This window comes from Cervus canadensis, chromosome 10 (genome assembly GCF_019320065.1).
Source record: "Cervus canadensis isolate Bull #8, Minnesota chromosome 10, ASM1932006v1, whole genome shotgun sequence".
NCBI classification, from domain to species: Eukaryota; Metazoa; Chordata; class Mammalia; order Artiodactyla; family Cervidae; genus Cervus; species Cervus canadensis.
In genome coordinates, this window is record NC_057395.1 from 29,045,941 (window position 1) to 29,118,029 (window position 72,089).

A 72,089-nucleotide genomic window follows, 5' to 3' on the forward strand; every position below is an offset into this window, starting at 1 on the left:
AGGGAGGGATATTTAAGCTGAGAGGCTCCATTCTCCAGGTAGCACACCGATACCTGCATTTGCAAGAGGCTGGGGAGTGTGAGTGCAGTGGAGACCTGGGCATCTCCATGTATGGAGAATGGAGGCTTCACACCTCGAATCCTCCTTCCCTCCATTTGCTCCTTTTGAACAAACTGAGATCAGAAATTCAACCCAGCTAAACTCTGTCCATTTTGCCTAACCATGTTGCACACACATGACTTCCTCCCTTGAAAATTAACTTTGAAGACTTAAGGCACCAAAACCCATTTTCCATGTAACCTGGGATCCCCATGCCCTCCTCCCTCCACCCCCAACAAGGGGGATTGTTTGAAGCAATACTTTGCCTTCAAGAAAGAGTGACGGTTGTTCAGTGTATTTCTATCAAGTCCATAGTACGCCTTTGCGCACAGAAACACACACACACACACACATGGGCTAAGCTAGTCCTGAATACTGTCTCTCAACTGTTTGATTCAATGATGGTTATTAAGCAGTAAACCCACACCAACTGCGCAGTCATTGTGCTTCTAAAAAACGTAAATGTCACTTTTTTGGTCTTTAAAAATTATTAAGCAGCGAGAAAGCTGGCAATTTCCAGTGTTTGCTTGGATGGTAAGATGCAGGAGAATTAGCATTACTCTTGAGAGCTGCCATTGGTTAGCTGGAGGGAAAAAGGATATCAATTATACATAATCTAAGAAGCCTCTGCATAATAATCAGGCCCAGTAGGGGCTTTGGGGCAGCTTCGTTATTCTCTTGTAAACACAAGAGCCCAGATAGACATGTCAGTCAGGAGTAGGGGAGCAATTCTTCCTTTTTAACACCTTCACTATCTATTGCTTCGATATGCAAACAAGGCTGTTTAGCTGGGGGTAGAGCCGTGCTAATGAGCTCCTTGCACTAACCCTGAAGTAAAAAGGTTCTGTTTCACAGCTGCTCCTAGACAGCTCCTCTGGGCATGCTCAGGTATTGGAAAATAATGCCTTTCAAACACAGAAATGCCAATCAGGATTTCGTGCATACTTTCCTTTTTTTTTTTTTTCTATGTGCTAATGCAATTACCTCATAACTTGTGAACTTCCAGTGCGTTTGTCTGGTCTTTTCTCTCTAAATGATATCTTTGGAATGTGGCTGGGGAGAGAAAATGCTTGAAAAATGCAGTCACTGTAAAAATAAGCCCTCCTTTTTTCATTCCTGGAGGATGCTACCTGGAAGCTAATCTCACACAGCTGCCTGAAAAGTGGACTGTTCTTTCATCTCCTTAAAATATATATATTATTCCTCTTGGTCTTGAGGTCACTTGGGTGACCTGCATGGACAATGCCAGTCAGGAGAGACTTCTCAAGCCGGAGGGTTTGTGCCCCGGCCTCTGTGGTTTGGGAGCCATCGTGGTTCCCGGGGCTCACTGCAATGAGGAGACTCCATAATTGGCTGAGCAAAGACGCACAGGGCCGAGGAGAGGGGGCAGGGAGGGAGAGGGCTTCACACATCAGTTGACAGTTTCAAATCAAGATACAATACATGATGGTTTTTCAATATCCAATTATTCTCATGAATAAAGAAATCTTTTGCACAGAAATATGCCCCCAATCCCCACTGGATTAATTTACCATCTACAGAAACCACTCAGCTTTGCTGGCTAAATAGCAGAGTATGTGATTTCTCACATAATTATAGGATATCCTCCTTCTCACCATTAATTCAATCTCAGGGCCAGGCCTTCTAGGTGCCTGACACAGCAGACAGGGCCTGTCCATCGCACCAGATAAATGGATGTGAAGTACAAGCACTGATATCTGCAACTCTTAACCAGTGTTTTAACTCTTTGCCCATCAAAAGAGATGGTGTATTTCCCATCCTTAGTTGGCCAATCAGTGGGCAGGTTCCTAACCACTGACTGTCTCCATTTATGACAATACTGCCAGGTATTACACAGGCAGCAAGAAAGCCTTTCTTCTGGAATATTTTGACATTTAAATTATTTATTACGTGAGCTTTATGGCATATCACAACCTATTTGAGACAGGTAGACTGAACTCCTTTCTGCCATAAGGAGGCTCATTAAATGGCCATCATAACTGGTCAAACTTAATTGCTTTACAACGGGTGGTGCTCTGTCATGATTCAGATTCCTAGCCAGGCAGCTGACCCCAATTCTCAGGGTGATTTGATTCACCCCTAACTTGGAAAATGAGAGTAGGTTAAGAGTTTGCTTGTGCATTTTAGCATCTGGTTAATGATGTGCAAGATTGTGAGTTACTATAGGAAACAAATCACTGGCAATTGCATGTGAAAACAGTTCATAAAAACTTACAGTCAATTGCTCACTTTTGTTCATTTCTTCAAATCACCATATAGCTGTTCAAATTATTTTTGAGGGCAACATGTTTATAAAACTGAGTTGTATCATTTACAAACTAATTGTGTTTATGATTAGAACAGGAGGTGAAGAACAGATTATATTCAAATTTGAATGCCAAGTCCTTTGGCTATGATTGCTTGTACATATGAATAGTATTTTAAGACAAGCCCATTTGTTTTGAATAAAATAATGAAGATATTCAGCCAGAATGAATTTAGATTTCTAAATTTTATGCTATATTTGGTATAGTGCTTAGGTTTGCCTTCTGCTTTCTGATGAGAAGTAGCACAGCATACGGATAAGAGTGCAGACTTTTGAGATGGCGTCTTGGAATTCTGACTCTGTGACTTACTGGCTGTGGAGTCAGCTTCTCTGGATGTCGATTTCCTCCTTTATAAAATTCATGTAAAAATAGTACCAACCTCCATAGTGGGCTTCCCTGGTGGCTCAGAGGTTAAAGCATCTGCTTGCAATGCGGGAGACCTGGGTTCAATCCCTGGGCTGGAAGAGCCCCTAGAGAAGGAAATGGCAATCCACTCCAGTATTCTTGCTTGGAGAATCCCAAGGACGGAGGAGCCTGGTGGGCTACAGTCCACGGGGTCACAAAGAGTCGGACACAACTGAGTGACTTGACTTAACTTGATTTCTCTTCATCTCCATAGTATCCAAAACTCTTAGAACTCAGTACACACTAGCTGTTGCTATTGTTTTTGTGCATTGCTTTGGTGCTTTTCCTCAAAGCTTTATGGTAGAGACATCTAGATATGACATCTTCACTTCTGGCTCTCAATGGGCAGTAGTCCATCTGGACTTACAATTTGCTGAACAAAAGCCAAGTCAGCAGTCTGTCCTTCTGACAGTAAAGCATCCAATCTCATCACCTTTAATATTGATATTTAGAAAGGTAAGTTGTATTAAAGTCTGTACCACCATGAGGCACCCACTGAAGGATCCATCCATTGTTATATGTTGAGCTTTTTATGTTGAGCTGAAGAACCCCAAACCGTTCCTGCCCAGTTCATATTTATATCATTCACATTCCTCTGACAGGGCTGGATACTCTCCACGATTCACTACTGATATTATTAAACAAAGAAGAGTGATGCTGTTTCCATGGCTTAATTTCTGTTGTTGTATAAAGTGAATTCTCTTTTAATTGTATGGTCTGATTGGAAGATACTCCTAGCAGAATGGTAATTATAACAACATGAATATACACTCAAATCTGCTCTGCAGGAAACAAGAGTTTTTGGGGATTGTGCAATGCTATCCTTTGTGTGTGTGTGCTATATGCTTCATAAGAATAAGAAGAACAGTCAAATCTTGAGACACTGGTATAAGTCGTTGTTAAAACATTGTTGTCATTTTTCTTTAAGCCACCCTTTGCTCTATAATTGGAGGGCTTGTCATACCTGGATTGAGTTTGGGAAATCCAACAGGCTTCTCCATAAAGGGGAATCTCTGAAAGCCTTATAATTAACTGGAGGATCAAGTAAAGGTGTGCTGAGATGAACATACTTTATTCCAAATATCAAAGTGAAGGAGGGAGGAAAAAAGAGACACACTGGTGTTTTGCATTTTGATGAGTTCAGGGACCTCCCCTTTAATTGGAAGATGGCTAGAGCAGGAGGGTTGAAGAATGGAGAATGTAGCTAACTGTTTTTGAAAGACATTCTTAGAAAATAAGACAGTTATGTTTAAAAAAAAACTTACAGATTTTTTTTTTCCTAGCATCTAGAAGTGAATCATATATGACATTCCACAGGTTGATTCCTTTGATATTTTTTTTCCCCCCATCAGATCTGGCCACAAGTCTGGCAGGCGAGGGACAGAGGTTATTTTTAGGGTGACTGCAATCCGGGCTTGCTTTGTGAATGTTCTACCTGTGCAAAGACTCAGACAGGTCCCAGCAGGCTGGAGACTCTCCATCACTGTCTTGAAATTCTTAGCAAGATTTTGAACAAGGGGCTTCATGTTCATTTTGCACTGGACTCCACAAAATATGTGGCCAGACTGAGATTTCAATCAGTATGCAGGAGGCAGTCAGAGCAGTGGACCCGGGGCAGCGCCGTGGCGCCCCCAGTGTGTACATGGTGCGCAGAAGGCTCAGATGTCAGCACGCCCACTGAGGAAGGCACAGCCACTGAGGCATCCTGGGGCGAATGGAGGCTAGGGCTAGAACGAAGAAGCTCAAAGTGTGCGTGAGACTCTGAGATTGGAGCCTGGGACAATGGACTCCACTCATGGCAGCCAGAATGTCATTCTGACAGGGGCAGATGGCATAGGGCCACATAACTCAATGGTTACAGATCAGAGACCAGACCAGAGGGCAACGGGCAAAGGGCACCCAAGATCCGATGGGCATCCATGGATTCCACACCATCTTCTCCCTCATGATCTCAAGGACCATGTAAGGCAAGAGCAGGACCTTTAAAGTGACCTTGGCAAAGAGATTAGCTACTACAGGGAATTCTTTGCATTTTGAGTGAATATGAGTTTGTCAGATTGTCCAAAAAGATCTTCCTGCCCTCTATCCATGCCCTCCTTCAAAAAAGAGGCTTAAGAGGAAGATTAAATCTGTTATAGAAAATGAAGAAAAAAGGAAGAAAGGTAGGGAGGGAAGGAGAGAAGGAGGAAGGAAGGGGAAAGAAAGAAAGAAACTACATTGTGTATGTATACTTTGTGGGAGAATGTGCAATTGTGAGGTATTTGTTTTAGCTAGTGATATTATGCATTAAATAGATAACTAATGAAAGCCTACTGTATAGCACAGGGAACTCTACCCAATGCTTTGTGATGACCTAAATGGGGAGGAAATTTTAAAAAAGAGAGTATATGTATAGTGGATTCATTTTGCTGTACAGAAGAAGCTAACACAACTTTGTACAGCAACTGTTTGTTGTTGATTAATCACTCAGTCGTGTCCGACTCTTTGCGACCCCATGGACTATAACTTGCCAGGCTCCTCTGTTCATAAGATTTCTCAGGCAAAAATACTGGAGTGGGTTGCCATTTCCTTCTCCAGAGGATCTTCCCAACCCAGGGATTGAACCCGTGTCTCCTGCATTGCAGGCAGATTCTTTTTACCACAGAGCCACCAGGAAAAAAGACTGCCCTGATACCTACTCTGTGTCAAGAAATCTGTTTATAATGTATCACATTACCCCACCTCATCTTTCCTCTGTTCTCCTTCCTTCCTCCTCCCACATTCCCAGTTGTGGGAATTACTCTGGATGCAAGTGGGAAATGCATAATATTCCTTGGCTCCTTGTTTTTAAAGGAACATCATTTCCAGTGTATTTGTCTGGACTCTGGCATGTGGGGGAAGGGAAAGATTTGCATATGGGAGGTTTTGGTTTCCTCCAATTCTACCCTGAGTTACCTTGCAGTGTTTCCCCCTGCGCACCTGGGGCTATATCTGTACCATATTACACAGGACCACTGTGCTGCACGTTAGAATCACCTGGGGAGCTCTTAAAAGTACGGATGTCCAGGACTGGCTCCATTTCAATTAAATCAGAACCTGGGGTGGGAGTGAGGGGCCGGCACAAGCATCAGGAGTTTTTTTTTTTTTTAAACTTCCCAAGGGATTCCAACATGCAGTCAAAGACTGAGAACCAGAATTCAAGGGCCAGTTTTTCAAACTTGCTTGATGATAAGAATTGCCCAGGTCTTATTTAACTACATACATTTCCTGGTCTCTTCCGTAAGAATTTAGATTCAGTGAGTCTAGCTTTGGGTCTAAGACTGTATATTTTGAACAAACAGACCAAAGGAACTCGAGGAAGAGATTGTCTAATGTGGATGAGAACACTTTCAGGGAGTTAGTGAAAGCTTCTGGAGTGTTTGGTTTGTTTGTTTTTAAGGGAAACTAAATAATTAAGGAAGTGAGGAAAGAGAGTTATAATAAGTGCAATAGTAAGTTACATGTTTGGATTCCCTTTTTACATGAGAAGAGAAATAAAAGTGAAGGATCGTAGTCCCCTGATAATTTCTTAAGGAGGCAGACAGTGTTTTACTAAGATGGCCCTCAAAAACTGGACCACATGGGCTTCTATGTTTATCTGAGGATATAAGGAAAAAGGAGGCAGTTATCTTCGTGAAGGATATAATGATGGAGTCGGGAGCTTGAGGAGCATAGGGCAGTTTGAAGGAGCTTCTTTTTTTTTTTTAATTTTTTTATTAGTTGGAGGCTAATTACTTCACAATTGAAGGAGCTTCTAAGGAGATGGGGAAAGGTTCTTGAAAGGGACGTGGAATAGGGTTGCTCAGCATGTGAGATAAGTGTTAAGGTGGCCTCAGTTTCTAGTAGCCCCTATAGCAATGGCTTTGTGGTTTTCTCCAGGAATCCTTAGCCAGTAAGAGTGGAGGAAGCAGAAGGTAGATTAATCAGTGGATGGAATTTATCAGGAAGGTAATGTAGAACATGGAGGCAGAAGAGCAGAATATGCAGGAAAGAAGACAGTTACATGCAGGATAGTGGTTGCTTTAGTGTCGACCCAATAATGCCACCCAAAGAGCAACCATGGTCATCAGATACACGCAATGGTAAGCTTTCATTGCTCACATGTCTGCTGGTCTTACCTGGACTCCTTCACATGTCTGGGGTTTGCTGGCTGCCAGCTAAGCCTGGATGTCTACAGCTGGAAAGACATCAAAGTATAAGGGCAAACAGAGTTACATGGCAGAGTGTGGACATAGGGCGGGTGAAGAATGGAGTCATCTTTGTAACTGACCACAGAACTGTCAATGGGCTATTCGCATTCTTCGAAATCATAAGGGAATAAATATTTTGTGTATATAGGACAAAATATATGGAAACATTCAGATTTTTTTTCTTTAAAATGCCTGATATTACTGTAACTGTAACTAATCAAAACTCATTTAATCACTATAAATGACTCTTAGGAACTAGACCAAGAAATACTGATTTTTCATTGTTCCTCTTTTGTGGCCCATGTCTGATATTTCACTGTTCTCGATCAGAATTCATTAAACATTTTCAACATATAAAAATGTGAAGGTTAAAATTAAATTCTGCCTCTATAAAATTATTCCTGGTATTCCATTTCCTTTAGGACATTCATTTTTTAAAAATGTGTTAAGACATGCAAAAGAACTTTGTACTTGGTCTTCCCTGTGAAAGTGCCTGGAGTGAACTTTCTCTCAACTTAAGCTAAATTGTTAATTAGTTCAAGGTACACTAGAGATGTGAGCTTGAAATATTCTGTTAGGAAATGTTTTTTAAAATATTAGTCATCAGTCTTGCTTAGATTTACTGGGGGAGAGGGGAAGGTTAGAGTCATTTTAACATATCCTGAAGACCACAACTGAGGCATTTGGTTTCTTAACAAAAAACACAGATACCATTTTATTAGAGAGTCTAAAAGGTGCTGTCTTAAGACACATTCTTTTTCACTGTCAGAAGCAAATTTCATTTCTGTGTGACCCCCACTTACAGGGACCCTGCATGCAATATGCTCTCCGAACATCATACCCCTTTTCTGTGATAGAAATAGCTTGTGGTTTGTTTATTTAATTACTCATTTATTTATTTTTGTCTGTGCTGGGTAGGAGCTACGCGGGTTTTTCTCTAGTTCCCTCAAGTGGGGGCTATTCTCTAGTTGTGGCAATGGGCTCAGTTGCTGGGCGGCATGTGGGATCTTCCCAGATCAGAGATAGAACCCGTGTCCTCTACATTGGCAAGTGATTTGATGGGTTCTACTCCACTTCCTTCCAGTGCTCCAGGTGGGTGGGGCTGACTGCCGGGGCTCCGCCCTCTGTCTGCATCTGGGCAAGTGCTAAGCGGTGCTCCAGTGATTGCCTGAGTGAGGGGATGCTTTTCTGGGACAGGAGTGGTAACTGTCTGCCTGGAGAGACGGGGAGTGTTACAGGGTGTACAGGCTGTCCCTAAATATTTCTCTGGTCAGACTCCCACAAAGATCTCTCTAACGTTAAGCTCTGGGACCCGTTTGAGAGGAGATATGCTGCTCACATATTCCTGCAAGAAACTTCTCAGGTTCCAGGTGCCCAGCTTATTTTTCTTCCCTCCTGCTCCTTGTGTTTTGCCCAAAGGAAACTGGAAGCCCCACGCTGTCTTGCTCCCTGCTCTTATCTCTGAGAGTAGATCTCTGCACACAGGTATCTGGGGCCTGAGAAGAAGTTTCACATTCCTTGCAGGAATTTGTGAGCAGCATGTCTCCTCCCAAATGGGTCCCAGAGCTTAATGTTAGAGAGATCTTTGTGGGGGTCTGACCAGAGAAATATTTAGGGACAACCTTGGAACATATCCCCACTTTCAGTTAGAGAGCCTGTTATAGAGCCACAGTGTATATTTACATCTCTGTTTCTGTAAGGGATGCAGTCCTGTTAGGAGACCTGACCTCCAGGATGCCCTGCCTACAGCCTCTCCCAATCCCCCCTTAGGGCTCAGGCTGAGGTCTGTTGCCCCAGCCTTAGGGTCTTTCATGTAATCAGCACAGCCTACATCAGAGATAAAACCCTCAGCAGCGGGACTTTTACCAGGCTTATTTTGACCCTTCTTTTGAAAAAGAGAAGAAAAAATCCTTTTCCCCATGTATCTTATCAAACTATATATATATATATGTATATTTAGTTGACATATTTAAAGGAAAAAAAGAGAATTTTCTTCCTGTAGCCTTGTAGCTTGTCAACAGGGCCTTCTTAATATCCCTGCTTCTAAAGACTTGGGGAAACACACACCTACTCCGACAGCTTTTCCAGTTCTCAGATATCTCTTGCTAATCTGCCTCTAGCAGTGCCCTAAGTCTCATGCAGCCTTGAGTGAACATGACCCCCAGCCTCGGGAGAGGCTCCAGCTAGATCTGCATGCACATAACTGTCAGGATCCTGCCTCCTTTTAAGCCTTAAATCAGCCATTGACAGATTGACAACATCAAGTCATGTGCAACTCTCCCAGGTATTCGAGCCTGGAAATAAATAGAAATAAACACAAGATAGTAGCTTTTGCTGAAGCTGAAGCGCCAATACTTTGGGCACCTGATGCAAAGAACTGACTCATTGGAAAAGACCCTGATGCTGGGAAAGATTGAAGGCGGGAGGAGAAGGGGACAACAGAGGATGAGATGGTTGGATGGCATCACCGATTCAATGGACATGAGTTTGAGCAAGCTCTAGGAGCTGATGATGGACAGGGAAGCCTGGCGTGCTGCAGTCCATGGGGTCGCAAAGAGTCAGATACAACTGAGCAACTGAACTGAACTGAGTAGCTTTTGAGGCTGGTGCACTGTCTCTGGGCTAAACTGGAGTCCACTGGGATACGTGTTTTCCCAGGGACTTCATCAATAATTTGGAGAAGAAAAGCCAATATGCTCAGATCTGCATGTTTTATTTTCTCATATTTAAATATAAGAGCATCTGGACAGGCGAGTCTGTTAAGGAGACATCCTGTAGGCTGGAAGTGAGCCAAGAAGATTGGCTGTAGGGCAGTTATTCCAGTCCCTGCCTTCAAGAAACTTCTAATTTAGGGATAAGAAGCAATGCACATGTTAAAAAAAAACAAAAACAAAAACTGTACCAAGACAATTAGGAGCTGATGAGTTGTCCAGGCAGTGCATGGTTTTAGGGTAGCACACGGACCCTGCAGTTCAGAGACTCCTTTTCTCTGCTTGTGATCACCGACAGTCTGTGGCCCGGAGCTTCTGTGAAAGTGGTCATCATAAGGATCAGATTCTTGTTTGTAGCAAAGCTGTGAAATTCTGCACTAGCAAAGTATTTCAAAGTCACACATGAAATCTCTTGAGGTACCATGTGAAAAGGACCCACATTTGCTAAAGCTACTTGGAGTGAAATGCAATGTCTGGCAAAAGATCCCCTCTGGGCGAAGTATGGGAAGTGTTCCTGTCCCCCGCTTCTCTTTTATTCTCCTTCCCTTTTGATCTCACCTCTCCCTCATTTCCCCTGACCCTTTTGCTCATTTCAGTAGATTTCCCAGTCTAATTGGGATCCTCTCTAACAGAGGGTCAGTGAAAGCTGGAAAAGAAAGGAGGGGCAGTCTGAATGAAGATGGGACCCTATGACCAAGGCAAACTGCCATGAGTAAAATTTTCTATCTAATAGATATACTGCCCTATTTCCAATTTACTGCAATTAGAACTCAACTACATCATGTAAGTGGGTTCAGCTAAGTAAGAGGAACTCTTGGGATATAGTTTTGAGTGTTCATGTTATAATTGCTAAATCAGAAAATCAGTCAATTCACACTGGGTCTGTAGTGCATTAATATCTAATGGTGAAATTTCACTATGGTGGGAATTCTACTCAGTTCTTCCAAGAAGAAAAGGCCTTTCCATTAATCTTCAGTATTAACCCTGGACGAATGAAAAGCACAGGGTCACAAGGAGTCTGATTCCTCCTGTTCTTCAAATGCTTTATTAAGATAATTGAGTGATGCTTCTGCATCAGAGGAAGGGGCTGAAAGGGTCTGTAGCAGTGATGTGTGGATTTGACCCCTGGACAGGGAGCTGAGATCTCACAGGCCTTGAGGCCAGAAAACATAATGTAAAATGGAAGCAATATGGTAACAAATTCAATAAGACTTTAAAAAATAGTCCATATCAAAAAAAATCTAAAAAATAAATTAAAATGTGACTTTCTATTGGTGCATGTTGCAGATAAACTCACTTCTCCTCTTTGTTGGCGATACTGTTGCTGAAATGACTGGATCTCTGCATGCAAAAAGATGAATCTAGACACTATATCCTTAAGAAAAAATGAACTCAAAGTAGATCATAGATCTACATGTAAATCAAACCTGTAAAACTCTGAGAAGAAAATGTAGGAGAAAATCCAGGTGACCTCAGCACAGCCATGACTTTTAAAATATACCACCAGAGGCACAATCCATGAAAGAAATATTTGATAAGGTAATCTTCATCTAAACACTTCTGATCTATGAAAGACACTGTCAAGAGAATAAGAAGGTAAGCTACAGACTGGGAAAAAATATTTGTAAAAGACGTATCTGATAAAGGACTTACCCAGAAATGTATAAAAACTCTTAAAATTGAACAACAAAAAACAACATCTTAATCATTAAAAAATGGGCACAAGACTTGAATAGGGCCCCCCTGCAGTGGAAGTACAGAGTCCTAACTATTGGACCGCCAGGGAATTCCCCCAAATTCTCTTGTTTTAGCCGCCAAATTTGTGGTTATTTGTTGCTCCAGTCTTCAAGGTAGAATGAAATGAACTGAACACAGGTTGACTTTTGGACATTCTTCTTTATGGTCTAACCTCACACAGGTAACCTAACCTTTGAATCTCAGTCTCTTTATTTGTACAAATACAGATAACCCCATCTATACTACAGGGTGGGTGTGCAGATTAAATCTGGCAGCACAAGTAAATTGCCATGGAGAATTCACTTTCATCCTCTTCTCACTCTCCTACTCTAGTCTACACAGAGCAAGATGATTGCTCCCCTTCCCTTAGAAGTAAGAGAGAGGATGCCAGAGGAGCCTCTTCTCTCCACCCACTCACCCGTGCCCCTCAGCCACTGGTCTTTGGTCAGCACGTGACATTCATTGGATCACTCTTCCCCATGGGCTCAATCCCTACATTGAAGGGGAGAGCAGGCTGGTCTCAGAGTTTGAGATCTTTGTCCTGTCTCTGCAGACTTGACCGAGTAGGCTGATTCCAAAGCAAAGATTCAAGGAGCTCCTTATCCTAAGCTGTGTTTTCCAAATGACGTTTATCCACCATTCCTGCAGCTGGGGTTGTGGATTCTTATAGAACTGATAATAACCGGGATTTATTTTTGTTTGTGTCTGTGTTCCTCAGATCCCCACCAGGAGGAAACATGAGTTGCACTGTGAACCTCAGATGCCAACAAAGTACCCAAAGATGCTGGTTCTTTCATACTGCATCCTGGCTTGTTCCCCAGAGGAATGAATAGATTTTTTTTTTAAAGGTGTGCTCATAAATGTATAGAAGCCAATGAGAACACCTGTTCATTTAACCTAAAAACGTCAAAAGGGAGTCTCACTCATCCTGCAAACTTGAAATTACCAATTTATCTTATTTTTCAGTGGCCTGGCTTCTCCACCGTGCATGTCACAGTGAGACCCCAGATAATGACTAATGGCCTCAGCAGGTGAAAAAATGCCTTTATTCATGAACAGAGATTCATTACACCCGCTCCTGCCTACGCTGAAAATTTTGCTGGCTTCAAGTAAAAGATTCTGTGCTGATAAACCCCACTGGTAAGAGAAAAAGTTTGTGTTCTCGTGATGTGCTGGAATTTCACAACACGTACATTCCACAGCAGGACTCGGGCTCTAAAAAGAAAAAAAAAAATATGGACCCATAGTGGTCGTGTAGATAGATTTTGTAAAATGAGTCTGGCTTTTTTTTTTTTTTTTAACCTCCTGTTTCAAGCTGGTCCTTATCCCTGCAGTGTGCTTCATGTTTTACACCCCAGACCCATTGGGTAGCTTTTTTGCCATTAGTGCTCCAAACAGTATGCACCCTACTGAGGAGCACAGGTCAGCACAGCGCTCTCATATGCACAGGGGCACTGTGGATTCAGTCTCATCATAGATGCATGGGGTCATCTCTGGGAGGTTCATTCACCCATTGATTTCACAGAGCTCATCTGGGTTGCTACACTTGCTCAGACATGGCACTCAAGCCCTTGTTCTTGTCTAAGATCTGGGCTTCTGCCTTGCAAACTTCCTTTTAACCTAGGGCAGAAACCAGACTCCTGTTTTATTCTCTTAGTCTGACTCAGTACCTTAGCTTCCTCCGGGATTGGTTCTTTCTCGGCTCTCTTAGTCCTCTCAGGATGAGCCTATGTTTGCACATCCAATTTCTGCCCTACCGTGGCTTCTCTCCCACCTACCATCCACAGACTGCCTGTACCACTGGACTCCTTGATACCCTAACTTTCTTTATGGGGTGATAGAGGTGTAATAGGACCCCAAGACAGGAGGAGGTTTTCTGAGATCTAGGCTGATTTTGTTCTTCTGTTGCTTCCTGTTAGCAGTCCCTGAAGCAAAACTTATCTCCTCAGAAGCTTGGACATCACTGGATATCTGAGCATGGCACTCAAGGACCTTCGTGATTTGATGCTTTGAGGCTCTGCTCCCAGGCTCATCTCCCACTGCTCCAATTCTTCTTCCTACAACATGAAGCTCAGCCCTGCTGACTGCTTGTCATTTCTTGAGCACTTCATGCTCTTTTACATCTCCTTTCAAGGGGCAGCTGATGATCTTGTTTGTGAATCCTTCTCCAACCCACCACCAATTTGGTTGGAGGTCTACAGATGTTCTGCAGAAATTCCACCACTGGGGATCCTCTGGTCTTGAGTCCTGCTACTCCCATTACCATCTGTTTGGATCTTGATCAAGCACCAGAAGTTAAGATCATCTTTCCCACCTCCCTTCCCAATTGTAGTAGTAGCTGTATTGACTGCAGATGTAGTGCTTAATTAATTATCTATTATTTTATTGCTTTATGGTGATACATTTGAACACTTTCTGGTAGCATGGGCTATGGGCTATGCCAAGACATAGTGTAGCACAGGGCAGAGGCCTTGGTAAACACATGATGAAATGGTTTAGTGCAAAGAAGGGAGGGATGCATTGCTGGGTTCAGGAGCCTCCTTGACTTGGTGTCTGATACCTTGATACCAGGACCAAGGAGTTCACAAATTAGATGACATCATACAGACGGTTCTTATTGTTAGTCTGTCTGTATCACTTAGGACTTAATCTAATATGTCAACAGGGACAATTTGCCATACAAATAAATAATGTACTCAAAAGCTGAACTCAATGGGTACATTTATCTATAGGTGCACTGGACCTTTCCATGACATATGTAGTTGTTAAGAAATTATGGCAGGAAATTCCCTAGCAGTCTAGTGGTCAGGACTTGGCTCTTCCATTTCAGGGGGCATGGGTTTGATCCCTGATCCAGGAAGTAAGATCCTATATGCATGGCCAAAAGAAAAAGAAGTCATGGCAATCTAAAAGTAGTAAATTCTGCATTTAGCAGGCCACTGTTTGCCTTAGAGCCTGAATCCAAGCCCTACTCACTAGGGTCACTTCACTCTACCTCCTTTTCCAGGAGAATAGGCTACTCAAATTCCACCAGACATGGTTATACCCAAGGAGGCAAACCACATACCTCACCCAGGGGTCCAGAACACACAACAAACAATGGGAGAGGGGAGGTGTGCGCACCCAGGTGGGCTGTTTCTCCACCATCATTTCTACTAGTAGAACAACTGATTTGGTAGACGGGCTCTGTCTTCATTAGGGACTCATCAGATGACTTTGTTAGCTGACATTTACTCTAGTTAACAGCTTCCTTGCTCCTTTGTAAAGCTGTCTTTTTTGATTTGCTAATAATTCCCAATGAAGAGCACTAGGTAACAAGGTTGTGGGTAGAGAATAGCACATCTAAATACAGAAAAGACCCAATGATGCACTGGTTGGTGACCCTGTTCAGTGGTTGGGTATTATGGGTGAGTCTAACGGGATGCTTTAGAGTGCTTCTCGGCCTGGGCACTCATGGCGCTGACGCTTTTACTGGACTTCTTTTCTCTTCTCTCCTTCTTCCCTCCCTCCCTATTTTCTCTCGCTCCGCCCCTTCCTGCTTTTATTTGGAACTCCCCCCCCCCCCCATGGAGGAGGGGGAGGAAAGGATAGATCAGGTCAATAGTTGGTGGGGATTTTAGGAAAAGAGTGATTATTCTCAACTCATCTAACCAGGTAGGCTTCTTGCACGGATATGGGGTTTTCAAGGCTTGTGAATTAGAAAGCAGGCTGACTTGGCAAATGACAGGGAAAATGAGAAGAAAACACTAAGTGGGACAGAGGCATTGGGGTTGGGAGTCAAACATGAGGCGGTGACTCCAATGGGTCTGTCCTTGTGGGTGAAGTCACCCACCAGCAGAGGCACCTGGACTCAGTTCAAACCACCACAGCGGGGACATAAGCTGTAGCTGGGGGCTTCCCTGGGGGCTCAGTGGTAAAGAATCAACTTGCAATGCAGGAGATGCAGATTCAATTCCCAGGTCAGGAAGATTCCCTGGAGAAGGAAATGGCAACCATCTTGCCTGGAGAATCCCATGGACAGAGTAGCCTGGTGGTTATAATCCATGGGGTCGCAAAGAATCTGACATGACTCAGGGACTAAACAATAATAGCAACATGCAGTTTGACAACTGTGCTTGTGAAGATTATCTTGGGTTGTTCAGTAGGGCTAATGTCTAAGAGGTAAATCCTCAGAAGTCCTGGGGTCAGTTGTATCAGTCAAGTTCAGGAAGCCTATGATCTTTTTAAAGACTGATTAAGTAAGTCAGACACAGAAAGACAAATACCATATGACATGGCTTACGTGTGGAGTCTAAAAAAACCGTACAAATGAACTTATCTACAAAACCTAAATAGACTCACAGGTGTGGAAAACAAACTTATGGAGACCAGGGGATAAATGGGGAGATTGGGATTGACAAATACACACTATTATAAAATAAGTAGCTAATGAGAACCTACTGTTGAGCCCAGGGAACACTACTCAATACTCCATAAGGGCCTACATGGGGAAAGGGTCTAAAAAAAAGAGCAGATAAATATTTATGGTTCACTTTGTTGTATACCTGAAACTAATACAACATTGTAAACAAACTATACTTCAATAAAAAACATAACTACTTCAAAAAAAGATTGATTAATCTTTTAAAAAAGACATGCATAAAAAAGTAGGACAAAGCAGAAACTAGTTACTGGAACCACTGTGTGTTAAGTACCAGGGCCTCCTCACCATGTGGGGACAAGTGAGTATAAATAGGGCTTCCCAGGTGTCTCAGTGGTAAAGAATCTACCTTCCAATACAGGAGACACAGGAGACACGGTTTCGATCCCTGGGTGGAGAAGATTCTCCTGGAGGAGGGTGTGGCAACCCACTCCAGTATTCTTGCCTGGGAATCCCATGGACAGAGGAGCCTGGAGGGCTATAGTCCAGGGGGTTGCAAAGAGCTGGACATGACCGAAGTGACTTAGCACGCATGTAAGTATGAGTGTAAATAAGACCTGGCCTGTGTGTTCATGAGCTTCACAGAATAGTCCTAGAGAAAGACGGATGAGAGTTGTGCTCTTTGCTCCCGTGCAGGAGGAGGGCCTGGTCTGATGTGCTTCTGGTAAGCTCTCTGAGCTTAGGGAGACTCTGACACCCGTAGTGGCTCTGACACCCCTTAGACCTGTATCTTTATCCAGTAAATGGTGTGTGTGACTGCTGATGGGTGGGGACAGGTCTGCTGAGTAAGCTGAAGTGCTGTGTGCAGGGCATCACAGATGTGACTCATTTTGGACCAAAAGTCAGGAGAACTGCAATTTGGTTTCCTCACTCCTGATTCAGATGTTATATTTTGTTGTGGTTTGGAAACCCCCTCTAAACCTCCAGGAGACAGTACCTGGCTCCTGCTCAGGGTTCCCAAATGTCCCGTCCTTCACATTTTCAGGAGAATGATGTGGAAGTCTGCAGAAACTCTCTTCTCTCTCCTGCAGTTTTTCTCACCAATTAATTTGGGGTTGAGCATTTTACCTCTGGACAAAGTTTTAGTGTTTTGTGAGACAAAAATCCTAAATTGAGGTGGAAATCTTTTTCTATCATGGGAAATGACTCAGGATGCAATCAGAACGTGTTTTGCTAATGGCAAGATTGGCAAACCTTGGCTCAGTGAAAAGTACGTGGTTTCTGCTCAGTGACGAAGCTGGCAAAAAGTCAAATGTTCCCGTTTCTCTCCACATGGGTGATTTTTGAGTATTTGCACTCTCCACTCACTGTGTGTGCTCTGTTTTCCTCTGGGGCTATAATTAGACCAACTGGGGTGAATATTTTAGCAGAAACATAAAGATTTGGGAAGAACTGCAGGATTGCACAGATCTAAATCTGGACTCGTTTCTTAGTACACTGCCTTCCTCTCCCCACCCTTGTTACATTTTTAAAATGTGAACTTTTTGGTAGATTTATATAAGCTAACACCTACCTACTGCTCTCTGAACACAACAGTTTATTTGAGCACTTGGCTGAAAGTGTCTGGTGACATCTAAAGCCAACTGATCCTGTCTAAAAGCCAGTTGCTGGGCTTCCCTGGTGACTCAGCGGTAAAGAATCCCCCCCGCCAATGCAGGAGACATGGGTTCGATCCTTGCTCCCAGAAGAGCCCACATGAGGCCAAGCAACTAAGCCCGTGCACCTCATCTGCTGAGCCTGAGCTCCAGAGCCTGGGAGCCGCACCCACTGAGCCCACGTGCCCTAGAGCCTGTGCCCCGCAACAAGGGAAGCCACACAGTTCGCAGCCTGCGCACCGCAGCTAGGGGGTAGCCCCTGCTCGCTGTAACTAGAGAAAAGCCTGAGCAGCAGTGAAGCCTCAGCCCAGCCAAAAGTGAATATGTCACTAAATAAATAAAAATGTTAAAAAGCCAGCTGCTACCCCACTTGGTGGGACAACGGGCAGGTGAAACTATTAGTGCTACAACTGCCCACACTTATCAAGAAAAATTAGGAGACTTCTTAATTCAAACAGTTGCTAACTAGTTGGCCTTTCTCAACTCGAAGAAATCATACAGCAAAAGACAGCATCGGAACCATCTCTCCGAAGCATATCTCCCAAAGTAGTTTATATTTCATTTGTGTGTTGAAGTAATGTTACACTAAAATGAACTAGTTTGTTAGCTGGAATTATTTGCCTAGCAAAAATCACTAGTTTTAGAAGGTGGTTGGTGTGCTGCAGCAATGTAAAAGTGGTATTCTTTTTCAGCCCCGTCAACAAGAGAGCTGACATTTAGTTAGAAGTAACCGACTTTGAAAATTATTGCACCCTGTGACATGATGTGGAAAAACGACTAGTCTGGACTCTAGTACGTCTGCTCTTTCCTTAGGAACTGCTGATTAGGGAGGTTTCCTTTCCAAGTCTATTTCTGACTTCAGCCATTGTTCACATTAGAAGTAAAGAAAAATAAGAGAAGCTTGATCCCTGGTTGTTGAGATGTTCAAAATAGTGTAAGTACCTGTGTGTGTGTGTGTGTGTGTGTGTGTGTGTGAGTATGTGCACAAGATAAGTATCCTCAGAGTCTGTGATGGTATACTATGGGCTGGTGTTTCTGGAATCTTCCACCTTCCAGAAATACTTTTAAGATATTTACGTAGTCTTTCCATCACTCCTGCCAGGCTTTCTAGCCTTAAAGAGGAGTATCGTTCAAAAGAAAAGTTCCTATGGCTGAATCTTTTCCAGACTGTGTGTGTGAACGTTAATATGCTGCTAACTCTTTAAAGGAACTTTATATCCAAGTTACTTTTGAAGTAAAACATGGGGTATTTTTTGGCTATCAAAGATGAGAGATGTTTGCCCTCCTAATTTCTTGTTTGTCTTCTTTCTTATACATCTCTTAGATTCTCATCAGCCTGTTTCCAGTCAGCTATGCAAACAACAAGGATGAGAATCAAGTGTGTTAGTGTTGTTTGTTGCTCAGATGTGTCTGACTCTTTGCAACCCCATGGACTGTAGATCCCCATGCTCCTCTGTTCATGGGATTCTCCAGGAAGAATACTGGAGTAGGTAGCCATTCCCTTCTCCTGGGGATCTTCCTGACCCAGGGATTGAACCTGGGTCTCCTGCATTGCCGCAGATTCTTTACCATCTGAGCCACCAGTGGTGCCCAAGGATGAGAATCTTAGGGGTCAAAATATAACTCAGATGGCTTCCCCATCCAAATTCAGAACCAGCTGAGAACTAAGAACCAGGAGTCAGGGATATAAAGTCACCTCGTTACTGATGAAGCCATTTGGGTAATGTGGCTCTTGACTTGTGAGGGGAAGGGCTTGTGGACACATCCTACTTGGACTGAGGGTTGAATTGCCTTGGTTCCTGGCAGCCGCAACATCTCCAAGCTGCCACCACCAACCAGGTGTGATTACAGAGCAGAGAGAGGATCAGCATCATGCCCTTTGCAGTCTGGCAAGTTCCTGGGAGGACAAGCATCATCACCTGATGCTGAGTGAGGTGGGGGGACAGGAAAGAAGGACAGGGAGGGTGAGTCCTGCTTACGGGCCTCCTCGTGCAAGCTGAGAAGTGGGGAATAAATGTTCCTCTCTAACAGCAAGAGGAATCGATCAGTCCTTTGAACCAAAATATTCAGGAAGAGTGATTTATGCTGAGACTTGGCTCTGAAGTGCATTTCTCTCTGGTAGGATGTTTTCTTTGGTCCCAGCAGTCTTGTTTGCACCTGGTGGCCAGTGTGGTTGTTAGCAGAGCTCCTTTGAATCTCAGACCTGTCCCAGTGTGGGTGATAAATCCCACAGTGCCCACAGCTTTGGGGATGAAGGGGTCGATAGATTACATCTCCTTGGACAGCCTGACAGTAAGCTCCGGCTTGTGTTGTTCTTGGACTTGGCGATTGTTTTCCAGGACATCCATGTGGTGTAATTTCATAATAGTGAGAACTGAAACCCTGCCCCAGCACGAAAAACACTGACAGTGTTGTCAGTATACAGCCAGGCGGCATCACCACTTCCCGTGTGACTTGGGTGAAGACCTTTCCAGATTGTCTATCATGTCCCACTGGATCAGCATTTTTTTCATTTCAGAGATGGGTGATTTAAAGGGAATTTCCTCCCTTTCCACAAGCACAGCTGCAACATTTATTGACAGGTTTTGTCTTTTATGACATAGGGATTAGGATGGTATTAAGTCTCCAGAGAGCATGGCATTCCTGGAGGAGGAAACGTAAGAAAGAAACTGAGGGGTGGGGGTGGGGGAAAGGAGACCCCAAGACGACTTTACCGGTGTCCTGGGGAAGTGACATTTCAGCCAGGATAGAGAATCCCACCGCAGCCTGGGAAGAGAGCTAAAGTTAGAATAAGAAATACGAAGGAGGGAGAAATAAAGATGGCGTATGTGTCCCGAAGGAATCACACGAGTTCCTTGGTCAGCAGCAGCAGACTGGGAGCAAGGCTGCTGAGTCCAGACCCGTGCCTCTCCCGCGCCTGCGCGGCCGTGGGGCCTCTCTGCGCGGCCATGGGGCCTCTCCCGCGCCTGCGCGGCCGTGGGACCCTTAGCTGCCCCACTGTCACTGCAGTTCATGAATATGGTTCACCTTTGGGAGTTAGCACAGGGAGGGGAACAGATCACTGGTTAGAGAGAACTGGTTCAAAAGACCCGGGTTCAAATCCTGATTCTCCCTTCTGAATCTCTTCATGATTATAAGATAAGAACAGTGAGGTAAACCTCACTAGGGACGGGTAAGTTCAATGTGATGCTTTTTCTAACACAGCGCCTAGTTACTCTGTCTTCTTTTGAATTATGAAACAGAAGTTTCAAAGATCCTTTTTAAAAAAATTTTTTTATGTAGTAAAAGTCACATAAAATATTATTTTCACCATATTTAACTGTACAGCTCAGCGGCATTAAGTACATTCACATGGTTGTACAACTCTCACCCTCATCCACCTCCCAAATTTTTCACTTTCGTAAACTGAAATTCTGTCCCCATTAAACACTAAATTCCCCTTTCTACTCCCTACCCCATCATCCCACAGCCCCTGGCATCCACCAATGTACTTTCTGACTCTATGAATTTGACTATTCTAGGTACCTCATATAAGTGGAATCAACAGTATCTGTCTGCACCTACAAGACTGAAGGCAGGAGAAGGGGCTGACAGAGGACGAGATGGTTGGATGGCATCACTCACTCGATAGACATGAGTCTGAGCAAGATCTGGGAGTTGGTGATGGACAAGGAAGCCTGGTCTGCTTCAGTCCATGATGTCACAAAGAGTTGGACATGACTGAGTGATTGAACTGATTGTATCTTAGAATGCAGTTATAAGATTATCTTAATAAATGTCCCATAAACAGATTGTGCCTTCTCTCCCCCGCCCATGCTATACAGGAGGTTCTCATTAGTTATCTATTTTTACACAGTAGTGTATATGTGTCTGGAGAAGGCAATGGCACCCCACTCCAGTACTCTTGCCTGGAAAATCCCGTGGATGGAGGAGCCTGGGAGGCTGCAGTCCATGGGGTCTCAAAGAGTCGGACTTGACTGAGCAACTTCACTTTCACTTTTCACTTTTATGCATTGGAGAAGGAAATGGCAACCCACTCCAGTGTTCTTGCCTAGAGAATCCCAGGGATGGGGTTGCACAGAGTTGGACACGACTGAAGTGACTTAGCAGTAGCAGCAGTATATGTGTCAGTAACAACCTCCCAATTTATCCCCTCCCTTTCCCCCACTCTTGGTGTCCATATATTTGTTCCCTATGTCTGAGTCTCTATTTCTGTTTTGCACATAGATTCAACTGGACCTAGAGTCATACAGAGTGAAGTAAGTCAGAAAGAGAAAAATGCATATCATATATTAATGTATATATGTAGTTTCAAACACCCTTGATGGCTCTGTTTCATGGGTCTTTGGAAGCTGAGGAAGGTGGTTGGTGGGATAGTTTTTTTTAGTCATGTCCATCAGGTACATGAAGAGCATTTTCTATGGGAGCCTCTCACTGGGGTCTGCTAGATTAGATTAATTATTTGCTGTGGATTAAACTGGATGTTAATTATGGGTTCAGATAAGATCCTGGAGTGTTTATCCAAGGCAAAGTTAAGACTTTACTTTTTTCTAATGGTTCTGATAGAGAAAGGGGAAGGTTATTCTCAGAGCATGAAAAAGGTCTAAATAGCCACAGCTGGTTTAATTACAACTAGGAAGAGATCAGAGGAAAGAAAAAAGATGAGGTATATGGTCCCATGATATGCTAATTGGAGATTTTCATATATGTTGCTTTGCAAAATACTATGATATCAGGTACTTTGGCAAAGACCTTGAAGAGGAAAATTGCACTTTTTTTTTTTTAAATGAGTTCCTACTTTCTCTGAAGATAGTAACTTTTCAAACCACACTGGTCAGGCTGAAAAAAAATGACTTTTCTGCAGTTGTTCTGCAGTCAGGTCTTTGCCATCATGGTGACTGAAGTGAAAGTGCTGATTAAGGGCTCGGCAGGAAGGTGACATGTGCAGAATCGTAATAGGAAAGTGGCAGCGATTCAACCGTTGGGTCATTTACTTTGGCAACTGTCATTAGCAGGTAACAGGGCTGTGGGGGAGGGGACATCCCAATTATGTTCCACAGCCTTTCCTTGTTTCTCCAGTTCTACTCCTTACGTCATTTTGCTTTCTTTATTTCAGTTGTTTGCCTATCTATCTCTCCAGTAAGATTTTAATCTGTGTCAAGATGTAAATGAGACACGTATTCATCAGTGAATCCCTTAGCATTTCGCACAACACTTTGCAGTAATGGTTGCTTAAGAAAGGCGGGTTGAATTGAATTTTCAAATACCTGGTACCCTGTCAATGTATTCCGTGGTTCAGTTGGCCACAAGCACGGGAGAGACACGCAGTGGGCTTTGTACTTGGCCTGAGAGAGTTTGAAATGAACTTTTGTTTCAGTCTATGGATTCTTATTTTGCATTTGACTGAGTTGTTTGAATGCACTTCCGGTAGGGAGCTGAGGCTGGTACCCAAATCAGTTTGATCGTGAAAATGCCCCAAGAGGAAGAATCAAAAGAGTTGAAATCAGCTGATAACCGATTCTAATTCTGGACACCTCTTGGTAACAGTAAAATCTTCTTGATAACTCCAGTCTCACAAGATGCATTTTAATCCCCTTTATTTTTATGTCTTCTCATAGGAGAGATGGATTTAGGTCACTTTGCTATGTTATTTGAATAGATCATTTATGCTTTTTACCATGGTAGCAAGATTAACTCTTGGCCCTTAGTGAGGCTGGGCTGAATCATCTGTTGGTCTTTTTCCCATGAACTGGTCAACTGCAGAGTTAGGACCCATCAACAGAGATTCAATTTTGAGGCTCGGTCATTAGTACATGTCTGATTAATTTCCTTTACTCTCACATTTGTCAGAGACAAAGCATTTCCCTTGATTGAAAATGTTCCCCTCCTCCTTCATTGGGGCTGATTGATCGATGGCCAAATAGAAGTCATTTCTTATGGCCCCCAGTTAATGGGAATTCCACTGCAGATGCTCCCACTGAAAGCATCAGCTTTGTTAGACTCATGCAAGGAGGGAAAAGATCAGGTTTCTTCTTTTCTGCACAGTTCTTAACAGCTTTTTCAGAATCTTCATCCTTTTCCTCTTCTCCCCTCCGCCAGCCAGGAGAGCTAGTGACAAGGCATTGATTTTGAACTGGGGGATGGGATTGAAGGCTGCTCCTGCTTCTTCCACAGTCAATGCATTAATAAACAGCTCAGAAAATAACATGTCAGCTCAGATTTCCTCTCTCAGCGGTGAATAACATTTCAGAACCCTTTGGAGGTGCTCATGACTGCAGTGCATTATTTGTGATAGGTCCCTCCTTCCCTCCCCAGCATGTGAATTCATTTCCTCTTCCTTTTCCTAAGCCAGCATGGTAATGTTTCCTGCTTGCCCAAGCATCATTCTCTAAGGGAGGGATCAAGTCTTTGTCCTTGTGTTTTAGCTCCACAGTATGAATGCTTGAGGGAACCATTGAACAGAACTCTGAATTTTAACCATTTAAAAGTTGGGAGAAGGAGAAGGTGGGATGAATTGAGAGAGTAGTACTGACAGATATTTACTACCCATGTGTAAAATAGATAGCTAATGGGAAACTTCTCTATAGCACAAGGAGACCAGCTTGATTCTCTGTGATGACCTAGTAGGGTGGAATAGGGGTGGGTGGGAGGAGGCTTAAGAAAGAGGGAGGCTTAAGAGGGAGGGGATATATGTATACATATAGCTGATTCACATTGTTGTAAGTAGAAACTAATACAATATTGTAAAGCAATTATCCTCCAATTAAAAAATAAATTTTTTAAAAAGTTGGGACAAAATGATGACAATCACATTCAACCCAGCTTTTTTCTAAATGACAAGTTACCTAATAGTTATCTTAGCTCCTAATATTAAGTAACTACTTACACATCAAGCTAGGTCTGTCGCCTGCTATTGATGCTGAAACCAGAAGTATTGAAAGTAATGATTATTACTTTATATGAAAAATTAAGCTTGAGATCAGAACTGAGGTCAATGTATAATAATCATAGCTCACATTTATCAAGTGATTATGAATTAGGTACTTGGTAACTACTTTATGTGCATTATCTCATGCAATTCCAACAATGTCCCTAAGAAGTAGGTGCTATTACTATTATTATTTTGCAGTTGGGGCAACCCTGGGTTAGAGTTTGAAGTAACTGGACCCAAGGTTGCATGGCCAGGACATAGAGAGTGTGGTACCCCAGCTGGTGTCCACTTGCTCCCAATAAGTACAGTAAGCCAAGCACTGTCCTATTTTCAGGTAGATTGTGGGAGGTTGAAACTTAAGAATCTGCCTGTCAAGCAGGAGACCCAGGTTCGATCCCTGGAGAAGGAAATGCCAACCCACTCCAGTATTCTTACCCGGAAAATCCCATAGACAGAGAAGCCTGGTGGACTACAGTCCATGGGGTCACAAAGAGTATAAACTTACACCTGTTGCCTACTAACTGGTTAACATCAGCTTCTGGGACACAGTTTTCTCAATAGCTGTCACTGGCATGAGGATTACTCTACTTCTCTTAACATTTGCTTTTATTTAAATTCCAGGATATTGGCAAATACATGTATTTCAGTCAAAGGGTAGGTGATTGGTTTAACAGAAGAGGACTATGTCACTTCCTGGAAGGAAGGGTGGAGACTTAAGATTGGTCTTAAAGAATAGGCAGGATTCAGAATGATTAAAAAGAAGTGATGGGGGCTTTCCGGGTGGTTCAGTGGTAAAGACTTTACCTTCCAAAGAAGGGGGTGCAGGTTCGATCCCTGGTCAGGGAGCTAAGTTCCCACGTGCCTCATAGCCAAAAATCCTAAACATAAAACTGAAGCAGTATGGTAACAAATTCAATCAAGCCTTTAAAAATGGCCCACATCACAAAAAATCTAAATAAATAAATAAAAGGAATGATGATGGTGAGTTATCTGCTACCACATGGTAGAGTCTATATAAACTGGGTCTTTTCAACATCATCTTCAAAAGACAGAAGAATGGTTTTCTTCTTAAGTGAATGGAAAGCATTTTTCATTTAATTTATTGTAATGCATTTACTGTCATTTTCATCTGTGGCCCTTTCCAGTGCTGCAGTTTTATACAGTATGTGGTGATCATGTGTCAGCCTTTGGCTTCAAACATTTAAACTCTTTCTTGGTGGAAAGGCCTTTGTGGTGCAGATCTTGGTAGGAGGGAGGGCCAAGAACCCCAACAGAAGCCGCAGAAGGGGACAAAGCTCCCCCATCCTTGCTTCTTGCCATTGACCATGACATGAACTTGGCCAGTCAGATGCTCCTGGCCAACACTGAAAGTGTCTGCAGAAATTTACAGCAGTGATGAGTGCCCGGGATGCAGGTGGGGGTAGGGAGGGTGGCACCACCAGTTCTGGAGACCTAAACAGATTTTCTGGTGCAAATATGGCTGGATTCTGGGCTCTCAAGCTTGTTCTTTTTTTCTGTCAGTATCCTAAGAGCATTCTTCAGACTTCCGAGAATTTTCTTTTCTGCTACCCAGTATTTCACAGACACATTTATTTAATGTCAGCATTACTGAAATATTATTTATATACTATACAATTCTCACAATTGGCTTTTGATACATGTAATCACAAGTTGCAACTGGCACAAATCCCCTTTAAGAAATGTACAACTGGATTTTCAATATATAATGATTTTTTTGAAAATTAATATAAAACACATGACATAAAATTTGTGAAACAAAAAAAGAATGGTTTATAACCCACTGTTCTAATATAATTATTATGTTTGTCATTTTTATATTCCTTTTTAAAAACTATACACATTCCTATAGTTATCCTCATGTCTCATCCCGCTTTAAAAAGATGCTTTCTTGACCATAGCTCTTCCAAGGAACACAGTTGTTCACGAGATTCTGGGGGATCTATTTAAAAAATGTTGAAAATGAAGGACCAGGGTTGATCTGCTCCCTTGCCCAATTTAGCTTTCATTGAGAAAACTGGCAGCCTGCTTTCGGAAAAGTTTTGTTCACAGATAAAGGAAAAGTTGTGTGCAGAAAAGTCTTCAGCTACACATGGATGAAAATGTACAGGCCATTAGGGAAGGTGGGTTTCTAAAAAAAAAGGTTGGTTTCTAAGGGAGAAGGTGTGTGACAAAAGCCAGGTCATGACTTATTCGGATGCATCCATTCAAATCAGATGATTACAAGTACATTAAATGGTGCAGATATGTATCTACGGGCTGGGTGTAGGAGGATAAAGAATCTCTGAGCAATGAACTTCCTTGCTGGTCCAGTGGCTAAGACTCTGTGATCCCAATACAGGAAGCCCGGGTTCAATCCCTGGTCAGGGAACGAGATCCCATATGCTGCAACTAAGACTTCACAGCTGCAACTCAAAATCCTGTGCAGAGCAGCTAAGACTTAGCATAGCCAAATAAATAAATAAATATAAACATTTTAAAATTGTCACTGAGCAGAGTCTCTTCTTTTAAAGACTATAATCAAGTTGGCACAATGAGACGTAACATTGGACAACTAAAGGACATACCGTACAGTGCATAGGCATTTGTAAGAGCAGTGGAAGTTGGTGCCAGTGAGATTTATGACTTCAGTTCTCAGGAAGGGCTGCTTGGACATGAGGCCCTTCAGATATGCCTGGATGAACTGGCAAGATTTGGGAGGATGGAGAGAAAGAGGAAAGGCAAGTTGAGGGGCCAATTATAGCAGAGATGCAAAGATGTGCTGCCTTATAAAAGGCTGCTTGGGGCTTCCCACATGGCTCAGTGGTAAAGAATCCACCTGCCGGTCCAGGAGACACAGGAGACATAGGTTCAATCCCTGGGTCGGGAAGATCCCCTGGAGAAGGAAATGGCAACCCACTCCAGTATTCTTGCCTGGAGAATTCCACAACAGAGGAGCCTGGTGGACTGCAGTCCACGAGGTCGCAGAGAGTTGGACACGACTGAGCACACACAGGGGTGTCATCTCCCAGCCCAGCTTCAGTTGTGGAGCAACAGGGCTTCAGTCAGGGGTTCCTATACTTTAGGGTCCTGAGACCCCTTCACACTCTTAAAAATTATGTAACATGTCAAAGAATTTTTGCTTATGTGAGTAATTTCTATCCACATTTAATAGATTTGAAATTAAAAATGAGATATTGGAAAGATTTATTTATTACTTGACTTAACAGTAGCAAACTCTTACAAGTCAATATAAGTAACATTTTTGGGAAAAATAATTCTCTTTTCTAAAACAAACATTTTAGTGAGAAGAGTGGCATTGTTTTTGCAAATCTTAGTAAAAAGACAGCTGGTTTCTTTTATCTGCTTCTGCATTCAATCTGTTGCAATTTGTTGTTTTGGTCAAAATAACTGGAGGAAATCTGGCCTCACCTAGATTTATTAGAAAGGGTAGAAGTATTTGAATAGCATTTTCAGATCCTTGTGAATATTCTTTGATACTACAGTAGAATTTGACAAGAAGTAATTTCTTAAAGGTTGGTTGCAAATGTAAAATTTGAAACCTTATCAATGAAATTTTGCCATGCTGTAATCCTTTGCACTGAGGTTGGGTCTTTAACCTGTGTGTGATTTTGTAAGTTCATTCATTGGTCATTTGGAAAATATTGGTTTACTGAGTTGTACAGATCTTCCAAATGCTGCCGTATTCCCTTAAACAGCATCAAAAGATTACATCAGGTACATGTCCCTCCATCTCATTAACAAAGTCTCTAAATACTGGAAAACTCTTAAGCTCATGGTGGCAGATAGAGATTTTTATCATTGGCAGCAAGTTCTGTATGTATTATCCCTTGAAGTGACAAGGTCATGTCATTCTTTTCAGAGACAATGCCTCTCAAATACCCAAGTCTGAAGGGCCATTATTTGCTGGTCAATAGTCCTTTCAGGTAAAAGTCTGTTCCATGAAAAAAAAGCCTTGTTTGGCTCACAGTTGAGATGATTGCACTTTGGTTTTCTTCCTTAGGCAGCAGAAGTGCCATATGTATACTTCTTGTCTTGTCATGCTAAATATTGTTCATTTACACTAAATATTGTTCAGTACACTAAAGGTGTTCATTCAAGAATTGAGGTTTAATAATACTAATAATTGACTTCATCACATCAAGGACATTCTTAAGTTCTTACATGGCCCTGACTATTTTCAGTGACAATGAAGAATCCTAGGAAAGACCACCAGCACCACTCGAGTCTTGATTCATGTGCAGGAATTCTACCCACCTCTGCTGTTACACTATCAGTGCAAATATCAGGATGAAAATGGCAAATAATGCCTTCATATTATAATGAAAATAGTTTTGGCCTCATCACCCCCCTGAAATGGTCTTGGAGACCTCAGGGCCCTGTGGAGCACACTTTGAGAACTACTGACTTAGCTTTATTAAGTAATGTGCACCAGGTACTTCTCTGTGATTTAAACATATTAAATTATTTAGTTCTCACAGTGACTCTCTTTAGGAGGCAATATTACTCTCCCACTTTACCCAGGAGGACACTGAGGTCTAGAGGTTACCTGTCTCAGGTTGCACAGGTGCAATGTGGCAGAAGCATCATCTGGCTTCCGTCCAGAGGTATCTGAACCTTGCTTCTGAGATGAGCTGGATAATTGTCATTTGCACGGAGCCCAGGGCTGGTGGCTGCAGCTCCAGTCCACATTCATACTAAATGTGCGATCAGCCAGTGTAGTCAGTAATGTGTAATCAGTCAGTGTCCTGCTAGGAAAGAGGAACCGCAGACAAAAGCATGGGCTTTTGGGGCCCCTTACGAGTTCCTTGTGATAGAGACCTCCACTGCCTTCAGCATCCACCCACCCTTTCCCTACCCTTAGTGACTTTTACACGGGTTCAGCCTGGAGGGAAGGAGAAGGGCCTTGTGGAGAAAGCTTCCTGAAGGACCTTTTGGAGTGGGGGATGCTGTCAGCCAGCCTGTGATGTGTGTCCCCCAACCTCAGGATTCTCCATCCCTCTGGTTTCCTACTCCATCTTCTGCTCAGAGCCAAGAGCAAGGGTGTTCCCTGATGGAGCTGACCATGATGGGGATAAAGTGGGGTGTGGGTCTGGAAGGTGGCCAACACAATGAACAGGGGAGAGTTCCTCGATCAGCATGTTTTGTATTTCAACTTGGTTTACATCCTATGCTTTATTCAAACAGCTGGAAGATCAACTATTTGTGCACACCAGTGTTGGGGATGTATTTCAGACATGATGACGCTTCTCAGGGGCCTGTCAAGGCAAACAGAGCTTCTTCTACAGGGCTGCCTTTAGCTCCTGCTTTACAGGGTTTGGAACAATCCTCCTGCCCCTGGGAACCATAGCCGACGCTGTGTATGTGTGCGTGAGTCGCTCAGTCATATCCAACTCTTTGCGACCCCATGGATCATAGCCCACCAGGCTCCTCTGTCCATGGGATTCTCCAGGCAAGATTACTAGAGGGGATTGCCATTTCCTTCTCCAGGGTATCTTCCCAACCCAGGGATTGAACCTGGGTCCCCTGCATTGGCAGAGCAGATTCTTTACCGAATTCTGAGCCACCAGGGAAGCCCAGCCCACTCTGTACCCATTCCCCCTCTCCCCGACTGACTCTGTGTCAGGGACTCCCCACCTGAAGTTCCTAAATGGCAGTGGAGGCTGGTACTTTTTTTCTGATCCTGGCATCACACCTCCATTTGTCTGAGATCTCGATAAGTCTCTTTCTCGGTCTCAAATATTTCCTGCTTGTTCCCCAGCTCCCTCAGCCTTCCTGGTGCCCATGACTCAATGTTAACAACACCTGTTCTCTTTGAAGGTAAACACATTGACTAATTATTCCCTAGTAAATAGTTTAAATAATTGAAGAAAGGTGGGAGGAGCAGAATTGAAGCACTTTTCGGGATGGACCCAGAGCTGAACACACCATCTGAAGGTCACTGGGGTGGTTAATCTTGAGTTAACTTGGCCGGGCTATGGTGCAAAGTTGTTAGGTCAAACACTAGTTATATATTTTGCTGTGAGGGTCCTGAGGGTCCTTCTTAGATGTGATTAACATTGAAATCAGTAGACTTTAAGTAAAATAAATTAGCCTTCATAATGTGGGTGGATCTCCTCCAATCAGTTGAAGGCCTTAAGAGAAAAGATGGAGGTCTCTCAAAGAGGAAGAATTTCTGCCTTCAGTCTGCCTTTGGACTTCTGTTGCAATATCAGTTCTTCCCTGAGTCTTCTGTCCTGTAAATTTAAGAATTGACATCCTCCACAATCACATGAGTCACTTCCTTAAAATAATTCTCTCTCCCCACCTCTCTCCATAAACATATATACATGGACACATTCTATTGATTCTGCTGGTTTCTCTAAACCCTAACTTAAATGCACTGGAATCTAAGCTTACTGGGAAAGTATTATTTGGTTCTCACAACAACTCTCCTTAGGTTAAAAAATTATGCACATCTTTTAAGGAATTGCAGTGATGAGTTTAACATTTCAAGTCCATGGCAGCACATTAGAATCAATTGGGGAGACTAAAATTCTGATACCCAGGCCCCACAACGGAAAATGAAGAATCTCTAGTGTTTGATCCAGGACTGGGGTTTTAAAAGCTCCAGGGCCATCCAAGTGCGAAGCCAGGGTCAAGGACCAGTGAATTTTCCAGAGGGAAAGGCAGTGCTGAGAAAGCACAAAGACAGTCTTTCTTCCTGGGGCATCAAATGCAGCCACCTCTAAGGGACAAATTAACCAGGAACAATATTCATGCTGATTACACCTCTTCACCCCTGGCATTCACTGCCAGCTCACTGGAACACTCGGTTTCCGGAAACCTATAATTTATGGAATTCTTTGAAGATGCCTCTGTGAATAATGCATGTCTATCCACCGTCCATCAAATGATTTTGTCATTCTGAGTGGGTATGGCCAATATGAATAGTCAGAATTGAGCTCCTGCTGAACTTGAAGGAGGATCACCCTTCTATTCATAATTACCTTATGTCATTGGGAAAAAAAGAGCTCTGCCCTGGATTCACAAAAGACGTTGGTTTGACACGTTACCTTACCTTAACCATAGGCTACTGTACAGGTTAAAAAAAATAATATCTTTTGAAACTGACTGGAGTTATATTCATTTCCCCCTAAGATAAATAGACTCTGTTGAACATATTCATTTTTTCAAAGACCATTCAGTATCCAGGAACGTGCATCTGATCTTTAGGTGGGTGGTGCTGTCATAGAGAGATGAAGTGAGTGAAGGCAAATTAGTGAAGGTTGTGCCCCAGGACTAACCTCTCCTTGGTCAGAAGGGCTAGCCCATTGTTGCTACCAAGGTTCCCTCTGTGAGATCCTTGGCCTCTGACCCTTGTCCTAATTTATTGAGGTGAAGCTGAGAAGTGGAGCTATTTTTACTTTTGGGCACAATGACAGTCAGCACCACATGGAGAATAAGTGTGCTGGGCAGCAAAGTTACAAGGGATGTGAGTGTGGGCATTCATTCTTTACCCATAGCATCGGCTCCGAGGGGTGTTTCCCATCCCAGGCGGGGTTCCAGGCTGGGAAGGTGTGTGTGCACTATGTGGAGGAACATGCTACCGCATACCTGCTGCGACGCAACCCCGACCTGTGAAAACGCTACCCTCCACCTGTGACTGTCTAGCTGTCATGTGCGACAATGCTACCTCTTTGCAGGGTATGGTTATCATGATGAGCTCCTGTCATTCTTATTCTGCTCTAGGAATGTCATTGAAAAACTAGGACTATCATTGAAAAACAGCCTTATTCTGGGAAAGATGGAGGGCAGGAGGAAAGGGGATGACAGAGGATGAGATGGTTGGATGGCATTACCGACTCAGTGGAAGTGAGTTTGAGCAAACTCCAGGTGATGGTGAAGAACAGGGAAGCCTGGCGTGCTACAGTGCACAAAGAGTCAGACAATTCTTAGTGACTGAACTACAACCAAAGAATATCATCCTTTGGGGGCAAAGGAAATCTTGAAGAAATAATGACATCCAGTCTTATGTCTGTCCTCACACAATTAAGGAATGGCAGCCCCATGGCTGGAACCCAATCCTAACACCTATTTCAACACTCTTAAAAACCAATGTGATATTTATCTGCTCCTTTTTACGGGGAAAGAGGTAGTGTTTAAGTTTGCCTGTGGAAAGAGGAAGAGGTCCTCTGAAGAGAGAGGGAGGTTGAGGGTAGCTGGTTACATCCCTGCTTTGGGTCCTGGGAGCAGGAGGAATTCCAGGGTCTTCTCACTGTGAGGGTGCTCAAGTGCTCTCAGGGTATCTGGTTCCTGCCTAGCAGGGAAAGTGGGTCTAGGGGTGTTTCTTTCATCCTGAACCAGTCCTGGAGGGTCCTGTGGCTGCCGTGATTAGACATTTTTCCAAAATATAGAAGGAACTTATACAACTTAACATAAAACAAACAATCTAGTTAAAAATGGGCAGAAGACCTGATTAGACATTTTTTAAAAGACAAATAGATGGCCAATAGACAAATGAAAGGATGCTCAGCATCCCTAATCATCAGGGAAATGCAAGTCAAGAACACAATGCGGTATCACCTCACACCTGTCCAAATGGCTATTATCAAAAAGACAACAAATAACAAGTGTTGGTGAGGATGTAGAGAAAATGGAACCCTTGTGCACTGTTGATGAGAATATAAATTGGTATAGCCAGTATGGAAAACAGTATGGAGGTTCCTCAAAAAATTAAAAATAGAACCACCATATAATTCAGCAGTTCCACTTCTGGCTAGTTTTCCAAAGAAAATAATAATTTGAAGAGCTACATGCATCCCTATGTTCATTGCAGCATTACTTAAAATTGCCATGATATGGAAGCAACATAAGTGTCCATTGATAGATAAATAGAGAAAATGTTATATATATGCATTTGTTGGCTTTAAAAGTGGCACTAGTGGTAAAGAATCTACCTGTCAATTCAGGAGACACAAGAGGCATGGGTTCTATCCATGGGTTGGGAAGATCCCCTGGAGGAGGAATATATATATATATATATATAATATTCAGTTCAGTTAAGTTTAGTCACTCAGTCATGTCTGACTCTTTGCAACCCCATGGACTGCAGCACACCAGACTTCCCTGTCCATCACCAACTCCCAGAGCTTACTCAAACTCATGTCCATTGAGTCAGAGATGCCATCCAACCATCTCATCCTCTGTCATCCCCTACTCCTCCCGCCTTCAATCTTTCCCAGCATCAGGGTCTTCTCCAATGACACAGTTCTTCACATCAGATGGCCAAAGTACTGGAGTTTCAGCTTCAGCACCAGTCCTTCCAGTGCATATTCAATATTCATTAAATACTCAAGTAATATAGAATGTCCAAGTAATGTAGCATATTACTCAGCCATACAAAGAATGAAATTTTGCTATTTTTGACAACATAAATGAACCTAGAAAGTATTAAGTTAAGTCAAATAAGTCCAAAAGAGAAGTAAAAATATCATGATTTCACTTACATGTGGAATCTAAAACAAAACAAATACACATAGCAAAACAGAAACAGATTCATAGACACAGAGAACAAACAGGTGGTTGCCAGAGAAAAGGAGGAGGTAGGGTTGAGTGAAATAGGTGACTGAGACTAAGATGCAAACTTCAGTTACAAAATAAATGAGTCATGGAGATAAAACATACAGTCAATAACATTGTAATAACTTTGTATGGGGCAAATGGTAACTAGACTTACTGTGGTGATCATTTTGTAATGTACAGAAATAGTGAATCACTATTTTGTATACTTGGAAGTAATACAGCATTGTTGGGCTTCCCAGGTAGCACTAATGGTAAGGAACCTACCTACCAATGCAGGAGACTTTAGAGACACAGGTTCGATCCCTAGGCTGGGAAGATCACCTGAAGGAGGGCACAGCAACTCATTCCAGTGTTCTTGCCTGGAGAATCCCATGGACAGAGGAGCCTGACAGGAGTCGGACACAATTCCAAAGAGTAGAACACGACTGAAGCGGATTAGCAGCACATGTTGTGTACTTGGAAGTAACATGGAATTGTAGGTCAGTTACACTTTAATAAAAAGCAAACAAAACAAAACACAGGAAGATAAAAATAGCCTTAAAAAAGGCAAGAGAAAAAGAAATAAGAAAATGGAAGGATACCTTACCCAACCAGAAATTGAAAAGCAGAAAATACTCTTCCTATCAGAATAATGAAACTTCCTTCTATTCCTAGCTTTCAAAAAGCTTTTATCATGAATAGATGTTTATTATTAAATGTGTCTTGGAAAAAAAAGATACATATATACAGAGATATATATATATATGCATATATAATAAAAACGATAAAAACACTTTAAGAAAACATCAAAATATTAGTAGTGATCATCTCTGGGGAGTGAGATTAATGGTGGTTTTCTTTTCTAATATTTAACTTGGCTGTATTTCTAAATTTTCTACATTGAACACATGTTTGGAACCAGAATAAACTCAAATGTGATTAAGGTACACAAAAGACCTCCACAGAGATTGTCCCGTTAGTTTTCAGTCAGAAGATAGATAAAAGCAGGCAAAGGCCGACGTAATTCCCATCTCCATCTCTTACTCATTCCTTTGTTCAGCGTGTATTGAGAGACTCTGTCCCAAGGTTGTACAAGCACTGGGCACCCAAGGCTGAGCATGCCTTTGTCTCCCAGCAAGCACCGCTGAGTTCTGAAGGGTGAGGTCAGATATGCCTGGGAGACGAAACAGATGAAATGGAGTAGAGGCCCCAGCAAGATGGTAGGAGGGGCGAAATCATGAGGAAGGGGTTTAGAATCAAACCCCTTATCCACCAGAGACACTCAGAGGGCTCAAACAAACCTTGTGCACGCCAGGACCCGAGACCCCACAGAGATGGAGCCAGAACTGTGTTTGCGTGTCTCCTGTGAAGGTACGGGTCAGCAGTGCCCTGCCTCAGGGGCAGGGGCTCTGGGTGCAGCAGACCTGAGTATGGCATAAGCCCTCTTGGAGGAGGTCGCCGTTAACCCCCACCATAGAGCCACCAGAACTTACACAGGACTGAGGAAACAGACTCTTGGAGGGCACAAACAGAATCTTGTGTGCGCCAGGACCCAAGAGAAAGGAGCAGTGACCCCACAAGAGACTGACCCAGACTTGCCTGTGAGCGTCTGGAAGTCTCCAGTGGAGGCAAGGTTGATGGTGGTCTGCCGCAGGGTCAGGGGCGCTGAGTATAGCAGTGCTTGCATGGGATCTTTTGGAGGAAGTTGCCATTATCTTCATTACCTCCACCATTGTTTGGCCTCAGGTCAAACAACAGGGAGGGAATACAATCCTGCCCATCAACAGAAAATTGGATTGAAGATTTACAGACTATGGCCCCACCCGTCAGAACAAGACACAGTTTCCCCCTCAGTCAGTCTTTCCCCTCAGGAAGCTTCCATAAGCCTCTTATCCTTCTCCATCAGAGGGCAGACAGAATGAAACCCACAGTCACAGTAAACTAAACAAACAGATCACATGGACCACAGCCTTATCTAACTTAACGAAACTGTGACCCATGCCATGTAGGGCCACCCAAGATGGACAGGTCATGGTGGAGAGTTCTGACAAAACGTGGTCCACTGGAGAAGGGAATGGTAAACCACTTCAGTATTCTTGCCTTGAGACCCCATGAACAGTATGAAAAGGCAAAAAGATAGGACACTGAAAGATGAACTCTGTAGGTTGGTAGGTGTCCAATATGCTACTGGAGATCAGTGGAGAAATAACCCCAGAAAGAACAAAGAGACAGAGCCAAAGCAAAAACAACACCCAGTTGTGGATGTGACTGGTGATGGAAGTAAAGTCCGATGCTGTAAAGAGCAATATTGCATAGGAACCTGGAATGCAAGGTCCATGAATCAAGGCAAATTGGAAGTGGTCAAACAGGAGATGGCAAGAGTGAACATTGACATTTTAGGAATCAGTGAACTAAAATAGACTGGAATGGGCGAATTGAACTCAGATGACCATTATATCTACTACTGTGGGTAAGAATCCCTTAGAAGAAATGGAGTAGCCATTACAGTAAACAAAAGTGTCTGAAATGCAGTACGTGGATGAAATCTCAAAAATGACAGAATGATCTCCGTTCATTTCTAAGGCAAATCATTCAATATCACAGTAATCTAAGTCTATGACCTGACCAGTAATGCTGAAGAAGTTGAAGTTGAACAGTTCTATGAAGACCTACAAGACCTTCTAGAACTAATACCCAAAAAAGATGTCCTTTTCATTATAGGGGACTGGAATGCAAAAGTAGGAAGTCAAGAGATACCTGGAGTAACAGGCAAATTTGGCCTTGAAGTTCAAAACGAAGCAGATCAAAGACTAACAGAGTTTTGCCAAGAGAATGCACTGGTCATAGCGAACACCCTCTTCCAACAACATAAGAGAAGACTCTACACATGGACATCACCAGATGGTCAATACCAAAATCAGATTAATTATATTCTTTGCAGCCAAAGATGGAGAAGCTCTGTATAGTCAGGAAAAACAAGACCAGGAGCTGACTGTGGCTCAAATCATGAACTCCTTATTGCCAAATTCAGACTCAATTGATGAAAATAGGGAAAACCACTAGACCATTCAGGTAAGATCTAAATCAAATCCCTTACCATTATACAATGGAAATGACAAATAGATTTAAGGGATTAGATCTGATAGAGTGCCTGAAGAACTATGGATGGAGGTTCGTGCCATTGTACGGAGGGCAATGATCAAGGTCATCCCCAAGAAAAAGAAATACAAAAAGGCAAAATGACGTCTGAGGAAGCCTTACAGATAGCTGAGAAAAGAAGAGAAACTAAAGGCAAAGGAGAAAAGGAAAGATACAGCCATCTGAATGCAGAGTTCCAAAGAATAGCAAGGAGAGATAAGAAAGCTTCCTCAGTGATCAATGCAAAGAAATATAGGAAAACAATAGAATGGGAAAGAATAGGGATCTCTTCAAGAAAATTAGACATACCAAGGGAACATTTCATGCAAAGATGGACACATTAAAGGACAGAAATGGTATGGACCTGACAGAAGCAGACGATATTAAGAAGAGGTGACAAGTATACACAGAAGAACTATACAAAAAGGATCTTCATGACCCAGATAACCACGATGGTGTGATCACTCACCTAGAGCCAGATATTCTGGAATGAGAAGTCAAATGGGCCTTACAAAGCACTACGATGAACAAAACTAGTGGAGGTGATGGAATTCCAGTTGAGCTATTTCAAATTCCAAAAAATGATGCTGTGAAAGTGCTGCCCTCAATATGCCAGCAAATTTGGAAAACTCAGCAGTGGCCACAGGCCGGGAAAATACCAGTTTTCATTCCAATCCCAAAGAAAGGCAAAGCCAAAAAATGTTCAAACTACCCCACAATTGCACTCATCTCACATGCTAGCAAAGTAATGCTCAAAATTCTCCAAGCCAGGCTCTTCCACAGTATGTGAACCTTGAACATTCAGATGTTTAAGTTGGATTTAGAATAGGCAGAGGATCCAGAGATCAAATTGCCAACATCTGTTGAATCATTGAAAAAGCAACAGAGTTAAAAAAAAAATCTACCTCTGCTTTATTGACTACGCCAAAGCCTTTGACTATGTGGATCACAACAAACTGGGAAATTCTTCAAGAGATGGGAATACCAGACCACCTGACCTGCCTCCTGAGAAATCTGTATGCAGGTCAAGAAGTAACAGAACTGGACATGGAACAATAGATTGGTTCCAAATCGGGAAAGGAGTACGTCAAGGCTATATATTGGCACCCTGCATATTTAACTTATGTGCAGAGTGCATCATGCAAAATGCAGGGCTGGATGAAGCACAAGCTGGAATCAAGGTTTCTGGGAGAAATATCAATAACCTCAGATATGCAGATGACACCACCCTTACAGTAGAAAGCGAAGAAGAACTAAAGAGCCTCTTGATGAAAGTGAAAGAGGAGAGTGAAAACATTGGCTTAAAACTCAACATTCAGAAAACTAAGACCATGGCATCCGGTCCCATTACTTCATGGCAAATAGATGGAGAAACAATGGAAACAGTGAGAGACTTTTATTTGATCTCCAAAATCACTGCAGATGGTGAATGCAGCCATGAAATTAAAAGATGATTGCTCCTTGGAAGAAAAGCTATGGTCAAATAGACAGCATATTAAAAAGCAGAGACATTATTTTGCCAACAAAGGTCCATCTAGTCAAAACTACAGTTTTACCAGTGGACATGTATGGATGTGAGAGTTGGACTATAAAGAAAGCTGAGCTGAAGAATTGATGCTTTTAAACTGTGGTATTGGAGAAAACTCTTGAGAGTCTCTTGGACTGCAAGGAGATCTAACCAGCCCATCCTAAAGGAAATCAGTCCTAAATATTCATTGGAAGGACTGATGCTGAAGCTGAAACTCCAATGCTTTGGCCACCTGGTGCAAAGAACTGACTCATTTGAAAAGACCCTAATGCTGGGAAAGATTGAAGGCGGGAGGAGAAGGGGACAACTGAGGATGAGATAGTTGAACAGCATCACCGACTTGACGGACATGAGTTTGAGTAAGCTCCGGGAATTGGTGATGGACAGGGAAGCCTGGCATGCTGCGGTCCATGGGGTTGCAAAGAGTCAGATACGACTGAGTGACTGAACTGATACATGGGTGCAAGCTGCTATGAAAGTCAGAGGACTCAGTTGGGTGAGGTGTTAGAAAACAGGCCCTGAGTTTATACTGAAGAATGAATGCTTGTGTAGAATAAGACAAGAACAGTCTCAGGAGATCTGGACCCTGTGTGGAGAAATGAAGGACAAATACTGGAGGCTGGCAAATGATTTCCTATAACTAGAGAGTAAGATGGATGGAGAGATAGTAATGGGAGAGGAACCACAGAAAGTTCAGTGGTCCTGATCATGCTAAATAATTAGGGCTTTTTTCCCTCAAAGTCAGTGTTGTTCAAATTGTGGGTCCTGAAATAAATTGTTGGGTTACAGCCTGCATTTGGAGAAGGAAATGGCAACCCACTCCAGTATTTTTGCCTGGGAAATCCCATAGACAGGATCCTGGCAGCCTACGGTCTCTGGGGTCCCAAAGACTCAAACCCAACTGGGTGACTGAGCACTACTACTACTAGCCGGCATTAAAAAAAAAAAAACCCACAAAGTAGAGGGGTGGGGAGGGATAAATTAGAAGGTGGGGATTTACAGACACACACTACTATACTATTCTATATAAAATAGATAATCAACAAGGATCTACTGTATAGTCAGTGACTCTAAGTTGCCCTCCTGGAAATATTACATTTTATAATCAAAGCTGCATACCCACTTGTTAAATAGGATGATTTAAATAACTATGGTTATTTAACTTTTTTTAAAACAAACTCCACCCATGGTTAGTGATAGTAAGATGTTCAGATTCTGTTTATTATCACTTGCTTTTTTATTTCTTTTACTATTTTTTTATTCTTCACTAGGAGTTTTTTTTTTTTTTTTTTTTAATTCAAAATACTGCTGGTTGATTTAACTTGTCCTTACCAATGAAGTTAGTCATTATCAACAAAGGATAGCAAGCAAGCTGTCTCCCGGTGTGCTAAATAGTTGTTTCTGACTCTTTGTGACCCCATGGACTGCAGCCTGCCAGGCTCCTCTGTCCATGGGGATTCTCCAGGCAAGAATACTGGAGTGGGTTGCCATGCCCCTCCTCCAGGGGATCTTCCCAACCCAGGGATCGAACCTGCGTTTCCTGCATCACAGATAGATTCTTTACCACTGAGCCACCAGGGAAGGCCCACTTAGGTGGTATACAGGCACTAAAAGTAGTGATCCAGACTCAAGTTTGGTGCTTAGGGAGGGAGAACACTGAGACATGGAGGAAGAAAATATGCGAACACTTAGGAAATCAAAATAATCTTTGCTAAAGAGGTCAGTGGGCTATTCCTCGGAAGTCAGTGGACACTGGTCAGCAGAGACTTTGAGAAGGGAAGAAGCAGCTGCTTTTCCAGTTCCAGGCAGAGGGCAGATCCATTCCTTTTACCTGAAATTGGACTTTAATTGGCCTCCTTTTATAATTTCCTCAATAGTTAAAACAGAATCATAGTTGTTCACAGGTCATATTGTTTATAAGGCCAAATATACCATATAAAAGCTGGCTTTGTGATTCTATTAAAATTCTGTTGAATAAATAAATGCTTCTGCTTTTTTTTTTTTTTTAATAAACCAAGGCACCATCAGAGGGAGGGTGGGAGATGATAGTACCGGAAAGGCATTCAGTTTCTTCCCCTTTATAGGAGAGGCAATGGAACTATCCTGCACACCAGCCACATAGCAAAGTTCTGTTTCACGTCCAACACTGACTAATTATCAAGTTCCGTTCTCTACTGACTCATCTGGAAGATCCCTGCTCTACATAGGAGCTTCTTTATATTTCTAAAGCTTGTTGTCTGTAAGGAATTTTTTTTGGCCCTCTTGCCTTTTAACTCTGAATCCATGGTGAAATTTCAAGCACTGATATCTTTTCTAATAAAACAATGACCTGGTCAGATGCACCAAGATTTGTCCCAGTGGAGAAAGCTTGCTCAGCCTTGAGATATTTGAAGCAGTGCAGCCCTGACTTCCTCCTCATTCTGCTGAATGGTCTCAGGAGCCCACTCCTCCTTTGGCAGGAAATGGAGAGAAGGTCAGCCAGGAGACCTTCCTGCATCCTGGTCTGTGATTCTCTTTAACTGTGGAATTGCAAAAAAAAAAAAAATCAGGGGGTCTTTTTTTCTGTTCTCACCAAGATATTGAGTGATCATCTAAATATACTAGCTAATAGAACACGACTGGTCGGGGGACTGGCTCTTTTCTGAATTTGTTTTCTCTGCAGGCTGGAACTCTGATAAATTGAGTTCTCTCATTTTTCCAGAGCAACTGGAAACTGACTCTGCCGTGGGTCAGTGATGCCTCACCAGGGCGCTTACTTCCTGTGTGGTCAGCTGATGGCGGAAAGGGAGGTAACCAGGGAGCTGGCAACAGTCCAGTTTTGGAGAGCTGAAGTGTGCCATTTTGGAGAAAAGATAGCAATGAAAATATACGTGGAAGGCAATAAACAAAGGAGAAGTGACGGTTTGGAAGAATTGTCAGTGTATGTACTTTGACTGGAGCTTTGAACTCAGATGATGTATTAAGCCCCTTTTCTCTCTTTTCAAAAAAAGTGTTTTTCGGAAGAACTGTCAACAGATCCTAGTAGGAGAGGACAGTGAAGACAGACCCTGGCGAGCAGGTGAAGCCCTCCGGACCCCTGGTCCATCGTACCTGCCAGCCCATCACACTGGAGAAGATTCTGATGTTGCCGACAGACGGGGAACAGGAAGTTGCCTGTAACACCTGTTAGCCCCGCGCCTGCCGCGTTCTCGCTCTCTTTTTCTCTTTTGACTATTCATCTGACATGGCATGAGAAGGGACCATGCGGTGTGGGAAGAGGAGATAATTACCAGATTTGAGCAGCGACGGGACCATCTCTGTTCTATCAAATGAAGGGCTGCTGCGTGTGATGCCCACCACTGGGCAATGTGGTCCACCGTCCCGGAAAATGCAGATCACCGGAAGTTGAAGCTAAATGCCGGTGAGGACTCAGGACACTCGTGGGGGTTCCAGGACTCGGTGCTTTAGGTGTTACCTTAATGAGCGGTGGAAGTCAGAATAATCAAATCTTTAAGCTGTGTCCAATTTCCTTTAAGAGAGAGAGCCTGAGGCAAAACACCGCGGGTTTCTGGAGGAGGCAGCTAAGCTGGTACCGAGGATCGTTCTCATCGGGAAAGGAGAGCTGACACCGAGCCCGTCACTTGCCCTGCCCAACCAACCCGGGGCTCTGTCATGTGAGGGAGGGGAAACGAGCCCATGATCTTTGAGGAGCTAGCCAAAAACGATTCTTCTTTTGGCCTAAAATATCCTAAAAATGAAGTCAATGTGAGCTGAGGAGAGGATCAGGATTTGAGAAGAGGAACTCCTATAACTGGGTGGTTAATTATCCATATGACTCTGGGACTTGTGTGTTTGTGTGTTTAAGGTTTAGTTATTAGAGTGGTACAAAGAATGTACTTGTGTAAGATTTTTTAACTTCATGGGACATGTACAAATTTACTCTTTTGACGGGGCTTCCTTGGTGGCTCAGCAGTAAAAGAATCTGCCTGCACTACAGGAAACCCGGGTTCGATCCCTGGGTCAGGAAGATCCCCTGGAGAAGGAAATGGCAACCCATTCCAGTATTGTTGCCTGGAGAATCCCATGGAGGAGGAGCCTGGCAGGCTACAGTCCATGGGGTCGCAAAATGTCGGACATGACTGAGCGGCTAACACACACACACACACACTTTTAATGAACACATAAATTGAATATTAGCTCTAGTGCATTTATATGGCTTTTCCAACTTTTACCCCCAAGTAGGGATTTTTCCCTTAAATCAAAATCCATGTGTATATGAAATACTCTCAGATATGAATCACATTCTACTTTTATTTGGAAAAAATGGAAACTTTTTATTGTAAAATAATCAAAGAAACAATATTAAAATGAAAACTGTATTAATACAAAGATTTTTGAATCACATCTTGATGAATTTTTTTTTTTGGATGAATTTTATCTTTTGTAGAATATCCCTCTCTTGGTAAGATTCAGTTTTGTTTTGTTTTTTACCCTGGTTTCTATTTTGTACACTATTATTTGTATTAGGACATTGTGTTTTTTGTGTGTATGTGGGGTATAGAACGCTTCTCTCAGTTGATTTTGAGAGGTAATCTTCTGACCCAGTCTCTAAGAAAAGCTATGTAAAACATGCCCTCAAATGGATTTAAAGGTATCAAATCAAATGAAGGCTTTTTAGAAATAGATTAAAAAATAGGAAACAGCTACATCTCTTCTCTTTGAATTAATTAAATCACAAAGCCCATGTCAGTTTGGTTTGTCAGAGGGTAATGTTTGATTACCCTCTCTTTAAGTTATTTGATTAACAAAAATATCATTTTCCCAATTAGCCAAGATGGAATGTGGAATTAGGAAGCATTTATATGAACTTATAATGATCATTCTCTCAGATGCAGGTTGTTGGCCTGCCCTGGGTAACACTCATATGAAGCTCTTCCGAAGGAGACAGGAATCTTTGGAATGTCTCGACTTAGAATATTGAAGACTTTTTAGTGTTAAGGGCATCCAAGTGAAATTGATTTTCCATTGAAAAATCATCCATTTGTTTTCCCACAACCATGCACTCCTGCATCTTCTTCTTCTTCTTTGTTTTTTGGCTAAGTTGTGTAACATGTGTGGTCTGACCAGGGATGGGATGGTGATCCCTCTATTGGAAGCGTGGAGTCACTGGACCATCAGGAAAGTCCCTGTTTGCATCTCTAGTTCCTCACCATTTATATCCACACCACTGAAGAGCACCTTGGCTCCTAAGGACTTCAACTTCTTGGGTCCCGCCTTCTGTCCCAACGACCATTCTTCCCGTTTGGGAACAATCTTCTGCTACCCACTCTTCCCTCAATATGAAGGTCAAATTTCAAGGTCCACCCTCTACAAAGTACTTCTGTTTACACATGAACTCAGCTTCTGTTTGATTCCATTTCTGCAGAAATTGAATTTGGTCTAATTGCCCCAAGCCTGCTGTAAGTTTCTAGAGAGAATTTGCACTCTTTAACATTCTGTCCTTGTTGCACATGGCACATTTTAAAGATCTATGAGTTATATAGAGCTACACTGAAAACTGATGGCTTTCCTGTTCTGTCTCCCCACCCCAGCCCATGTGTCTGTGCACTGGTGAAATCAAAGGGCTCGAGGCATAAGCAGCTTAGAGGGGACAGTGTGTCTCCCACAATTGCCTGAAAGATGTTACTGAGGGTAAACTTGCTTCAGGGGGTTATCAGCTGATCCTGAGTGTACTTGAATCCCTGGTGGAGCATGAACCCCTGCCCGATGGGCTGCCTCTACCAGGGATCTTGGGATGGAGTCACCACCCAGCCACAGGCAAGAGGAAAAGGTCAGCATCCCCTAGGCTGGGCTGCTCTCTCCACCTCTTGTCCCCTGGCTGCCTCTGACGACAGGCTGTCACTCAGCAGAATTTCTAAAAATGGTGTTGGAAAGGAAGGAATTCACTGTGGACTATTTAATAATTTAGAGTAGTGGATCTCAATCTGGGGGAGCTTATATTCTTGGGAAATATTAAATGTTAGCCTTGCTGGGGATTTCCAGAAAGTGTACATGGTAAATCAGCAACTTCCCTACCTTCATTAGGATGATTCTGAGGGTGAAATGACACCATCACACGGCGTTTGAGAAGATGGAATGGAGGGAGGACCAGAGAGATGTGAGACTATGAGGGCAAATTGTAAAATGCAGTTGCTTCCTGTTAGCCTCTCCAAAAGACCATGGGTCGTGAAAAGCATATTTGAAGTCAAACATTGCTTTAACTGACTGCTGTGGGATTGGTGCAAATCAGCCAACTTCACTTCCCCCCTGTCTTCTTATCTAAACAATGCAGTAAGAATAGTTCCTGCTCAAGTGAAATAGTCGCGAACATTTTTAGGAGCTTGTGACATGTTAGGCATTGTCCCAGTAGCTTAATATATATGAACTCCTTCAATCCTCAAGCCTACAAAATAGGTCTCTTTATTATGCCCATTTTACAGATGTGAGAGCTGAGGCACAGAAAGCAAGCAACTTGTACGTGGTAGGACCGGAACTCAAACCCAGGCCCTCTGCTTCCAAGGCCACATAGGTCCACCTCCTCCCCAAGATTTCACAGGATGTTTGCTCAGGTCAAATTGCTTCTTTCTCTCTGACGTAAAATACACATATCAGATACTATAGCATTGAAGGCAATGCTGTTATTAACATATACCATTGTATACTAGTCTTTAACCGGCTTGTGTATCCTTGTGTTTTGAGGGGTTTGATTTGATCCATGTTCTATTCAAATCCATGGAATCATGAGCCACACAATAAGAGGATTATAAATTTTCTGAAATGAAGAGCTGAAAGAGCAAAAGTAATCTGTCCCCTGGAGATCAAATTTAAAACCTCTTAACACTCAGAGATCATATTGCCTGTGTGCTGACCAGAGGCTGCTGGTGAGGCAGCTGGGGCAGAGATATCAAGAATGGGGATTTGAACCTCAGCTCTGCCACTGTGAGTTCTGTGACAGAGGGTGAGTTGTTAGCTAGATGTAGTCAGGATTTTCCAGAATAGATTTTCTTTTCAAAATTAGTAGATACTGGGGACTTCCCTGGTGGTCCAGTGGTTAAAACTCTGTCTAGAAATGCAGGGTACACGGGTTCAAGCCCTGGTCCAGGAACTAAGATCCCACATGCCTTGGGGCAACTAAATTTGTTCATTACAACTACTGAGTGCAATAGCTCTGAATCCTGAGAGTCGCAACTAGAGAGCCGTGTGCCACAATGAAAGATCCCGTGTGCTACAGCTAAGACCCAATGCAGCCAAATAAACACATAACTGGTAGATGCTGTAACTAAAGCAGGCAGACAAAAGCAGATCTTTCCCAAAGAGTGAGTTTGTGTTTGTGTTGAAGTAAGGGGTAAGAGACAGAGTGTGAGACAGAAAATAAAAGACAAAATACGTACTGTATGTGAATTAGGTAAAACTTCAGGGAGGAGAGGGAGTAGTGACTTGGCAGAAAACAGAAGAAAATGCATTCTGGGAAAGAGAGGAAACTTCCAGTGGTTGATTCTGAAAGGAACTCCAGAAGCTCTTGGGCTTGTCTCCAGCCTCTCCCAAGCCATCCTGGGCCTCACGCAGAAATAGATCTGAGCTGATTTGTAAGGCAGGTGCCTGCCATTGGCTAGCGACGGGGAAACATGACTCTAACTCATTCTCTCAGAGCCTGTAGTTGTTTGGTCGCTAAGTTGTGGCTGACTCTTTGCAACCCTGGGGACTGCAGCACACCAGGCTTCCCTGTCCTTCACTCTCTCCTGGAGTTTGCTCAGATTCATGTCCATTGAGTCAGTGATGCTATCTCACCATCTCACCCTCTGCTGCCCTCTTCTCCTCTTGCCTTCAAACTTTCTCAGCATCAGGGTCTTCTCAGAGCAAAAGAGTCTCTATTCCGTTGCATTTTCCTTTGTGTCAGGCTTGTTCAGGACAGATGTTCAGGATCCTCCAAACTAAGCTTTTTTTTTTTTTTTAATAGCAGGCACATCACAAACTCTCAGCGTGGCTTCTGCATGCAGCTGTAGCTTATGTTTCTTGCATATTTACAAGTGTCGAGCCAGTGAACCAGTGAACCAGTGAAGTTGCTCAGTCGTGTGCAACTCTTTGCGATCCCATGGACTGTAGCCTACCAGTCTCCTCCATCCATGAACAACAGTACTGGAGTGGGTTGCCATTTCCTTCTTCAGGGAATCTTCCTGACCCAGGGATCGAACCCAGATCTCCGACATTGCAGGCAGATGCTTTACCATCTGAGCTACCAGGGAAGCCCTACAAGTGTCGAAGCTACCCCTAAAAAGACACTTCTTTCTTAGCACCCTATTTTTAGTAGTTTGGATTCAGGGCAGGCACTGAGATATCCTCAATCATGCCACATTTAAATAAAAATAGGAAAAACGTAAAGTCTAAGACTCCATATCCCTTTGGGAATGAAGAAGAATATCAGCTGGAAACAGTGAACCAGTCAAAATGCTTATCTTAGGGGAAATATTCACATTAATCATTTCCGGTATAAAAAGAGACATAAATTCTCATCCAAGAAGCTTTAGAGCATATGAATTTTGCCAAAGCTGCTTTAATAAAAATATGATTTTGAATTTTGAATAATCAACATCTGTGAGAATGATCACATTTAAAGTGTAATCTTGGGCTCCCTGATGGTTCAATGTAAAAGAATCTGACTGTTAATGCAGAAGACATGGGTTCAATCCCTGATCCGGGAAGATCCCACATGCTGCGGAGCAACTAAGCTCACGTGTCACAACTACTGAGCCTGTGCTCTAGAGCCTGCAAGCCGCAACTGCTGAGCCCATGTGCTGCAACTACTGAAACCCAAGAGCCCCAGGGCCTGTACTCCACAACAAAAAAAGCCACCACGATAAGAAGCCAGCACACTGCAACTAAAGAGTAGCCCTCACTCTCCATAATTAGAGAAAAGACTGCACAGCATTGAAGACCCATAAATAATAAATGTTTACAATTAAATAAACAAGTTGAAATCTTATGTATACCATCAACTTGTTTGAAAGGTTTAAATGACGTCACAAGCCCTTATGATTATTGCAAATTCTAAATAGTAAAGTTCAAATTAATATAATTTCATATTTGCAACAAAGTGGTCATTGTTTCTGAGTAGCAGATAATTTAAAACAAATACCTGATGCATTATACATGATCAAAATGCCACATTTTTTCTTAAGGTTCTGTGTATGGTCTGGGGAAAGGGTGAAGGTCTGCTGGTTACAGGGCAAAACAAAAGCCACCTTGGAATCCGAGTTAGAGCGCCTGGATATAAACACTGTCTCTGTCACTTTCCAGCCTTGATACTTTGATAAGTCAGTGAACCTTCTGAATGTCAGTAACCCTATCTGCAAGATGCAGGTTTGAGGATGAAGATTAGAGAATGTATATAAAATACCACAGATCTTAGCATCTGTTAGGTACCTGAAAGATGGTCTTTATTATCAGTGTAGTTCAAGTGGTTTTAGAATCTTCCCACAAAATTTCCGTTCAGAAGGTGGAATCTGATTCTCCTCCCTCTGGATGTGGGCTTGACTTAGTGACTCACTTCTCATGAATAGAAGGCAACGAGTGGATGTTGTGTGACCTCCAAGACTACATTCCAAAGAAGATACAGTGTTTGCAGTCAGCTACTATGTCCTGAGGATGCTCAAGCATTGAACTGATGAAATAGAAAATTTGTTTATTCATTTTCTCTCTTTGCAGGGAACATACACTCTGTGAGAGTAGGGATCTCCTACTTGGTCCTGCTCTCCTCCAGTCTTTCTCCATATTGGAGTTAAAGTCAAACATTAAAATTGTTGATCTAATCATATGACTGTCCTACTTAAAATGATGAATTGAGCCCTCCTTCCTTATAGGACAGACTCCACAATTCCTACATGACTGACATGCCTTCATGTCTGGCTTTCACCCACACACCCATCCAGATCCAAGCTGCCTTCTGGTTGCCTCACTTCCTGGCAGCAGGGACCTTCTTTTGGGTCTCAGACCACAGATTCCCAGCCTCACAGGCACCACCTTGCTGGCACTTTACCTGATGTACCTCCTCTCCCTTCCCCCTGGCGAATTCTTGTCAATTACTCATCCTCAACTGTCACATGCTCTGCCAAGTGCCCCTTCCCCTCCCGACAAACTGATTTAGCTTTCTCCATCATCATACTTTACACCAGGGACTATTTATGGCAATTATTAATTATTTTGTCAACAGTTTATTTAATGCATCTATATTGAGCACCTACTAAGTACCAGGAAAACATCTACTTCTGCTTTATTCACCATGCCAAACCCTTTGACTGTGTGGATCACAATAAACTGTGGAAAATTCTTCAAGAGATGGGAATACCAGACCACCTGACCTGCCTCCTGAGAAATCTGTGTGCAGGTCAAGAAGCAACAGTTAGAACTGGACATGGAACAACAGACTGGTTCCAAATCAGGAAAGGAGTACATCAAGGCTATATATTGCCACCCTCCTTATTTAACTTATAGGCAGAATACATCATGAGAAACGCTGGGCTGGAGGAAGCACAAGCTGGAATCAAGATTGCTGGGAGAAATATCAATCACCTCAGATACGCAGGTGACATCATCCTTATGGCAGAAAGCGAAGAACTAAACAGTCTCTTGATGAAAGTGAAAGAGGAGAGTAAAAATGTTGGCTTAAAGCTCAACATTCAGAAAACTAAGATCATGGCATCTGGTCCCATCACTTCATAGCAAATAGATGGGGAAACAGTGGAAACAGTGACAGACTTTATTTTTGGGGGCTCCAAAATCACTGCCAATGGTGACTGCAGCCATGAAATTAAACGATGCTTGCTCCTTGGAAGAAAAGTTATGACCAACCTAGACAGCATATTAAAAAGCAGAGACATTACTTTGCCAACAAAGGTCCATCTAGTTAAGGCTATGGTTTTTCCAGTAGTCATGTATGGATGCGAGAGTTGGACTATAAAGAAAGCTGAACACAGAAGAATTGATGCTTTTGAACTGTGGTGTTGGAGAAGACTCTTGAGAGTCCCTTGAACACATGGAGATTCAACCAGTCCATCCTAAAGGAAATCAGTCCTGAATATTCATTGAAAGGACTGATGCTGAAGCTGAAACTCAATACTTATGGCCAACTGAAGCGAAGAACTGACTCATTTGAAAAGACCCTGATGCTGGGAAAGATTGAAAGCAGGAGGAGAAGAGATTGACAGAGGATGAGATGGTTGGATGGCATCACTGACTCAATGGACATGAGTTTGAGTAAACTTCAGGAGTTGGTGATGGACAGGGTGGCCTGGCGTGCTGCAGTTCATGGGGTCGCAATGAGTCAGACACTACTGAGTGACTGAACTGAACTCAATATTGAGCACCTATTATGTACCAAACAGTTTAAGACACGGAGATCACAATGGCAAATGGAATGACAAAGATTTCTGCCCTCATGGGGCTTATGCTTCCCTGAAGGCAAATGGACCATAAATAAGATGAATTAAAAATATGGAGGAGGTCACATGCTAAGAGGTGTTATGGAGAAAATTAAGGCGGCAAAAGGAAAATAGAAAATCATAGTGGCTGAGGGACTGTAATTCTACACAGAATGCTCAGGAAAAGCTCCAGTGAGGGCATGGCAGAGCAAGCTGGGCCCTGGTATAGGTCTTGTGGAGTTCAACTAGCTTTGAAACCCAGTCTTTCCCCCTTCTCTCCCATGGAACCAGCTGGACTTGCTCCCAACCAGCTCACCTCTGGTGAGAGTGGCCAGGTGTCAGGGGTCAGATCATCCAACATCATTTGCAGGGACCAATTATGTAGTTACTGAACCATTTTTTCACATCAGTGGGGTCTAAGCACTGAATTTGAGGCTGCTTATGTGAACAAACCCATCAATTCTTTTAAAACACACAACTGAAAACCATCTACTCCCATCCATTTCAAACAGCATTAGTGCCTAAACTGCTGTCTTCTAAGCAAGTCACATCAGCCAGCTTTACATCTTAGGCCCATAGGCATGATTTTGGATGTCTGATGACCAAAGAGCCTAACTACAAAGCAGAAGGAGATTATTCAAACTAAATCTCACCACGACACCTGGGACGGGGAACAATGAATGGGATTCATGTCAACATGGACATGACAGGTACCTAATACTTTCCTGAAAGCAGGTTTTGTTAAAAGTGGGAGAGAATAGGAGAGCCCTGAGTGTTTGAATACGAAACTGAGTGGAGAAAAGGGAGGATGCAAAATATACCTCCCTCTATTTCTAAACTTTATTCAAGATGTATATGTATAACTGAATCAACTATACTCTAATATAAGATAAAGATTAAAAAAAAAAACAAAACCCATAGCTTAGTCTGGCTGTTCATGTTCTCAACTCAAAAGGGGATCTTGCCTCATGTCAAGTTTTCTTATCTACCATGATTGACAATTAGCTGCTTTTTCTCCAGATAAACTGTATGATGTTTTTACAATGTTGTTCAAAACTTCACTTACTCATATATGTTTGTATTTATCCAGCAAATAATCATTGCATTGCAATTAAGTCTATAGAGATGCACACATGAGGATCTTGTTCTGTAAATCACTGGCTTGCAAACATGGCTATGTATCAGAAAAGGCAATGCATGTAGTTAATGATCACTTGAATGTCATTTATATAACTAAAATATATGAACACCTGTAAGTTAATAGTTTGGCAAGCATCTTTCCAGAAACATTGCTATTTTGCTTGCTTTTTCTCTTCACTTTTCTTACATTGATTTATTATAGAGATAGTTTTAAAATATGTTTCTGCTTGGCAAGGTAAATAGTTTCTCATTATAAATGCTAAATATATATGTAAGATCATAATAATTAAACATTTTGAAGCCTTGAACAAAGAATGACTTTGTTCAGTTCTCAATATAACTAAGTGGTAGATGTTTAGCTTTTAAATTGTTTTTGCTATGTTAAACAGTGCCATGTTTAGCGTCTTAGTGTATACAATTTCCAGATGTGGAATTCTTAAAACCACCCTAAGTAAAGCTACAACCAACAACATTACACCAGCATTTTTTAACTGAATCTTTTTTAAAAAATTAATTTTTATTGCAGTACAGTCATTTTTACAGTGTTGGTAGCTAGTTTCTGCTATTCAGCAAAGTGAATCGGTTATATGTATACATATATCCCCTCTTTTTTGGATTTTCCTTCCCATCTAGGCCATCACAGAGCATTGGGTCAAGTTCACTGTGCTATAACATAGGTTCTCATTAGCTGTCTATATTATAACAGTGATAACAGTGATGTACACATACTTAACTAAAACACATGTGTGTGTGTTAATCACTCAGTCATGTCCGAATCTTTGTGACCCCATGGACGTTAGCCTGCCAGGCTCCTCTGTCCGGGGGGTTCTCCAGGCAAAAACACTCGAGTGGGTTGCCATGCCCGTCTCCAACCTATATTATACATAGCATCAATAGTGTGTACATGTCAATCCCAATCTCCCAGTCTTCCCACCCTCTTCTTCCCCCTTTGATATCCATAAATTTGTTCTCTAGTGTGTGTCCCTATTTCTGCTTTGTAAATAAGTTCCTCTGTATCATTTTTCTAGATTCCACATATAAGCAGCATTATACAATATTTGTTTTTCTCTTTCTGACTTCACTCGGTATAACAGTCTCTAGGTCTAATGGATAGATTATTTTTAATTTTCTATCTGGCCTCATGGTATGATCAGAATTTCAGATAAAGCTTAGAAAAATGTGTAACTTTTGGAAACTTGGCAGTTTTCTCCAGTTTAGTGTTTCTCAAAATTTATGGATCTCGTGGGAAAGTTGTTTATCTCTGGTTTCTGGGATTTGCTAGAACTTTGTAGAAATCATCTGACAGGCAGCTTTTGGAGAGAGAGAGAAAAAAAATCCTAAATTTATATTTTAACCTTTTTACTGAAGTCTCTGGATACCAGGTTTCCCAGCTGCTGAGCCAGATACATTTTAATGTGCACACGGGGTGTGGCCCATGGTGACGGTCCTGCCCATCAGGGCCTCACAGGAGTGACCAGAGGAATAGTGCTGTCCCTTGGGCACCAGCGATCTTGTGAAAACGACTAGTCCTGTCTTTGCCCCCTGTGTATCTTCAGGAGGTGCAGTCTCTGACACAGAGTAGCTGCTCAATGGTTCTTTGTGGAATGAGAGAAGTGTACATCCAGGGAACTTAAAAATGTCCAAGGAAAAGGTGAAAGGATTGATATTGGGTTATCTGTTAAGGCAGGCTCTTTTCCATGCTGCAGACTCCCTTTCTCTGCTTCTCTCTTGTACGTGTACATTATCCAGCCACCTTAGGTGAACAATAGGTGGCAACAACTAAACACAGTTTTTTGTTTGTTTTTTTTTATGTTCCCTCAGTGTCAAATCACACCTCTTGATCAGTGGCCTCACCATCTCTCTAAATATCCTTGGGAAGCAATTGGAACCTGTTCTTTGAGGAAATGAGTTTGTTTTCAAAATAGAAAATGTGTTTGTGTTTTTTTAAACTTCTGTCTTTATAGTAGAGTATAGCCAATTGACTATGTTGTGATAGATTAAGGTGGACAGCGAAAGGACTCAATCATACATACATGTGTATCCATTCTCCGCCAAACTCCCCTCCCATCCAGGCTGCCACATAACATTGAGCAGAGCTCCCTGTGCTGTATAGTAGGTTTTATACAGTAGGTTATCGATTTTAAATATAGCAGTCTATACATGTCCATCCCAAGCTCCCTCTCTCTTCCCCCCATTCTCCCCACTCCAAGCAACCGTCTTAAGTGTTTATTCAAGGAAGATAACAGAGGAAGGATAGTATAAGCTCTAATTACTTTAGTAATTTGCACACATTCCATGAATTTATTGTAACTGAAAAAAAATTAAAAACTTAAGATCATGGGCTCTTCTGCTTTGAGCTCTGACCTTGGAGTAAAGCACAGGTGTGTGCTGGGTCTGAGCACAGAACTCTTGGATCACTTCAGAAGTCACTGGTGATATTTTCAGCCAAGTTAGATGATATTCACCACTTAATTCCTTTCACTTCTTTTAGTGAATCACTGAAAAGAATTGATTTTAATCTGAGGATACCTCTTTCAAAGAAATCTCAAGAGATTCACTGCTACTAGAGAAGCTGAAAGATATGAAAGTATTTATTACAAGTGAAGAGGGCTTTAAAACAATGTAGAATAGGAAATGTACCCCTGGTGACCTCTTCCCTACCTCGGAAGATTGTGAAAAGAATCTGATGGGGATGAAGACTGTCACTGAGTATGGCTGTTAGACGGACTTTGCTAATGGAAAGACAACAAAGGCTACACTCAGTGGGTGTTCAATGATCAGACAAAACCGTCGAGGAGCATGAGGGTCTTACCTGAACATTGGTTCAAAGAAGTGTTCCAGCACCGAGAGACTCAACACTATATAGAGAAAGGAAGACTGGAGTGATGTGAGATTGCCTACCTGAAATGATCACAGGAGATCCATAGGTGGAAAACTATATGATACATTATTTTTCCCCAGCAATTTGGCATTGATCTTATAGTGTATCTTTCACCTAAATGTTTAAAGTGTAAAACTATGGATTCTTTCATCCAGTCATCTTACATCGGGAAGCCTTGAGCAACTGTGACACTAGTGTGTAATCAACTATCTCTATTTTGTGTAAAGGAGTAGGTGTGAAATTTTTAAAATGCTGACTTTAATTCAGTTGAATTAAGAACTGTGATAATCTATATGAGGAAAGAGTGAATGAATATATGTGAAAAAGAATGAATAGATGTATAACTGAATCACTTTGCAGTATACCTGAAACTAACACAACACTGTAAATCAACTATAGTCCACTGGAATTAAAAACAAAAATAAAGCCAAAACAAACAAAGAAAGAATTATAAGCTAGAAGGGTAGTATGTATATATGTGTGTATTATGTGTGTCTGTTATAAAACTAAATAAGTTAATGAACATATATGTGAAATGTGTTTTATCCACTGTGACAGCCATCATTGTAAGCAATAAAATAAGTTAAACTTATGTCATTTGATTTGAATATTTAAAATTTGCATTATATGAGTAACTGTTCATTTGCTTTACACTGGTGTACATAGTGGTAAAAATGATTTTTCTACCTACACTATGTCTAGTGGGATTCCAATATACATATGATATAAAATAAATATTCTGAAAAGATATATTCTCCTAAAAATAGACACTTCACTAAAGCCATAAATATTAATAGGTGGAAATAATTGATGAATGATATGCCTGAGAATCTTTTATGATTTGAGGAATATAAGGTAGATTGAAATAGATATCTACAAAAGCAGAAATCCCTGGGAACATAATTGCCCACTAACCATGTCTTTTGTTGGTTATCAATGGACAAGGAAAGGGGATCTCAGGACAGTGGAAATAATTCCATGGGATAGTTAGAGGAATGAAAAATACAAGTGAAACTTCCCAGTAACTGGTAAGATATATATACAAACACATATATATGGACTTCCCAGGTAGCTCAGTTGGTAAAGAATCAACGTGCAATGCAGGAGATCCCGGTTCGATTCCTGGGCCAGGAAGATTCCCTGGAGAAGGGCTAGGGTACCCACTCCAATATTCTTGGGCTTCCCTGGTGACTCAGATGGTAAATAATCTGCTTGCATTGTGGGAGACCTGGCTTCCATCCCTGATTTGGGAAGATCCCCTAGAGGAGGGCTTGGCAACCGACTCCAGTATTCTTGCCTGGAGAATCCCCATGGAGAGAGGAGGCTGGCAGGCTATGGTCCATGGGGTCACAAAGAGTTGGACATGACTGAGCGACTAAGCACAGCACATACATATATAATTCATTCTTTCAGTTACAGTTATTTCACACTTTCCCACTCAATTGTTAATATAAACCAGGTTCCATTTGCTAAACACATAGATCTTGTTTCAAATTAATGTTCAAGATTTATTAGCAATTATGAATCAATCTTACAATATCTGAGTGCATAAATATAATGTAGTATGCTCATTTGTTTTAAAATCTAGTTATATATACCAAAGGCATTTGGGTATGTACATATGAGGATGGGAGACATCAGAGTGAAGATATTAATGTGTGAGTGGTACACTCATAATAGTATTTAAAGCTATGGAGTCACAAAAAAGTAGATGGAGAACAATTGTAAGCACTGAGCCTACAGTTGGCTTTGTAGTCCTGGTGGTTGGTTGATTGGCTTGTTTCTCTTCAGGTGTCGGAAGGTTTAGGGTTAGGGTTAGGGTTAGGGTTGAGAGCATGCTTATAGCTGGGGAAGGGCCTCTACAGGAGGAAAGCTTGAGAGATTTCATTACCGTCTCTGGCAAGTTACTGCTCACTGAGGGCGGGTATATGAAAAGCCTCAAGTTAGATGGATGACCACTGCATGCATCTCCATCCTCACCCATCCATGCAGTGGGTCACTGGGGTGGGTCTCATTTCACAGAAAGGAGCCAGTCAGTATGTGACACAAGCTTCAGCTGTACTCTGGGCACTCAGAGCAGGGCAGAACAAAGCCCCCAGGCTTGCAGAAGGCTCCAGGGCAGGCTCAAAGTGGAACCTTTGTTGGGGTTCAGTTCAGAAAGTGCATTTATTTGCCTTATCCCGAATTCCCCTCTTTGACCTGAATTGAGTCTTTGGACACTCATCTATAATTAGGTGCCTTGCAGTATGATCCCTTTGCTTTTATTTTATAGAAATTACAGTTTCTGAATCATTAATATGAGCCAGCTCCACTTATTTTTCTCTAGTGCTATAATGGGTGTGTGTGTGTGTGTGTGTGTGTGTGTGTGTGTGTGTGTGTGTGTGTATGCACATGAGAGGTACCAGTCAATGGGATTTGGGAAACGTGGAAAGGTGAATGTGGACTTGTCTTGAAGGAGAAGCCATTTATAAAGTTGCATTGTGTTCTAAGGAAAGATATATTTAAATTACTTTATTTTTTTTCTCTGAAGGCACATGAGATTGTAAAATTACCAATCATAAAAGATCCAAGTAAATATTTAAAATGTAAAATATATTTTACTTTTTTTAGTCCTAGATGTTACAACGTTAATAAAAATATGGAGAAGTGGAAAGTCTCTGGAGTCATTATAGCTACAACTGTGTAAATAGCTTGCTTCAAATGATATCAAAGGGAGAGTTAACCTCATTAGATGCAGTTCTAACAGCAAGAGAGCCGAAGGCATGGCAACAATTGTATCTGAAGATTGAACTGGAAGGATGCTGTCCTTATAAAGGCTATGATTCAATGAAACTTTACTTGGTGAAATTTTCATTTGCAAAGATGTTTCTTCTTACAAGTTACTAATATGGTTTACTTTGGGGGTCTGGAATCAATTTTGCTGTTCATTTTTTAAAATGAAAAGCAGTTAAAATACCAGATTTAGAAAAACAATACACTCGACCACAGGGACATTCTGTGATTGACCATATTATTTGTGATGTGACAGATATTAATACAATGAAACTACAGTGGGGGAGGAGACACAAATTTGGGCATACTGACTAGGAAAGAAAGGTGACACAGCAAATCCCTAGCCACTGTGCTTTGATGCTAAATAATAGTACTCAACTTATATTTGAAGGATTTTCCATAAATTAACAATCCTACTCTTTTGAAAGCATGTACCAGATGTTGGGGGGTTTATGGGAAAAAGTTGAGCATTTTTGAAAGAGGTTGCTAATAAGACAAAAATGGAAGATAAATGATATGTATGTATTTAATACCACAAATTCTACAAAACAAATTGTATTGTAGTAGTATTTCTGTGCCTCAACCACACTGTTAGCCCTAAGATGGAAACTCTGATGTTGCTTTCCAGTCGGGCTAGGTATTTTTATATAAATAGCAAGATCATTTGGCATTTCAGTAGTTGAGTCCCCCCTGAAAACGATGCATATTAAGGCTTCTCCCAATAATTTCCCTATTATATAATGGCTACAATGAATCCATTGCAAGAATCTGCCTGCAATGCAGGAGACACAGGTTCAATCACTGGGTCAGGAAGATCCCTTGGAGGAGGAAAATGGCAAATCACTCCAGTATTCTTGCCTGGACAGAGGAAAATATCCAATGGACAGAGGAGCCTGGTGGGCTACGGTCCAAAGGGTCTCAGTGAGTCATACATGACTGAACAACTAAGCAAATTAGTGAGTTATTATGGAGAGATGCTATCTGTGCTAGCTGTTTTCAGTTCTACACCTTCTTCCCCCAAATTGCTGTTCTCTGCCTTGTTCCTACGAGGCAGGCTGCCCCGATGGGCCACACAGACTGAGCCCCTTTGCCACTGGCCAGTAGTGAGATGCAGCCAGGGGTGGGATCAACCAGAGATGGCAGCAGAAGGAGCTAGCGTGTCCCTTGTTTCTTATCTCCAAGCAACTCTCACAGGGATCTGGCTGCATTACCCACCACCTATCTTTGTCCCATCTGCCCTAAGGGTGGTAAAAGCTTCCCACAGTTAAACATTTCTGGGTGCTTCAGCATCCTTTGTAGGTACCCTTAACCCTGGGCATATCCCTGAAATTATCTCATTAAAAACTCTTCTGATGAGTCATCAGAGTGGAATTCTTTTCCTACTGTGGCCCTGGCTGACACAGGAACATGATGCTGATGCCATATGTCAGACCAAGTAGCATGATGTACTTCATGAGTGCTTCCCTTACAATCAGGGCTATAAGCACTGTACAGATTTGAATCTGTTCACTGATGACTGCGGTACCACTCAACAATAATGCCTTGGTTATTATAATTATAAGGTACTGACTAGTAGCCCTGCCTTTTGAGATGAAAATGGGGCAAGGATGCCAGAAATAATTATTCCATGTGCAGGCAGCAACATCAAGAAAAAGAGTAGGCTATGACCTCTTGACCAATAAACTGACTTCCCTGGCCCAACAGAGCATTCCAGTTTTCCATGCAGACTCTGTGAAAAGAATGCTTAATTTGCCTATTTCCATTTCTGAATCTCTTCCCAAGGAAATTTTAATGCATAATCTAGGTAACTAGAAAATGACCATGAAAGAAGGTATCTTCCCCAGAAGTGAACTCATGAGGAGATAGCAAAGGGAAATGCAGGTTCGACTCACCAGTGGCAATACCTCTTAAAAGCTATGCTGTTTTCGCAGAAGAGCTGAAAATTGGCAGTTCCATCTGGATCCTGGATATTTGGCACAGGAATGTGTCTTGAGGTCCCCAGGCTCCTTTCTCCCAGTCTCTGGGTATCTGAGTCAACATTTACCTTCACAGGTGAATTCCCTGTCCTGGACTTCTCTTCATATGAACCTATAGGGTTCGTTCCCCGGGATCCCTGGTTGGCAGTTTTTTTCCCCTTAGATTTGAGCAGTGGGAGACACTTGCCAGAAGTCAAAGACCAAAGGAAAGAAGATCTGGGATGACTTCCCTCTTCCTTTCTCCTTTGTCTGTGTCCCTGAGTGATCGGAGTTCTTCTGGGTGTCTGCACTACAGACTGATGCCAGGGCTTCCATAGAGCACCCCCATTTTCCTGTCCCTTCAGCTCTACTGGTATTGACAATTTCAAGTCTGGATATCTCAGTATTCCTGGCTGCAGCTCTCTGTGTAACTCCCTCATTAAAGTACTTTTATTTAAAACATCTGTGTTGGGTTTCTTCCCATTCTCCTATAATCTTTCTTGAATTTGTGTCCTTTCCATAGCATTAGCTCTGAAATCATATGCAATTGGTTTTACTGTTGCAACACTTTCAGAATCATGTTAAATAATGCTATCAGAACAGAAATAATCTTGTAGCATTTTTACATAAGAGTTGAGCAATGGATGCATTTTTTTGGTAATTGGAGAAAGCACCCCAAAGACCAATTAAAGTCAAAAACAAACCAAAGGAAACTCTCTCAGTAGTGGAGAACATGCTTAGCCATGGTTTCTTGAAAAAGTCCTTGTAAGTGTACAATGACAGGAGAAGTGTACCTTGCAAGCAACTATGCCGCATGTAAAGTTTCACAAGCTAAATCCAAACGAGCTCTTTTCCCGGTTTATAAAAAGACAAACTGTATGACCTTTTGGATTTATGCTCTTTTTTTTTTTCATCTCCTTTAGTCTAGCCTTTCCCTTTAGTTTAGGGTTCTATTTTAATAGAACACATTGCTAAAATGTACACTGTTATTACTGAATAGAATTATATAACAATTTTATATAAATATGTCTATGATTATTTAATTAAGATGTTAAAATTTTAATATTTTATTTTAAAATACATATGTAAATATTTGCAATAAAGAGAAACAGAATTGGAAAAAATATGGGCAGAGTGTCCTGGAGGATAGACTGAAAGAAAAAAAAAAAAACTCAAAGCAAACAGAATGTGAGTCTTTGGCCAGAAAAGCAAAGAGAAGAGAGAATGATTAGGTTTTAGGGTAAGACAACTCACTCTCTTTCCTCAATAAAATCAGTAGAAATTTAATGGTGCTGAATCGTGGATTTTAAAAAGCTGATTTAATGGCCTGAAATGAAAGAACGGGTCATGGATTCTTGGGAGGTGGCGACAATAGCTGTTAGCAGATCAAAAATCCAGGAGATGAATTGATTGCAACAAAGAGGGCAATTCCATAGCAATGTGGAGCATACTGACAAGGCCTTTTTAAACCATCAGTTTTGACATTACTGTATGAAAATGACCCTATCAAGGTGTAAAGCCACATTTTAAAGTTATAATCCTGCCACTTCATCTACCCACACCCACCAAGATTACGGACCTTTTTATTCATTTTTGTATTGTTACAACTATTGCTTTGTTTCTTTTAGTTTAACTACATTTTATTCATTTTTAAAGATATTTAAAGATATTTTTATTACCAATACTGAATTATATAATACTTTAACTGATAATCAGAAAAGACAATAAAGATATTTTTTACAACCCAAATTGAGTAACATACCACTGATTGTTTTCCAACAGCCTGTGTCTAAAGTGAGAAACTACATTGACTTGCTATAACCTGTGTGAAATGTCCCACCATGGGACTTCCCTGGTGATCCAGTGGTTAAGAATGTGCCTTCCAAGGCAGGGGACACAGGTTCAATCCGTAGACGGGGAACTAAGATTCCTTGTGCTGAGGGTTACTAAACCTGTGTGCCACAGCTAGAAAGCCTGGGCACAGCAACTATTGCACCCTTGTGTTCTAGAGCCTGTGCTCTGCAACAAGAGAAGCTCTCTTGCCTAGAGAAAGCCTTCAGTGAAGACCCAGTGTGGCTAGCAATTAAAAAAAAAAAAAACAAAAACATAAATATGATGTTTGCTGTTAGATAATAAATTGTGACAAGATATGGAAAATCTGCATAACTGACTAAGCCAATATTTTCCAAAAGACTGATGTATAATCACAAAAATCATTCATGATTAAAGAACCACTGAAAATGCAAGATAAGCAAATAAGCTTTAAAGAGGATGAAAAGTTCATGGATGTGGTTTCAGAGTATGCATTTCAATTACTTTTTAAGAAGTTACTACTTGTTGGTTCCAATGAGCTGACTCATTGGAAAAGACCTTGATGCTGGGAAAGATAGAAGGCAAGAGAAGAAGGGGACGACAGAGGATGAGATGGTTGGATGGCATCACCAACTTGATAGACCTGAGTTTGAGCAAGCTTCAGGAGTTGGTGATGGACAGGGAAGCCTGGTGTGCTGCAGTCCATGGGGTTGCAAAGAGTCATACATGACTGAGCGACTGAACTGACTGAACTGACTTGTTGGTTACACTGAGAATAAAGAGGAATATCCACAATTATCCACAAAGATGATTAAGGTACTATTCTCTTTTCCATTAACAACAAAAAATATCTTTTTGAGTTCATAGATTTTATTATATTTATTGAGATATAGTTCATATTCCATAAAATTCACCTTTTTAACATGTATAGTCCAGAGATTTAAGTATATTCACAGATACTGAAACTGGTATCACTGATGTCACTATCAATTTTAGAAAATTTTCATTATCTCAAAAGGAAAACCCTATCCTTCAGCTCTCTTTCAGTGTTCTTCATCTTCCCAGCTCTCCACAAACACAAATTTAATTTTTCTTTCCATAGGTTTGCCCATTCTGGAAATTTCTTCTTAATGGAATCATGTGATGTGTGGGGTTTTGTAACTGGCTTCTTTCACTGAAACAATGTTTTGAAGATTCATCCATGTTGGACTTCCCTGGTGGAGCAGTGGAAAAGAATATGCCTGCCAGCTAAGTGACATGGGTTCGATCCCTTGCCTGGGAAGATCTCACATGTGGAGGGGCAGCTAAGCCCAAGTGCCACAACTCCTGAAGCCCTCATGCCTAAAGCTCTGCAGCAAGTGAAGTCACTGCAGTGAGAAGCCCGAACACTGCAATGAAGAGTAGCCCCCCACTCACCAGAACTAGAGAAAGCCCGAGCAAAGCAACAAAGACTCAGCGCAGGCAAAAATAAGTAAAATAAAACAACAACCTGCTTTTTAAAAACAAAGAAGGATTCACTCATGTTGTAGTATATACCAGTACCTTGTTACTTCTCACAGTCAAACGATATTCCATTTTATGGCCTGACACATGGTGCTTATCCATTCATCTTCTGATGGCCATTCAGATTGCTTCAACCTTTAGGCTGCTTTGAACAATGCTGCTGTGAAGATGGGTGCACCAGTTTTTGTGAGGACATACTTTTATTTCTCTTGGGTCTACATCTCAGAGGGAAATTGCTAGGTCATAACATTAAGTTTAAGCTGAACCACCTGAGGAAGAGCCAGACTGTTTTTCAATGTGGCTCCACCATTTTAAATTCCACCATGAGTGTGTAAAGGATTTCTCCACATCCTTTATAACATTTGTTATTATTTGACATTTTGACTCTAGCTCTCCAATGAGGATAAAGTAGCATGTCATTGTTGCTTTGATTTGCATCTACTTGATGATTAGTGATGTGGAGCACTGACCGCCTCCCAGTCACCCATCACTGTGACCTCTACTGCTTGTGAGAGGGTCCTGAGGCTTGAACTTCTCAGCACTCTGTTTCAAAAGAGGTCAGTTATTTGAGAAGAGAATATAAGCTGTTCCAGGGCCTCCTTCTCCTTCCAGGCAGAATCTCTGAGCCATGGCTTCAGGGCTGGGAACAAGACAGTGCATGCTTCGCTGTGTGTCACACCATAACGAGTGCTCAGCGCAGGACACAGGCAACACCCTCAGGTCCCGTGGGCTTCTCGCTGAGTGTGGAACCTCCATCTCTCCAGCTGAGACAAGGACAATTAAGACTCGTGTGTGGGAACTTCTCTGGTGGGCCAATGGTTAAGACTTTGTCTTCCAATGCAGGGAGTATGGGTTCGATCCCAGGTCAGGGAGCTAAGATCCTACATGCCTTGGGGCCACAAAACCAAAACATAAAAACAGAAGCAATATCATAACAAATTCAATAAAGGCTTTAAAAATGGCCCACATCACTCTGCTCAATGCCATGTGGCAGCCTGGAAGGGAGGAGAGTTTAGGGGAGAATGGATACAGGTACATGTATGACTGAGTCCGTTTACTGTCCACCTGAAACTATGACAACATTGTTTATCAGTTATACTCCAGTACAAAGTAAAACGTTTAAAAAAAATGGTCCACATCAAAAAAAGAATTATTAAAAGAAGACTCATGTGTGTATATACATACAAGTATAAAATTTTAAATATATTGATAATTTACATATAACCATGAAATAATGTAATACTTTGTCTTGTTTTATATGTATATATATATACACATATATTTAATAATTTTGACCAGTTTCGCTGGGGAGTGGGTCTCATGCTGTCATACCAGAAGTGGAATCTCATTTGCAAAGTGGATTTGCCTCCAAATGGGTTATACGTCCTATTCTCGAAAACCAAAGATGCTTTTTTATGTATGAACTATGTTATTGAGAGAGAAGTTATTGCAGATTTCTTGTGCAACCTGAATGGCATATTGCTCTAGCTTCCTCCTTCTAGTTATATATTATTGAATATAAGGGAGAAATCTGAGACGACGTGATGTGGTGCTTTCAAAATATAAGCAATTTTTCAGGGAAAAAAAAAAAAACAGAGTTTGCTCAGAGCAGGTGGTGGTCTCTTTTGGGGGTGAGGGTCTGTGGCTGAATTTGACTCCCAGTGACCTGTCGTTTGTCCAACCTCTGACCCACTCCTTGACTCATTCACACCTCTTGGCTGACACCCACGTTATTTGTTTTATTTTTTAGTGACTTAATTTTTTTTAATCGGAGTATAGTTGCTTTACAGTGCCATGTTAGCTTCTCCTGTACAGTAAAGTGAGTCAGCTACACGTGTACATACATCCCCTCTTTGCTGGATTTCCTTCCCATTCAGGCCCCCCTGAGAGCACTGAGCAGAGTTTCCCGAGCTCTACAGTAGGTTCTTGTTAGTTATGTGTTTTATACATAGTATCCATAATGTATATATGTCAATCCCAATCTCCCAATTCATCACATACCCCCAGTTTTCCCCCTGGTATCCAGCATTTGTTCTCTATGTCTATGTCTCTATTTCTGCTTTGTAAATAAGACCATTTATATCAATTTTTTTCAGATTCCACATAAATGCATTAATATATGGTATTTGTTTTTTCTCTTTCTGACTTAATTCACTCTGTATGACAGTCACTAGGTCCATCCATGTCTCTGCAGATGACTCAGTTTTGTTCCTTTTTTATAGCAGAGTAATAATCCATACACATTACTTTGCCAACAATGGTCCGTCTGGTCAAGGCTATGGTTTTTCCAGTGGTCATGTAGGGATGTGAGAGTTGGACTGTGAAGAAAGCTGAGCGCTGAAAAATTGATGCTTTTGAACTGTGGTGTTGGGAAAGACTCTTGAGAGTCCCTTGGACTGCAAGGAGATCCAACCAGTCCATCCTGAAGGAGATAAGTCCTGCGTGTTCATTGGAAGGACTGATGCTGAAGCTGAAACTCCAATACTTTGGCCACCTCATGTGAAGAGTTGACTCACTGGAAAAGACCCTGATGCTGGGAGGGATTGGGGGCAGGAGGAGAAGGGGACGACAGAGGATGAGATGGCTGGATGGCTTCACCGACTCTATGGGCATGAGTTTGAGTAAACTCCGGGAGTTTGTGATGGACAGGGAGGCCTGGAATGCTGCGATTCATGGGGTTGCAAAGAGCCGGACACGACTGAGCAACTGAACTGAACTGAACTGAATAATCCATAGTATATATGTGCCACATCTTCTTTATCCATTCCTCTGTCAATGGACATTTAGGTTGCTTCCATGTCCTTGCTATCTCAGAGACCTCTGATGCTCCCTTATAGGCTTTAAGGCTGAAATGGGTAAGGAACGCTCAAGCATAGGATGGCTTTGCATATATGCAACTAACATAAAAGCTTATCTTACAGTATTTTATTATTTTTAAGTTGGGTCAAATGTCTGTGATCAAAATACCCTATGGCAGTGTCAAAGAACCTGATATTGAAATGACTGCAGTAGAAACACAAGGTCAGAAAAGTTACAAGCATGTTCCACAGAGAGGCTATTTTTGACAGCCTCTAGATTTTGGTGGCTTAGGTGAGGGAGAGGAAGGATTGAGAAATGCATGCCAATGAGATGGTCAGTGTACCTCGTGAAGAGGACTAACTTCAGGGAATCCAGCAAAGTCTGGGAACAATGAGGAAACGCATGTGTCTCCAGCATCACACATGTGCTGAGATGAGATGACTTTCATAAGCTAAGGTCACTCAGGAATTCTCAGTCATTCTTTGCAGTGCATACTAAATAATAGAAGATGTGGTACTTGGATCTCTGTTAATAAGATCTTTCTGTGTAACTTCTTATGCATTTTAAATATTTCCAGAAGGGCTAGAAAAGTAGAATATAACATATCCCATGGTGGTATTCCACATGAGTACCTGCTGTGGAAAATTCCTGAAAATAGAATGGAGTCAAACCATGTTATTCTATTTACTTACTGCAAAAAAAAATTTTTTAATAAAATAATAAAATATCATTCCATAAAATATCAGCCCATGTCAAATTAAAATATAACTGATGTTAACTCCTGAGAACTACTGAATAAATCTAAAAGTACAAGGGTTATACCATTCCTGCTTTCAGTAAATTCCAGTAAACTCTGTGCCTACTTACGTCAGATGACGTTCAGCAGCATTCTATCACTTAAGCATGTAGAGTCTCTCAGCTTTCCAGCACTAAGCAAAAATAAATACTTAGAATTAAGTGAGTGTTTTCTTGGAGGTTTTAACTCTATACAATAGAGGGGGTGTGTGTGTTAGTTGCTTAGTCGTGTCCGACTCTTTGTAACCCCATAGACTGTAGCCCACCAGGCCCCTCTGTCCATGGGAGTCTCCAGGCAAGAACACTGGAGCGGGTTGCCATTTCCTTCTCCAAAGGGAGCTATAGAAAGAAATAAAGTGAAGTCGCTCAGTCGTGTCCGACTCTTTGCGACCCCATGGACTGTAGCCTACCAGGCTCCTCCATCCATGGAATTTTCCAGGCAAGAATACTGGAGTAGGTTGCCATTTCCTTCTCCAAATAGAGGGGTAGATACAGAGTATTATTCTTGCTGTAGTTAGAGATGCATCAATGTGTGTTTAGAGAAACTGGTTTTTCTCAAACATAGCCCACAAATCAAGATTAAAAAACTCCCAATGTATACATGTACACACCTACTTGTATGTATACACAAATGCATACATATATACACACACACACACACATATACCTTATACATATGTGTGCATGTTTGATAGCAAAAGGCAAACAATATATATTAAGTGACTATTCGTTACTTTACACTAAGATATTCCTATACTCTTGTCCATTATGGTTTGTACGCCTCAGGACCCAAAGGTACTGTGTAGAAAGTTTACCCACATCTTCCACTCTGCAATTATGACAGTGGCTCAATCAAGTTAAAGGCTGACAATGTGAGAATAAAGGAGAGAGTTGAAATGGGCTGTAATTCACTCAAAATTCATTTGTCAAATTGGAATAGCTTGAGTTGACAGGTGGTTCTTTCAAAAAATAACATCATGTTAGGAATCATTTTAATTTTTGATTCGTGATACAGTATCAAACATTCTCCTCTTGCCATTCTTTCAATGGTCATTTGTGAATATATTTTTATTTTTAAATAATGTATTGTGCAGCATAGACTTCATCAGGAAGGACATTCAGAGGGGGTTTTTGAGGAGAATAAAGTAAATTCAGGCATTTATTCCGAATAAGACCAGATGTTTTCCCAGGAGTCTTGCATTCCTAACCACAGGCCAGATTTGAGTGTTAGGTCTCAAAAACTAAACACACTAGGCTTAATGCAAATTAAATGAGAATGAGAAGAGTAATTATCCGGGACTTACAATGGCCAAGGAAAGAAACGCGATGACTGTCCTTCATACAAGGAGGTGCTGCAGATCTGCAATTCTCAAGGTACGTTCCTTGGAGATATTTTTCTTGGGTTGTAGTTGTGAGGAGTTGTGCAGAGCTAGCTATGTCTTCTCAGGCTTCCTGTCCCGTTATTTCTAAAGGTACACTTGAGAAAACAGCTGGATGGGCTTAAGGAATAACTTCCTTCACAAAAATTTGCCTGACAGAAGATGTGGTTTAATACATCCACAGAAATCAGAACTGGCCTGTGTGCTGAAAATAGTCCTGCTAGGTGGGAGGCAGGTGGAGGCCAGGCTGATAAAATGTAGGGCAGTCTCGGTCCAGCACATCATGCAGTGGGCTGAAAAGATTTTCTGCTTTCCTTTCTCTTTTGGATTTTTTTGTTTGTTTGTTTCCATAGGAATTTGGCAGGGAAGGGAGACGGAGGAGAAGGCAGCTGATGATTTACGGCTTTTGCTTAAGGTTGATTCATTTATTTATCTGAGCAAGTCCTGATCTCACATCCTGAAAATTTACTGCACAGTTGAACAGGGTGGGGGATAACCCAGGGCACTCTGGTGGGAACCCATCATTGTAATGCTGAAATCTAAGTCTCGGTCTAATTCCCATGTAAATCAAGCTTGCTCTGACATTGTTTTTGTGCTGTGGGAGACCTGATTTTGTTTGGGTTATATCTGAGCTGACTGTATCATAAGAACAAGCCCATCTATGACAAGATTAAACTTCATCTCCAAGAAGATATACAGAATTTTAAAGCTGTGAAAAGTATCTGGTTTAAGTTCCTGATTTGATGCACAGGGAGGTAAGCGACTTGCCCAAGGTCACACAGCCTGTTTGCATCTCTCCCCAGAGAACACAACAATTTTAGAGGTGACCTTTTCACCAGACCATGAAAAGGACCAGTTCTGAAAGCTAAGATTTCTTTGGCTTCAGTTCTGGTTTGGTCAGTTTTTTTCTTGAACAACCCTGGACACTACAACAAGCTTCCTTGAATCTTTCAGCAGCCATGCATGACAGGAGGTGCAGTTTTCAAAGGGCAGAGCTCTGGGAACCGTCTTCTGATAATGCAAAAATCACAACACACAGCATAATTTTCCAGAAAATATTCAGTTTAGCTGCAAACATAGCATACAAGTCATCTAAGTTCACTGTGGGAGAGATACACTCCTAAAAGGAACTTGTAGGTACATAGTGAATAAGTCACCAGAAAAAGCAGTGGTACACCTTTCTATCCCTCTTCTGAAACCTCTTCCTCGGTGATTATAAAGAGTTTGAGCCAGGGGAAAGTGTGTGGAAAACTCTTCTCCACTTGTTCTATATCAAACTAGTATTTATGGGCAGATTCCCATGTATCTGACACTCCTTACCACTTGAGATTACCAAGAATCAAGACTGAAATGAAGGTGGGCACTTCCCTGGTGGTCCAGTGGTTAAGAATCCACCTGCCAATGCAGAAGGTACAGATCTGATACCCGGTCCAGTGGTTTAGAATCCATCTAGTGGTTAGGATCCCACATGCCTCAAGACAACCTAAGCCTGTGCACAACTGCTGAGCACCCGCTCTAGAGCCTGTGCTCCGCAACTACTGAGCCTGCGCGCCTAGAGCCCACACACCCAACCGCGATAAGAAACCCGTGCATTGCATCTGGAGAAAGCCCTCATGCAGCAGCGAAGACCTGGTGCAGCTAAAATAAATTAAAAACAAACCAGCAAGACTGAAGTGAGTGGAATTTCATTTCCAGACTCAGAGAATTTTTGAGCAGGAAGGTACATTATAGATCATCCTGACATCTCTACTGGGAAGCTGAATGACACAGTCATGAAGCCACTTATCCAGGATGAAGAACTTTGATTGGATTTTCTATAGTTCAGCCTGTGTCCCTTCTACCATACCAGCGTCTCCCTTAGTTGTTAGCTTCCTGGTAAGTTAGCGGCGTCATGAGTATGGGCTTCCCTGATAGCTCTAGGGAAAGAATACGCCTGCAATGCAGAAGACCCTGGTTTGATTCCTGGGTCAGGAAGATCCACTGAAGAAGGGATAGGCTACCCACTCCAGTATTCTTGGGCTTCCCTTGTGGCTCAGCTGGTAAAGAATTCACCTGCAATGCAAGACACCTGGGTTCAATCCTTGGGTTGGGAAGATCCTCTGAAGAAGGGAAAGGCTGCCCACACCAGTATTCTGGCCTAGAGAATTCAATGGACTGTATAGTCCATGTGGTCACAAAGAGTTGGACATGACTAAGCGACTTTCACTTTCTTTCAGGAGGCTCTATTGACATGGGCTCTTTGGATACAACCTGTAAGTCTGTGTTCACATATGCTTTCAAAACTGAAAACCCATCTTGTTACTCCTATAAAAGAAAAAACTATGGTAATAATTTATATCAATTTGGTATTAAGGTAAGGAAGGCAATGATTGTGTCTCATAAATACACATCCAAAAAAGAGCAGAGAAACAGAAAACCTTCGGGGTGAGCCAGTTTCACTAAGAGAATTAAAAATTTACATTCTGGCCTTTTAGGTTTTTCCCATTGGACTTGGATACTGAGTGTATGTGGAAAGCCCTTCAAGGCAGGATATCAGGGTGGGACCCAGGACCCATCTTGTCCTAATCCTTATCACACTGATGAGGAGGAGGATGCTAAGAGATTGTGACTAGCTGAGGTCACACAGCCATGTAGTGGTTTGGAGGCAAAGCCCATTGATTCAAACTTCAGGATGTCCACCCAGCAGTCTGCCCACATGCGATGCTCCTTCTCTGGTCAACTATCCCAAGATTTTCAAAAGTATGACCCACCTGAATATCTAGACATGGACATTTCCTTCCTGGACTCAAAGCGCTAGGGCACAGCCACATTGTTGGAAGGTAAATCTGAAAGTTGAAATCTGTGAGTTGGAGTGTTCTAAACAGAAGTTCCAAACTGACTGTGCCCAGATTCAGTCAAACTGTCCTTCCACAGAAACCCCAACTTCTAAGTAATAGTGAATGTGTTTAATGGCTGTACAGAACTTAGATTCCTCCAAGGAGAATCTGAATCTCAGTAGATATCTGGACCAAACTACAATCTTTGCCTAATTTAAACTTTCATTTAAAGTTTTTCTGTGAAATATGAATTTGTGAATGGGAGTTGATAGCAAGAAGCTGGGGAGTTTGGGGATGTTGAATGAGCTGTCACATTACCGTAACCTGATTTAGAGCCCCAGAAGGCAATTGTGACTGGAATTTTCTGAGCTGAAATGATGATGGGAGAGTTATACATAGAGAGGTTATGACAGACTCAGCCTCTGGAGTGACTGTAAGGGCAACGGATTGTGACTGAAGGTGAAATTCATGGGTATGTAAAGGAATGCTTTCAGGGAAGGACATTACTGAGGCAAAGAGAGAGAGTTAAATTTGGAATTTTAAGGGCATAGAAAATTTCAGGATCAGAATAACTAGCAGCGGGTGCATTGAATCATAAATCAGGAATTAAAAAAATACAGTCACACGTCAGTCATCGCGGTGAAGCAGCTGAGGCGTTGATTTAAATGATACCATCTTAGAACTATTTTAGAAGTAAAAGCTTCAATTTCCAGTTCCATAGGCAAAGATTGCCAAGACTTCACATTTCCAAACTAAGGGAGAAACAGTCTGACCACCAGTGAGTAGATGTCTTGTAATTGAACTATTTGAAGCAACAGCTCAGAAAATTCCCTGGTGAACAGGGAAATATTTGCTGTGAGCTTAATAATCTCCCTCGCTTTAATCCTTTGCTGTACTTCTGAGTCGGCTTCCTGGGTGGCTCAGTGGTAAAGAATCTGCCTGCCAATGCAGGAGACACAGGAGATACAGGTTTGATCCCTGGGTGGGAAAGATCCCCTGGAGGAGAAAATGGCAACCCACTCCCAATATTCTTGCCTGGAGAATCCCTGAGTAGAGGAGCCTGGCAGGCTAGGCTATTACTTCTTACCTCTCCTCCTTGAAAGGGTCACTGATTCTGCTTGGAGAGCTTGCCTTTGGTCTATGCTCAGATCACTGGATCATCTTTATGGGACAAATGCAGTTCAGAGATTTTGACTGACGACTCAGGCATATGGAGATATGATATTAGCTCTATTCAAACTCTTTTCTATGTACTTTTCCACTTATTTACTAATTTAGGCCTCAAGATTTCTCTCTCAGGATATTAGCTCCCACTTAGAAATAGTTTAAATCATTTGCCCCAGGATGGCACAGGTAGAATGGGGTAAGCCTGGGGCTTGAGCCCATGCCATTCTTCTGCGTAGCTCCTAAGTACACAGAGTTCTATTCCCAGGCTTCGGGGAATTCTTTCACCAGTTCCTGTATTCTGATGGAGCATCTTTGTCCCTTCCTTCAGGCATGAGCGTCATGATTCCAATCACCTGTGTCTTGTTCTCCCACATGTAAATCGTGCCCTAGAAATACTGATTTTACTCCAGACACTTCCTAATTCCTAAGCGTGGTTTCTGAGCTGCTGCTTCAGATAGCTCAATTGACAACAGATCTACCATCACCCAGTATCAGCCTTCTCTTGTTGAGTTCAGAATTCAAAGACTAGATCCAAGGTTGATCAAGGAAAGAGAAGATTTAGACTTTGCCTGCACCCCCCTATCAAAGATCTAAAATTGTATTGTTTGATTAACATCTCAGTAACCTGACTGAATGTGACATTTAAAAACTCATAATGAATGATTTAATGTTCCTTTCATGTGTTTTCCTGATCCCCAAATTATCAAAAGGTGCCAAGTTTAATTCTTCATGTTTTGGTCCAAGAATTATTCCACTCTTGCCGACTCTATGGTCAAAAGAAACCCTTGAAAAAATAAAAACTATAAACCCAATAAAAAGGAGGGGAAACACAAATCCAGTAAGATATTAAACAGGTTCAAGTCCTGACAGCTCATTTTAAACCAAAAAAAAAAAAGATTAGGCTTCCTATAGTTGCTTTTGACTGACCTTTTTTTGGTAGCCAGAGTCAGAGCCAGCCCATGGGCTCCTGTGTTGTCT

The 72,089-nt window shown here is 42.0% G+C and overlaps 1 long non-coding RNA gene across 1 annotated transcript; it reads left to right on the forward strand.

The window, feature by feature from the left end:
* The first annotated feature begins 18,337 nt into the window (after positions 1–18,337).
* Positions 18,338–21,291, forward strand: LOC122448586. The gene is made up of 2 exons (XR_006271678.1): positions 18,338–18,436; positions 21,024–21,291. It is a non-coding gene; the product is annotated as an uncharacterized LOC122448586 (long non-coding RNA).
* Positions 21,292–72,089: the final 50,798 nt, after the last annotated feature.